We start from the raw sequence: 52,373 nt of genomic DNA, 5'->3' as shown, positions 1-52,373 counted from the left end.
GGCTGCTGGCTTGAAGCCAATGTGCTGTCTTTAACCTTTGTCTGGTGTGATAGGAAAATCTGTAAACAGCACAAACAGCAGCACAGGGTTTTGTGTATCTGCTGTATGTATGACTGTCCCTATTATTAAATAATCATCTGATCGCAGTTATTTCAGATAAATACAATTTCTGTGCACTTACGTAAGAAGGATCCGTAGTAAAGCGGTGGTAAAAATCACATATTAAAGAAGGAAGGAAAGAGTTTCTAGAGCTGTTTTTCTTTTGCAAACATTAAAATTCTTGCTCTTAGTTATTTTTTCACATCTCCTATAAAAACCTGCTTATTTAGTCATCATTACTTTTTTCAGTAGAATTATGTTATAAATCGCAATAGTACATCAATAAAGTGTAACGGTTTGTCAGTATTAGTTTACTGTGAGGGTCATCATGGTTATCATGACCCTGCTGGTAAAGATCAGAACAACACTGTCTGACTGCCATTCACTCATATTTCATTTTTCTAAGAAAATACTAGTATAGAAGTAGTATTTGCATTATTACAATCTAAGCAAATTTTTGATTATTATTTTTATGTAGATAAAGGTCAATGAGAACGTTTTTTATTTAACATTTTGTAAAGCTCTGCGCAAATGCTGTAGGGACACAAATAAAAGCTTATTGTATTGTTTAGGATTTTCTTAAATAAATGGCATGACCTGTTTTTACAGTGCCACTAAACACTTTTTACAGTTCACTTAGTTGAAAGCAGTCAACAACAGCACGCACTGTCAGTGTTACCAGTAAAATGGTTCTAAATAAGCAAGCTGCTCCGAGTGGGATTCGAACTTCCAACACGCAATAACTCCAGAATGGGAAGCAGGTACTTTAACCACAAAGCCACATTCTAACATAATTAATGTGGGCATTTCTCAAAGTTATGGAGCAAAGTTTCCCTGCACAGACCACACAAGTTGGTCTCCGTTACACATGCATAATTAATGCATTAAGATTATCAATCAGAAGCTCGCAACGCTTGCATCGCCTCCAAATTCTTCTGATTGGTTCATTGCTTTTGGAACTGATATCGATGAGCAGCGCTGCATTTAAAAGTTGATTCTTTTTTAACTTGACACTGCGTCTTAAAAACGGGGCGCTCGTGTGCGAGGCGCTTCAAAAGACGCGAGTATGGAGCGAAAATTGTGCCTAAACTTAACAAACAAATCCAGCGTTTTGCAAACAAACGCAACCTTTCATGCAAAAGAAATAAATTCTGAAACAAACAGAAAGCGTTTTACAAGTACATAATGCAATTCGAGAGAAAATGCAAAGGTGTAGCATGTAAATGTACTGTGTTTAAGTCTCACCTTTTTATGAGATTCTCTCAGCTTTATTTTCTCACAAATGTTAACGTGCAGATTTTCTCACAAATGTGACCATGCAGATTTTCTCACAAATGTGACCATGCAGATTTTCTCACAAATGTGACCGTGCAGAATTTCTCACAAATGTGACCATGCAGAATTTCTCACAAATGCACGTGCAACTTCCTCTTACAAAACAGCAGGTGGTGCTATTGGGAATTTGACACTAGTTTCTATAGGAAGAAGCCATGAACATTACCTTGTGTGCCACCCTTGCCAGTGCCAGAAACTGAATTAATTTCATTCATTAAGTTTCATTCAGTTAGTCTCATGAAATTTATTGAAACTGTTAATAATAATCAGTTGCTGTTCTTAATAATAAATAATGAATTATGCATTGGTTTTAATATACAAATAACGTACAACAAACTGGATGCATTTGCAATGTTGTCACCCCTTCCACCCCACCTCATTCTCTCGTTCTTGTTTCCCAACTGTTTACGTTCACAAAACACGCACCTTTGCATTTTCTCTCGAATTGCGTTACGTATTTGTAAAACGTTTTCTGTTTGTTTCAGAGTTTGTTTCTTTTGCATAAAAGGTTGCGTTTGTTTGCAAAACGCTGGATTTGTTTGTTAAGTTTAGGCACAATTTTCGCTCCATACGCGAGACCCGAGAGTAAAGCTCAGTTTATACTCGTGCGTAGTATGCGATGTGGATAGTGCCATGGATTGCCTATAAGCCACTGTGAACTTATTACAAACTACTGTGGTAGATTTGGTCTGTAATCATTGATGTGTTATGTACTGTAATTTCTGTTCAATCTTTAGATTTGCAGATGTCTTTATCTACTTTAATCTTGCCATCAATGTTGAACCCACAACCCAGTACCAAGTGTGAAAAGACATCCTAAACAATTTTATAGACGAGATACTCCTTGATCTACTTCAATGTCTAAACCATACAGGTAATTCATATGGGTAATTTATCAACATGATTAAAGCATAATCTGTAAAAAAAATTTTTTTTCTGAGACAGTAAAAAACGACAGTACTGCATAAAACACAACTGAGTTTATATATTTATTATATATATTAATATTACTGTTAAATAATGTTCATATTGCCGTTATTGTGTACTGTCTGAAGATCTTGACAAACGGAAAATCTGTCAATTAAGCACATTTAATTTGCCCCCCCAAAATTCAGAAGAGAGGATCTAAGAAATCTTTATATAAATAACTTATTCAATAACGTTATTTATTTACATGTCACTATGTCTTCAATTGACCTTTAAATATTAAAACATCTGCTTGTTAAGAATGTACAAAAATATTTTCTCCCATGTGTTCTAAATGTTTTGTCTATCCCTCAATTAAATTCCCCCACTTAACTGAATTAATAAGCAGAGAAATCAATCACTGCTGAGTTCACATAAATATTTGAAGCACATGAAAGGGGTAGGCCTGTCATTGTGCTCTGCAGCAGAGCCAGGCTATGATGGCCTAACAAAATAAATATTAATTAAAAATATTATTATACCGATACAGAACAGCAAGTCTTCATGCACAGGTCTATGGAGGACTAAATCTGCAAAAATTATGAATAAATAAATGTATAAATAAATAAATGCATAAACGAATAAATGTAATAATATGAAAATAAATAAAGGAATGAATGGTTTGATTAAACAAAATAATTCGTTTTATCTATTATTGATCTTAGCTTTAACTTTTTTTCATTTTTTAAATTCATTTATTATTTTTTTGTGTCCTTTTTATTATTATTATTATTTATTTTTAATAATAAAACTTGCCATAACCGTAATTGCCGTAACTCTCTAGCTAATTGTGCGCCCGCCATAGCTACCACCATAACTACATAGGGTGCGTTTACACTTGGCATTAACATGCGGTCTCGGTGAACCGAACAAGCAGATCGGATCTTCAGACAATCAGGACACAGCGCGTTTACACTTGTCATCAACTGGCTTCCACATCTGGATAACTGATCGGATCTCTATAGTTTCCCGCCCATTATTTTAATAAGCCTGCAATTTAAAAATAGCCCCGGTGCGGGGAGATTTCACACAACTAGTATAACGGGGAGGATGAGCATGTTACAGATTTGATACGCAGCCATGTTGAACTCGAGGCAGCGGTGGGAAGTAAACCATGGTTAAAACGATGATCATGTATGTGAAAGTTTAAGCAGAGGACGTTTGTAAAATGACAAACAACAGCTTTTGTACTTGAGCTGTGGCGGGTTTCACTCGCGCACACACACGCACGCAGGCCGAAGTTCCTATGATCAAAAGCGAGCACTTACATCGTTCTCGTGTATTTGGGTTGGTTCGGCTGAAAGTGACAGCGCGTCGTTTCTTTGGTCTGCGCCCTAAATATCGTGCTTACTGACATCAGCTATAAACAACACTATACAATCTTGTGTCTGTGTGTAAATGATATACGGTGTATTCAGAGCTCTGTTTCAAGATGCCCGTCTGCCGCTTAATCTGGCTTCCGGGGACGGTACTTTCGATTCAGGTCCGTGGGCGTGGCTTGTTGGTTTTGACTAAATCTTTGGTGTTTCAAGTCTTACGAAACCTTTACCCTAACCCACACCATAACCCTAACCTTACTCTAACCATCTAAACTATGATTGTTAAAATTGATGAAATAACACGTTTGGGTGATGACAAGGATTTACTGAGAGCCGTACGAGACACAAGCGGCAGCAGCCCTCGGGGAACCGGAGAGTTGATTACGCCGTATAGGCTACAGTAAACACACACACGTATGTTAGAAACAAGCTGGTGTAGTGTTGCCATTCGTGTCTGTGACATGAAAATAAACAAACGATGCGTTTTAAAACACAGCTGGCGCTGTGTGTGCGAGTCAACGCCATTCATGGCAGTCACAAATACAGCGATGATACAGCTGAAGTGGTCAAGTAAAACATCTCGTGTGATTTGACATAAATCCTCTGTAGGTTAAAGTATCCATGATAATTTCGTGGGAAAATGAACGACTGTGCAACGCTCGGGAGCAAGAGTAAACTTTCCTCTGTATTTGTCAGCTGCTCCGCAGTCTGAGAGGCTTCGGACAGACGAGAGAATAATGATAGCGGGCGGGGTTTTCTGTGAAATTGTGCCGGTAAATGTAGATAAACTGTCTGGATTGCGTTTACATTACACTGAGATCCGATCACAATGCGTCCTCGACTACCTCTGGATCAGGGCACTCTGATCGGATGACATTCCGATCAGAAGCGCGTTTACACTTGTCTTTTCAATGTCGATGTGGACAACATACAGATCTAACGAATTATTTTGTTAATGCCAAATATAAACGCACCCCTAGTTATACACGAAGCAAGCGATCAGTGAGTGACGTGACGTAGTCCAAAACAAGTCAAGAGTAATTGACGCATCAATCTACGCTGAACCAATAGTAGGCAAGACCAACCCATCTAATTATCATATACGACACAGAAAAGTAAGAATAAATTCAAGAATAAATAAATAAAAGTGGAAATAAATACATGCGATAATAAATAAATATAAAATAAATAAACGTGTAAATAAATAAATGTACAAATAAAAGGAAATGATAAATAAAATAATCTAAAAATAAATAATAATAATAATAAAAAATAATTTAAAAAAGGACACAAAAAATAATAAATCAATTTAAAAAATAAAAAAGTTAAAGCTAAGATCAATAATAGCTAAAACGAATTATTTTGTTTTATCAAACCATTCATTCCTTTATTTATTTTCATATTACATTTATTCGTTTATGTATTTATTTATTTATTTATACATTTATTTATTTATAATTTTTGCAGGTTTAGTCCTCCATACAGGTCTGTACACAAGTAGCACCATGGTAGACATGCTGATAACAGTATACCTCACAGTAAGTGCAAGAGCAGGAGCATGATACATGATACATGCAGGAGCAAATACATGATATGGTTAGGCATACTCTGGAAACAGAAAAGCACAAACTAAACTGAACAGAACTGAACAGTGAAACTCAGTTGTGTTTTACGCAGTACTGTCTCAGAAAAAAAACATTAATTTACAGATTATGCTTTAATCATGTTGATAAATTACCCATATGAATTACCTGTATGGTTTAGACATAGATGGTTTACTTGATCTCCTTGATTTACTTCTGTATGGTTTAGAAGTAGATCAAGGAGTATCCCGTCTATAAAATTGTTTAGGATGTCTTTTCACACTTGTTACTGGGTTGTGGGTTCAACATTGATGGCAAGATTAAAGTAGATAAAGACATCTGCAAATCTAAAGATTGAACAGAAATTACAGTACATAACAACACATCAATGATTACAGACCAAATCTACCACAGTAGTTTGTAATAAGTTCACAGTGGAACTACCTACATCAGTAAAATTACTCAAATTGGGCTATATAAACTTAAAATTTAAAAAATATATAAATATATACAGTATATAAAAAATTATTAAACTAACTTTAATACTGAAGACAGCAGATCACTTTGTTACTATACTTTTACTGTAAAAAAAAAAACATGGTTATATTTTTGTAAGGGTGCTTTTATCATCAGTTATACTTAAATTCATGTTCTGAATAAATTATCATATTTCAACTCAGTTTCACAGAAAGGCAGATAGACTAACAGTTGGTTTTGCAACAAGCTCAGAGGCTAATAATATGAGCACTTTGTCAACTTGAACGTTTAAATCCGTTCTTATGCCTTAGGCTGCACAGAAAAGTTAAAGGAATTAAAGTTACATTCAATTCGGATCCCTTATTGAATAAAACTCGTTTTCTAGAACTGCATCATTAGGATAACATAAAAAAACACACGTCATATGTTTGGCGACGAATCGACTACGTGAGTATCAGACGTGCTTAGTCCTGACGTGAGTATCAGGCGTCATGTGCGACGTACCTAGCTCAGACGTAGATAGTACACGTATATTTTTAATAAATTTCTAACATACGCCGTCATAACATCGCCTCCTGTAGACGTTCCTACCATGACGTCGCCGCTGGTCTTTTGTCTGCGTTCCCTATCAAATCCATTCAAAACTCCACACAGACTGACAGCGACGGGAGGGAATGCTGCTCCTTCTCCTTCTCCTGGTTTATGGCGTTCCAAAGGGGCCAATAAAAAGACTTTGCAGCACACACTTGTCTCACTCGACATCTCACTCCACGTCTTAACTGTTTTTGTAATCTGCTATTTATAGCATTGAATTCAAGACGCAGATGAGACGTTGACGTGACGTAGACGTGACGTAATTCACGTGTGGCAGTGAAGCGTCTGTGCAGACGTCACGCGTCATTCACATGTAGCAGTGAAGTTAAAGGGGTCATTTTACGCGGCTAAAATGAATATTATTGTTTGCTTTAGATGTATTACAATGTGTATACACGATTTAAGGTTAAAAAACGCTGTATTTTCCACATACCGTGCATGTTTGTATCTCCTCTTAGCCCCGCCTCTCTGAAACGCGAGGATATTTTACAAAGCTCATCGCTCTGAAAAGCGAGGTGTGCTATGATTGGCCAGTTCACTACTGCGTAGTGATTGGTGGAATACTGCAATTGTGTGATGGAAATGTAACGCCTCTAACCATATTCGGAACATCAGGTTTCAAAGCTAATGACAGGTGATAAAATGGCATCAATACTTCCATGTCAATTCGAGCCCGAATCTGATCCGGAGAATGAAGATCATGCCGATACATTAACTTTGCCAGCGCGACTCGAGCAGGATGTTAAGGATTGTTACGTTTTTATTACTGATTATTAGGACTTATGTTGTCTTTTTCACGTTGCGCGCGTCTGCATTTGCAGATCACAACCACACGACAAACTCAACTTGCGTTAGTCCTTAACGAAGTCTTTTAAATGAAAATATACTTACAGGCTGTGAATCTGAAGTGCCAGACTGTCCTCGCGGAGTTTTAACCGATGGAATTGCCCCACTTTTTAATAGAAGCTGCCGTGCATGGCCGGTCTTGATCGCTCCCAGATTAGTGAAGCAATCGTCGTTAAAATGCTCTGCACAAACTAGCACTTTTTCATTGTACTTCTCTGGAACAGTGTTGAAAATAAAATGTAACCATTTGTTTTTTGTTGACTCATCTTTTGGCAGAGAAAACAAAGAGGTACAGCTTCTCCACGACATGGCTGCTCCGGCGGCGGTACAATGAGATTTACAAGACCGCCCACATTACTTGCGTGTAGATTTGGGCGGTTTTAGTCAAATTACTCCACGAGCTGACGTCAAGTTGTGGGGGTGTGGTTACACGAGGCGTTTCAGGCAGGTCTGGGTGAGCATTCGCTTCTAGATAAAATACATCTTTTGTTCCGACACTTAAATTTTTGCAATTTCACGTGTCTAATACATGCATGGGCAACTTATAACACACAAAAGACAAAGAAAAACACGTATTTCCGGCGAATGACTCCTTTAATTGTTTTCATTTTTGCTAACACGTATTGTAACACACTACTCTACACGGCTTAATGCAATGTGTCAAGTGTCTACTTTGTTAACTTTCACTTCACTCATTCCTCTCAATGAACGTGACGTCTGCGTCTGTCCTAGGAACTAACTAAACTATCTTTATTATGCCTGTTTTATCTTACTGAACATGTTTTTGAAAGGAATTAAATAGATAAAAATTGTATCTTAAAAGTATGTTATACTGACATGGAATAAATTCCCTAGTAATTGCACCAGCTGCTTGTTTGTGTAAACATATAAATTAAATAATTCAGCTCTGTTGTGCTTAATCACTTATTCTTTGTTAAAGCCTGAAGGGTTTAATTTCAGAGTAAGTTAAAATAAATACTGCATTGTAGTTGATCACCTGAACCACAGACAGAAATATTCATATATAGCAAGTATGCCTGTCCTAAAAATGACTGGTGAAGAGAGAAATGTATCTGCATCTGACAACATATTCTAAGAGTAACTTGGTTTCAGAAGGTTCAGTCATTATTACATAGGCTAAAAGAACATGCAGTGGTTCATCATGCCATATATGACATACTTGTAATGCATTCGTTTCCCCACTAGCTGAACATAAAAAAGACCCTACTTAAGAAAATCTAAAAAACGAATTTTGCTAAGTAATGCCCAGCTACTATGTTGTGTTTGTTTCTTTTATTAACTGTACATGATTCCCTGCTTTTCTGGAGGACTGATGGTCTTGCAGATACTAAATATCAGTTGGTTTTCCATCAAATTTTTGCTCTTCCCAAAAGCTGTCCACAACCATGGACAACCATACAGCTATTAAATACACAAATATTACTAATTGAAAACAGTTTATTGACTCAAGTACTATTCCTTAGAATGTTTAAATTAAAAGACATTCTTAATTGTTATCAATAATTACATGTTTCTTACGGGCATCAATCAAGATTTTTATTTTCCTGACCAAGAGACACCTAGTGGTGAATTGTACATGCTGTATGTTTAATATGCTAAAACATTTAAAACCTTGCCATTTCTTCCTAGATGTAGTCCTTGCATGTTTTTATCAGTATATGTTGGATATGTAAGAAGGAATGTCATAATAAACATAAATATCATTCCACACTTGAAGTAGACGCAGACGTCACGTTCGGCAGATGCAGACGTCGCGTTCAGTGAGACGAGTGTGTGAAGCTGCAGACGGAGACGTCACGTTCGGCAGACGCAGACGTCGCGTTCAGTGAGACGAGTGTGTGCTGCAAAGTCATTTTTTAGGACCCGTTGGAACGCCATATTTTAGGACCCTTTGGAACGCCATAAAGACGTTCATATTTTTATAAATTTCTCACATACGCCGCCGGCGGCGACGTTCCTACCGTGACGTTGCCGTGACGTCACCGCCGGTCTTTCGTCTGCATTCCCTATCAAATCCATTCAAAATTCCACACGGACTGACGGCGACGGAAGGGTAGGCTGCTCCTTCTCCTCCTGGTTAGGCTTAGAAATGGCACTAATCACCCGTCATACTCAAACGAGCTGCTTCTTCGCCTCTTGTCTTGGTTACGCCGTAGCCTACGTGTCGGTTTTCATTTATACTTCTACATCGTTGTCCGTGTCGACAGGCAATGACCACTAGGCGTCAGTGTCCACGCGCGTGTTGCTTAACCAAGACAAGAGCCGAAGAAGAAGCAGCTAGTTTGAGAAGCATTAGCAGTGATAGTGGCAAGTAAACAGTCACTTTTGTTGCAGATTTCAGATGTGTAATACAGAAGCACAAATATTTTACTTAGATAATTCATTTGGAAATGCATTTCAGTAAACATGACTCTATTGCGGAGTTTTTTTGACCTGAGGGAGGGGTTCAAAAAGACCAATCCCAGTGCTTGCAGTCCGTGTAGGCATAGTTGCCAAGTCCGCTTACAGTACGCGACCTTGGGCTTCTTTTTCTGTCAAGTCGCGTTAAAAAAATCACTTGTTGCGGGTTTTGGGGCTTATTTTAAAAAATATGGTTGCTTGTTCTGAACCTGACAAGCAACTTTGTTTCTTTACATCTATGGTCGCTATTTTGTTCAATCCATTAACACTGTCTGCTCGACGGTAGGCTTTTTGTACTACATGCGGCAGAGCATAACATCACAGCACCGCGAGAGCTATTTGAAAGCATACAGAGACGTCTACTGTCGAATCACTCTCGCGGTACTATGATGTCACGCGCCGATTGGTCTGCGCGGCGCCGCAGGAGGTCACACAACATATCTAAGCACGTAAAACAACATAGAGAAGCCAAGAATGTTACAGTGGTCTCTTCACGTAATCATCGGCGCTCTTTGGGTAATCGGAGGTAAATATACTAAACAGATGAAATATTCACTTAAAGATAAAAAGCATTTTATAACCGGGCTACATCATTAAACATGTTAAAAGTGTAGATCTGCGCGTTTGGCTACACAGCGTTATTCAAGCCTAAGCACGTGTGAATAGCGTAATTTGTCCTCAAACACACCGCCTCCTTTCCCCTACCAACTAAACTAAATGTATTACATCTGTCACGATTAGAATGAAATGTGAAAATGAACGAAACGTTCAGATCTGATCACGGTGCAGCAAAGGGGTAGGGAGGGATGACCCTATTTATTAGGCTATAAGGTAAACATCAAACATTTTTATTGTATTAAATAAATGTATTGATCATTGCAGAATATAATTTAAAAAAGTATACATCAAATGCATATAGTTCAGTTTTACTTTATTATAAATGTGTGGCTGTTACAGCTACGTTAAGTGGTCATTATATCTTCTCCTTTTCCATCTCTCCAGGCCTATACTGCTCACATCAGAGATTTGCAATTAATTTTTGTAAAATAATTTATGTTTGTGTTTTTCAAACAGGGTAGTGTCAGTTTAAAATGACCCAGGCTCGTTCATTAATAATAAATAATTGATAATAAATTACATTGATGATCATGAATAATGTTGGGCTTGTTTTGGGCTTGTTTTTGGAGCTGCAGTTGCTTATTTGTCTTGCAAAAGTTGGCAACACTGCATGTAGGGTGCGCGTTGAGTTACATTTTTGGAGAGGTGCGCGTCAGGCTACGGCGTAGGGTACGCGGCTTTGTTTGCGGCTACGGCGTAGGTCCAACGCTCGAGTATACTCTGAACTTAATGGTCATGCACGTCCGTCAAACGCGTGGTCACATAATAATTACAAAATAATGGGAAAGTAGTGCATTGGAATGGAAAAACGCGTTCTGTCTGAGAGGCCCCTCCTTACATTGCATTATGTTATACATTTTTCTTTCTGAGTATGTGCAATCCCTGTGATGCACTTACCACTGAGCTACAGGATAGCACATAATATGTTGTGTAATATAATGTTTTTCACTTTGTTATTTACAGTGTTGATTTCAAACATCTACTCCAAAGACATTGGAGGTAATTCAATATATTTTATTTGTTAGATCATCATCTGTAGTAACTGATACAAACCAGCTGACAATATATAAGCTTTAAAGGGCCCATTGGATGAACATCCAAAATTTTGTGCTATAATCAGGTCCCCGGTGCATCTAGCAACTCAGAAAACGTGAAAAAGAAGAACCCAGTAACTTTGTTTTGGTGAGACTTTTTCTGCAAACATGTGAGAAATCCAGCCGATCAGATTTCGCACCCCTTTTGAAAAGAAAGAGGTTCTTATTATAATACTGCCGCCCATTAATCTGCATGTTTACACCCACTGCATCGCCATGGCATGCACTACTTCACCAGTGTTTCCAAACCCTGGTTCTCGGGGCACACCTCCCAGAATGTTTGAAATGTCTCCATAATTAACACACCAACAAGCTGATGAGTTGAATCAGGTTGAATCTAAAACATTCTGGGAGGTGTTACCTGAGGACCAGCTTTGGGAAATACTAGAGCTGTGACCCAATTCAGGGGCTGCAAACTTCTAAGGTGGCGGACTTAAAAATGAGGACTTGTTTTCAAAGCACGCAGCTTTAAAAGTCCAAGAACCGAATTGAAATGAGACGCCCTAGCAGAGACGTTTCTGACTTTTTTAAACAAATATGGAGCCAGATAAATGATATTTTCGGTCCTAAAATGCAGCCTTCAAAGAACGCAGCCCCCGAATTGGGACACAGCTTACATGTGCGTTGTGTCAAAACCCCGGGATGGAAGAGGGGTGGGGTGCAGAGTAACTTATTAGCATTTAAAGAGACATATACCAAAATGGGTTGCTGTGAGCATAGGTGTTTTTGACAAGGCAAAAAGGGTGTTGTTTACACAATCATTGAGTGTTTTTAAGCAAAATATGTTACAGACATTTCATGAAGATCCTAATAAATCATGCCAACTTGTTGAAAATGTTAATCCGATGAGCCCTTTAAAGATTACATCCATTCAGTTTAGATATTTTTTTTACACTGTCTGTGAAATGAAATTTACTAATGATTTACCAATTAGAGCAACAAGATTGTGTCTACTCTCATGATTTTATTTACTGACAGAAATCGAACCAACTGTTCACAGTTCTGTGTTCACTGAAGACACAGTTACTCTGAACTATGAGGTGAATCAGTCCACTGGATGGAAAAACACTGTAATCTGAAACAACATTATGTGTGTTTTATGATCAATATTCATAAAATTAATATTAAATAATATAAAATTTATTAATGTGTGCTGCTGGTGTGACAGAGAATGGAAAGTGAATGCACACTCGCACTGCACAAAATATATATTGATTGATGGAATCACTTGTTAATTTTACATTGTGACACTAGTGTTGTTGTTTGTACACTAGAGGCTTGGCACATTAATCTTGTGCCTGTGAGTAACACATGAACTCACTTGAAATATTAGTCCTTATAAAAAACTTGAATTTGTTAAGTTTGCGTATCATCTCACAGTGTGGATAGGGTAGGACATTATTTGACAGTATTTACTGTGTGAATTGTTTGTCATTATACAGAAAAACCAAAAGCTCAATCGTCTGTACGGCCTGATGAACATGTATTCAGAGGAGAAACTGTCACTCTCACATGTGTCATCAATGGAGGAGGAGTCACTAGCTGGCAGTACAGATGGAATAAAGATTCAGTCATACAGCAGAATAAACAACAGAAATACACAATCAGTTCTGTTGTTGAGTCTGACGCAGGTAAATACACCTGTAGAGGAACAGAGATCAGAGGATCATCAGACACCAGTGATGCAGTTACACTGACAGTATCAGGTGAGTTTTCATCTGTACTGTAATATCTGGAAAACAATGTAAGAATTAATATTTGTTTGCTGCTCCTAATATGATTCTCGGTTGTTTTATATTGACAGATAAACCCAAACCATCTCTGACTGTTCAGCCTCAGAGTTCTGTGTTCACTGGAGACAAAATTACTCTGATCTGTGATGTGAATCAGTCCTCTGGATGGGTGTTTATCTTTCTCACACCCTCACGCCAGGAATACACTGAACCTTCAGGAACTAAAACAATCAGTTCTGTGCGAGTCTCTGATGGAGGAAAGTACTGGTGCAGAGCCAGAAGAGGAGAAAATCCCCCGTATGACACATATTACAGTAACTCAGTAACACTGACAGTAGAAGGTGAGTATTTTTACTTACATAATACACTGTTCTGAGAACACAATGAACATCATTTCAGGAGAACTTTGGCCATTTTTAAAATCTAAATCATCTTTGAAAAATTTCAGTCTTAGGTCTCTGCAGAAACTGTGCTTTCTCTGTGGCAGTGCCATAATTCTGAAAAAAATAATTCGGATTAATTGATTGATGGTTGATTGGTACAAAATACATGGCAGATACGACAGTATAAAACTAGCATGATGTACATGTATGCTTACAGTCAATCAATCTGTGTTCATACAGACACTATTGTCTGAATGGTTGTCATTGTACAGAAAGACCAAAAGCTCAAGTGTCTGTTCGGCCTGATGAACATGTATTCAGAGGAGAAACTGTCACTCTCACATGTGTCATCAATGGAGGAGGAGTCACTAGCTGGCAGTACAGATGGTATAAAGATTCAGTCATACAGCAGAATAAACAACAGAAATACACAATCAGTCCTGTTGTTGAGTCTGACGCAGGTAAATACACCTGTAGAGGAACAGAGATCAGAGGATCATCAGACACCAGTGATGCAGTTACACTGACAGTATCAGGTGAGTTTTCATCATTAATATCCGCAATATACAATAACACTCAATATTTTGTGTCAGGTTGATTTTTATTCTTTACTTTTATATTAACAGATTTTCTCAAACCAACTCTGACCGTTCGGCCACAATCTGTGTTCACTGGAGACACATTAACTCTGATCTGTGAGGAGNTAAGAAATATTACTCCCCTGGCCTGGAAAAACAATATTCTTACTGTAGTACAGTACCACTTCAGAAATCTTAACGAAATCAAGCAGTTTAAGTGACGTTAATATGTGATAAATAAACACAGAAACAATTCGAGCATGGATACACATGCGGTTTATTTATCTACACTACGGGGGAAATAGAATCAACTAGCTAACAATAACCAAACATTAACAAACAAACATAAAAACGTAAAACAGTAGAGAATGAAAGAAATAGATAAAGCAAAGAAAATGGCAGTATTAAATCAGCTATTCACATCTGCACGAACCATCGAGGACAATCTCCTTATTTAAAAGGGGCGAAGCTTATACACAACTAGTTAGCAATAGTTCAGATACTTGCATTGGCTTCTTTGTTTCTCGGGACACGTGCTGGCGCGCGTATCAAAGGGTCCTGATGTGTTCAGAGCAAGCCGTGAGTCCGTCGGATTTAGCTGAAGCAAACTGCCGGAAGAAGCTGTCTCCGAGGAGAGACAGGTCTCGAGAGGTTGAAAGAACACGAGCGAGCAAGCACAAGCGAGCGGACAGATGTTTTAACCCCGAGGGCGTCACGCCCCTCCGAGGTGGGCGATCCAATGTGATGAGATAGTTTTGGGCGCGAAAACATGTTTCTTTGTCCGGCACGCCAGCTCATTTGCATTTATGGTCGCCTGGGAGTTTGGAGCAGTAGATAGTCTTAGAATAAAATAAAATGAACATGGTATAAAAATACATTACTGTGCTATACACCATATTCTATGAAATGAAAAGAGGAACATTTTGATATGACCCAGGGTTACAATCACATTGACCTGTAGTTTGTACAAGAATGTAAATATAAACAGAAATACCACTACGCACACATGCATTGGAGGATATATATTGAAGGTGAATAACGGGGAGACAAGCATACAACGTGGGGGTATATGGATATGCACTTTAAACCAGTCTTTGTTGCTAAATAGAGAGAAAGAGACATTCTTTTGGAATAAACCGAGGCTCTCAGCTTGTGGGCGACGTGGTTTTTGTCACTTTGTTGAACAGCCCTGTCCTCCCTCCTTATCCTCCTTTGAAGTCCAGGGGGGGGGTGTTTAGACAGGCCCATTTGCCCAGACTCGTCGGTGCCTGTTCGAAGTCCTGCTGAGAGGTTACTGTGTTTTACGATCACAGATGGTAAACTTTGATCCGACCATACCCTACACACTTAAACACTATTGTCTGAATGGTTGTCATTATACAGAAAGACCAAAAGCTCAAGTGTCTGTACGACCTGATGAACATGTATTCAGAGGAGAAACTGTCACTCTCACATGTGTCATCAATGGAGGAGGAGTCACTAGCTGGCAGTACAGATGGTATAAAGATTCAATCTATTACACTTACAGTTATCAACAGAAATACACAATCAGTTCTGTTGTTGAGTCTGACGCAGGTAAATACACCTGTAGAGGAACAGAGATCAGAGGATCATCAGACATCAGTGATGAGGTTACACTGACAGTATCAGGTGAGAGTGTTCATCATTAATATCTGCAATATACAACAACACTCAATATTTTGTGTCAGGTTGATTTTTATTCTTTACTTTTATATTAACAGATTTTCTCAAACCAACTCTGACCATTCGGCCACAGTCTGTGTTCACTGGAGACACATTAACTCTGATCTGTGATGTGAATCAGTCCTCTGGATGGGAGTTTGTCTTCAGCAAACCTCCAAACTCTGGATACTATGAACCTTCAGGAACTAAAACAATCAGTTATGTGCGAGTCTCTGATGGAGGAGAATACAAGTGCAGAGCCAGAAGAGGAAACTATGACACATATTACAGTAATACAATAACAGTGACAATAGAGAGTGAGTATCTTTAGTCCCATAATACACTGTTCATGTAAGACATTAAACGTTTGGAAATTACAAACTGTAATCTGATAAAGCTGTATGTTTTGCAGTCAAGTGTTTATACATTATCTGACAGTATTTACTGTGTGAATTGTTTGTCATTATACAGAAAGACCAAAAGCTCAAGTGTCTGTACGGCCTGATGAACATTTATTCAGAGGAGAAACTGTCACTCTCACATGTGTCATCAGTGGAAAAACATCAGTCAATAACTGGCAGTACAGCTGGAATAAAGATTCATACTATTACACTGACAGTTACCAACAGAAATACACAATCAGTTCTGTTAGTGAGTCTCACGCAGGTAAATACACCTGTAGAGGAACAGAGATCAGAGGATCACGATCCTCACGTACCAGTGATCCAGTTACACTGACAGTATCAGGTGAGAGTGTTCATCATTAATATAGTACCTAAATCATTGGTTCAAACGAAAAACGAAAAACAAGATGAAAAAACTTTGCATTTCAGTCCTGTGAGAGAACAGCTGAGCACTGCTGCGTCTCCCAGTGTTTCTCCTCAGTGAATTTCATTTCAACCATTAGTTTTCACAAGGCAATGAATATAACATGACATTTTGTAGCTGTCAGTCCTCCTTTAACGCCTGGCTAGATTATCAAAAACTAATATCTGTGCATGTAGTCAATCAGCCTTCAAACACATTTAGAGCAGAGTGCATAATTATTATATAACTACAGCATATAGCACAGCCTTACCACATGTTTGTCATTATACAGAAAGACCAAAAGCTCAAGTGTCTGTACGGCCTGATGAACATTATTCAGAGGAGAAACTGTCACTCTCACATGTGTCATCAATGGAAAAACATCAGTCAATAACTGGCAGTACAGCTGGAATAAAGATNATGTGTCATCAATGGAGGAGAGTCACTAGCTGGCAGTACAGATGGAATAAAGATTCATCATACAGCAGAATAAACAACAGAAATACACAATCAGTTCTGTTGTTGAGTCTGACGCAGGTAAATACACCTGTAGAGGAACAGAGATCAGAGGATCATCAGACACCAGTGATGCAGTTACACTGACAGTATCAGGTGAGAGTGTTTTCATTATCTGAATATGATCAATATACAACAATGAAAATTATATTTGATTTGGTCCTAATATGATTCTCATGATTTTTTTGACAGATAAACCCAAACCATCTCTGACTGTTCAGCCTCAGAGTTCTGTGTTCACTGGAGACACATTACTCTGATCTGTGATGTGAATCAGTCCACTGGATGGGAGTTTTCTTTTCACACCCTCACGCAAGAATACTATGAACCTTCAGGAACTAAAACAATCATGTGCGAGTCTCTGATGGAGGAAGTACGTGCAGAGCCAGAAGAGGAAACTATGAACACATACAGTACCATAACAGTGACAGTAGAGAGTGAGTATTTTACTCACATAATACACTGTTCTGAGAACACAATGAACATCATTTCATAAGACACTTTTGTAAAAGACCACCCACTGGCCCAAAGACGGAATCCAATGGTGTGGTTGAAGGGATCTCGTGTTCTGCTTCTCCTCAGTGATTTCTACATATATATATATATAGTTATCCTTTCGTTTGGGACCTGCAGTCGCACAGAGTCTCACGCCGGCCGGTTCGTGGATCTCACGGTCACAAAACTGTCAGTTCTGATCTTTAGTCAGAGGTTGCCGGGTAAACTAACATCATTAAGTCTGGCCGCCCAATGCTTGCTCAGAAACAGAACCATAGTTATTTTAGTCACGATCATGCAACTTGCTAAGGCAGGTGATAGGTGGAATTCTGGTACATGTGAGCTTTAATAAATATGCCCCACTTGTAGTTTAAAATCAAAACTCCAGTCCATCCTATCCTGACATATTGATTTTGTGGTAACAAAACAGGCTCCTTTCAATCTACCGGTAATAACAGACTCTGAAGAATTCAGATATAATCAACAATAACAATTTATTATGCCAGGCAGGTACAACATTAATTAAAATCATAGAACGCACATACAAAGAAAATGCTAAACTTAATAGACTAAGATGATCAATATAATAGAAGAATAAAATAAAACCACAAGTTTATCATACCTGGCAAAATCGAGACACAGTTGCAGTGTGAGAAGTTCTGGTTACAGATGCTATCCTGAGTCTTTAGCCTGTTCACCTTATATACTCAGATGAAACAAAGAATCCAATGGCCAGTGAGAAACTTAGTTGGTTTGTTTTCTCGTGACTGAAGAGAGCATCAAATGGGATCTCAATCTATCTGTAAACCAGATTCCCTGAGAAAGTCACACCTCTTAGAGAAGTGCAGGTTATGTCCTAAAGTTAAAAAGCTCTAATACACTCTTTGTTAGGTTTGAGGGAACTAGACCTTTTACCCATCGCACCATGACCTTTAAAACAATACCAAACATGATGATCAAGTCTTCATAACATGACAATAAATGATATAACAGTATGAAATGTGTGGGCACATTTCCAGTGGTCAGGGCCTGAAGAGATGAAGGGGAGGAGAGAGGTGTGATAAGAAGAGGGGTTCAGTTCCTGGACATCAACAACCCCTGATGGGAGGGCAGGATATCATTCCTCGGGATCTAGCAACAAATGGGGTTTCATTGTTTTGTGTCCCAGCATCACAAACAAACTCAGTTCTTACTACTTTTCCAGCTGCCTTACACTTTATAATATCATTTACGGTTTGGGAGAATAAGACCTGCTGAGGCAGCGTGTACACTTTGTAATCAAGTAGGCCTATTAAAACCTGTTTGTGACAGTGATGTAGGCCTACACCTCCAAACAGTCAACACCCTCTCTCTAATCTCAAACACATAGACACAAATAATCACTCAACAAATATTACATTATTATGGCTTACATTGTGCAATATTATATATAGAATGTTAATATTAAAATTATGCAACACATTTCATTTTAACATCCTGTTAACAAAATCATAAAATTTTTAAGGAAAGTCTCACTTTAATAAGAAGGTTCTGCTTCTACTGTTTGACTTCACTACATTTAGTTGTATTTGTGAATACAATACATAGAAGTTGTGAAAGTTTCACATAACTTGTGAAAGACAGTAATGTTTTTAGAATTTGTCAAGACATTAGAATCTGGATAACTTTCAATATTATTGAATATTATCGACTCTTGCTCCAGAATATAAATGCCGTACAGTGACAGAATATAAAGCAAATGCAAACTCACACTTGACAGCCAAATATTGACTATTTATTTTACATTGACAGTATTATTCTGCTTGTACACCAGATGTTTCACACAATCATATTGTGCTTGTAAAAAACACATGAACTCAATTTAAAGGTCCAGTGTGTCATTTTTTGGAGGATCTATTGACAGAAATGCAATATAATATACATAGAGGTGTATAAAGAGCTTACACAATGAAGCGTTATGTTTTTATTACCTTAGAATGAGTTATTTCTATCTACACATGTTCTGTCAGCTGTCGTAGTGTTTTGAACAGGAGGGGTGGAGTGAGCGGTTGGTTGTAATTTGCAAAAAGTTTTCACTGCCTGGCCCTTTAAATGCTATCTGAATCTTTAATAATAGAAAGTTTGTGTAACCCGCTTTAATCACCTTGTATTATAGTTTGGAGACCACTGATGTAGAAAAACACAAGAGTTTATTTGACAGTACAGTATTTAGTCAATTTTAAAGACCTGCTTGTGGGAATTTCAACAAGACTTTGTTGCTTCGGAAATCATAAGTATTGAGTGACCCTTATTATTAATTATTAAACCCTTCGTATTAAACTTCTTTTATTTACAATTCAACGATTTAGTGAATTTTGAACAAGGTTGTGAAAGTGAATGTAAAGCGATTCATCTTATTTGTGTACGTACATAAAATGCACACGCCGTGACTGCAATATACCTGTACTGTATTTATCAGTGATCAAATATTATGCTGTTTGTAGACTAGAAAGTCCACATAATAATTTTGTTCTCGTCAGAAAATCATAACTTCGTTTAAATATTATTATAGTTTTTATTGAAAGAATAGTTACTTAACCCTATTATTACCAGATTGGAATCCACTGATGTAGATTGTGAGGACATTATTTAAAGAGCGAATTGTTTGTCATTATACAGAAAGACCAAAAGCTCAAGTGTCTGTACGGCCTGATGAACATGTATTCAGTGGAGAAACTGTCACTCTCACATGTGTCATCAATGGAAAAACATCAGTCAATAACTGGCAGTACAGATGGTATAAAGATTCAATCTATTACACTTACAGTTATCAACAGAAATACACAATCAGTTCTGTTAGTGAGTCTGACGCAGGTAAATACACCTGTGAAGGAACAGAGATCAGAGGATCATCAGACACCAGTGATGAAGTTACACTGACAGTATCAGGTGAGAGTGTTTTCATTATCTGCAAAATACCGAAACATTCAGTATTTGATTTTGGGTTTTTCTAAGATGATTCTCAATGATTTTATATTGACAGATAAACCCAAACCATCTCTGACTGTTCAGCCTCAGAGTTCTGTGTTCACTGGAGACTCAGTTACTCTGACCTGTGATGTGAATCAGTCCACTGGATGGGAGTTTCTCTTTATCACACCTTCAAACCGTGAAAACTATGAAGATTCAAAAACTAAAACAATCGTCTCTGTGGGACTCGGTCATGGAGGAGAGCACAAGTGCAGAGCCAGAAGAGGAAACTATGACTCACATGACAGTGACCCAAGAACAGTGACAGTAGAGAGTGAGTATATTTACTCTCATTATACTGTTCTGAGAACACAATGAACATTATTTCATAAAACACTGAACTGTTGCAGTCATAGAGGTTTAAACCTGTCATCTAATTCAACATGTCTATTAATAGTGTTTCCCGTTGTTTAATTTCAAAGTGTTTATGAATGGATTCACCTCTGAACAGTAAACATCCTCTCTCTGAACTCACACACCGACAGTATATTACAGTAATACAGCATACATTACATTTTAATAATTAATAAAACTACACCCATTCATTAATAAGAAGGGTCACTCAGTTAACTATGCAAAGTACAGTATGCATGTATTACTAGAAATGTACTTTCACGGCATGTAGTCGACAAGGGCAGTAATGTATTTACTGAATTATTCTTCAATCCATCATAATATTGTGCTGAATGCAAATCAATTTTAACTCAACTCAACTCAACTTTATTTATATAGCGCTTTTTACAATTTTCATTGTTACAAAGCAGCTGTACATAAGACATATTGACTATAAGCAAAACAATTAAAGTTGTACCTGCAAAAACAAGAAAAAGTAGAACACAGAAGACAGACATACCCACATACAAAACACTCCACACACACAATATGCACATGTACTAACACACATAGACACACACACACACACACGGATGCGCACGGACACACACGTACGTACACAGACAAATTACGCGCACACACACACGCTCAGTGAGAGCACACATTTAAGATAAAGGAGAGAGAAGCACAGGTCAAATATAACAGACTATAAATTCCTATATGCAATATTAATTAAGTAAAACTTTAAAATTCTAAACACTACTACTAATAATAAATAAAATCTGAAACCAAAAGTGCTTCTGGATACATCTTGCAAAGAAGTCTTTAATGACTGATAGATTTGTATTATGAAGTATTTTCAAATATGTTATTACTATCTCTATTCCTAAATGCAACTATGAAAGGTGATATTTTAGATAAACCTGTCAGTGGTGGTAGTCATTTTTCTTCATACATAATAAATCCATTAAATGAGATATCGCTTCATTAGTGAACTGTAATTGCTGTCTTAAATTTAAAGTTCAATCACATGGTTTAGTTTCAATTGACTATTTAATTTCATTAATGTTTTTATATTACCTCATCTCATCAAAATAAGTTAAGTAGCCTATTTTAACTCATTTAAATAGTTACAGTGTAAATGAAAACGTGGTGAAGAAGGTTTCTGTACACTAGGTGTCTTTGAATCCTGTGTTCTCTATATTGATTCACTGATACCTTCATTAACCGGATGCTATGCAACACATTTATTTCCCCGTTTGAAGGTAAGTTTGTTTTTCCTCATTAAGTTATTGATCTATATTATTAATCTATACATTAATATTAATCGTTGTATGTTATCTCTTACATTTTCTGTTCAGTGGAGTTTTTCAGTTTGTCATTGCAGGCTCACGATTTGTCTTTTTAAAGTTGCTTGAAAACATTCTGTGATTTTTTTAGTGATATTCTGGTCAGATATGACTGATGCTTTTGTTTAGAAACTATCTGCCGCTGTGTCATCATCGTGTTGTGACTGAGAGAGGTTACTGGAATGTTGCTTTATGGTTTCTAGATTGCTTTTTAGAGAGTTGCTAGCGAATGCGGTTTTTAGCTGTCGGTAGATGGTTGCTATGGTGATCTGGATGTGATATTCTCATCTGTAGATATGGCTTTAGTTCCTCTTTTAATATACTGTAGCTCTATGAGATGAGTTTGTCTATTTATTGTCAGAAAACTCATTTCAGCTGTCAATCATATTTGTAACGCAAAAGGATTCCTCAGCAAACACCAATGATTTTAATTCTTCTGTATCTTTAAAAATGTCACTTTGTCTTATTGAGGTCTAAAGGCAGAAGGAACTCTAAGACAATAAATACATTACACTTTGATTGACTCGAAAACTGCATTAAGTCAATGATATTATATACAGTATATTAGGTTTCATGTCCGAGCATTAAAAACTTTAGCATGAAACACACATGATGTGCAGATGAGATGTGTTGACCTCTGGTGTGAGCGTCTCTTCACACTGCGAGTCTGTGACTGTCACGATCCGTGTTTCTCACTACTACTAATAATAAATAAAATCTGAAACCAAAAGTGCTTCTGGATACATCTTGCAAAGAAGTCTTTAATGACTGATAGATTTGTATTATGAAGTATTTTCAAATATGTTATTACTATCTCTATTCCTAAATGCAACTATGAAAGGTGATATTTTAGATAAACCTGTCAGTGGTGGTAGTCATTTTTCTTCATNTTCTAAAGCAGTCAATGGGCCAGAGATCGTTTGAGCATTATGCAATATAAAGTAACAGTGAGCATACGGTGGCAAGGACGCAATACATTTACTGATTGCGTGAGGAATTTACTAATAGAGCTTTGTTGCTTCGGAACATATAAGTATTGAGTACTTATTGTTTATTATAACTTGTATAAGCTTCTTTTATTTAAATCAACAGATTTAGTGAAATTTTTGAAACAGGTTTTGAAAGTGAATGTAAGTGATCAGGTCCTTTGTAATAATAAATGCCCGCCGTGGCTAGCTATACCTGTATGTATTTTATCAATGATTTATCTCAAATATTTCTGTGTAGACTATACAAAAGTACCACTAATATATTGGTTCTCAGTAAAAAATCACTCAACTATTTTAAATTATGTATTATTATCTTTTTCTATTTAAAGAATAGTATCAACCAATTCATTAACAGATTAAACTTGAAATCCGATGTCGACTTGTCAGGAATTATTAAAGAGGAATTGTTTGTCATTGTACAGAAAGACCAAAAGCTCAAGTGTCTGTACGGCCTGATGAACATGTATTCAGAGGAGAAACTGTCACTCTCACATGTGTCATCAATGGAGGAGGAGTCACTAGCTGGCAGTACAGATGGAATAAAGATTCAGTCATACAGCAGAATAAACAACAGAAATACACAATCAGTTCTGTTGTTGAGTCTGACGCAGGTAAATACACCTGTAGAGGAACAGAGATCAGAGGATCATCAGACACCAGTGATGCAGTTACACTGACAGTATCAGGTGAGAGTGTTTTCATTATCTGCAAAATTATGATCATTATTATCAGCAAAATACCGAAACATTCAGTATTTGATTTTGGGTTTTTCTAAGATGATTCTCAATGATTTTGTGTTGACAGATAAACCCAAACCATCTCTGACTGTTCAGCCTCAGAGTTCTGTGTTCACTGGAGACTCAGTTACTCTGACCTGTGATGTGAATCAGTCCACTGGATGGGAGTTTATCTTTCTCACACCCTCACAGCATAGAAACTATGACGCTTCAGGAACTAAAACAATCACAGTCTCTACTGGAGGACAGTACCGGTGCAGAGCCAGAAGAGGAAACTATGAATCACATGACAGTGACCCCATAACAGTGACAGTAGAGAGTAAGTATATTTACTCACATTATACACTGTTCTGAGAACACAATGAACATTATTTCATAAGACACTTTTGTAAAAGACCACCCACTGGCCCAAAGACGGAATCCAATGGTGTGGTTGAAGGGATCTCGTGTTCTGCTTCTCCTCAGTGATTTCTACATATATATATATATAGTTATCCTTTCGTTTGGGACCTGCAGTCGCACAGAGTCTCACGCCGGCCGGTTCGTGGATCTCACGGTCACAAAACTGTCAGTTCTGATCTTTAGTCAGAGGTTGCCGGGTAAACTAACATCATTAAGTCTGGCCGCCCAATGCTTGCTCAGAAACAGAACCATAGTTATTTTAGTCACGATCATGCAACTTGCTAAGGCAGGTGATAGGTGGAATTCTGGTACATGTGAGCTTTAATAAATATGCCCCACTTGTAGTTTAAAATCAAAACTCCAGTCCATCCTATCCTGACATATTGATTTTGTGGTAACAAAACAGGCTCCTTTCAATCTACCGGTAATAACAGACTCTGAAGAATTCAGATATAATCAACAATAACAATTTATTATGCCAGGCAGGTACAACATTAATTAAAATCATAGAACGCACATACAAAGAAAATGCTAAACTTAATAGACTAAGATGATCAATATAATAGAAGAATAAAATAAAACCACAAGTTTATCATACCTGGCAAAATCGAGACACAGTTGCAGTGTGAGAAGTTCTGGTTACAGATGCTATCCTGAGTCTTTAGCCTGTTCACCTTATATACTCAGATGAAACAAAGAATCCAATGGCCAGTGAGAAACTTAGTTGGTTTGTTTTCTCGTGACTGAAGAGAGCATCAAATGGGATCTCAATCTATCTGTAAACCAGATTCCCTGAGAAAGTCACACCTCTTAGAGAAGTGCAGGTTATGTCCTAAAGTTAAAAAGCTCTAATACACTCTTTGTTAGGTTTGAGGGAACTAGACCTTTTACCCATCGCACCATGACCTTTAAAACAATACCAAACATGATGATCAAGTCTTCATAACATGACAATAAATGATATAACAGTATGAAATGTGTGGGCACATTTCCAGTGGTCAGGGCCTGAAGAGATGAAGGGGAGGAGAGAGGTGTGATAAGAAGAGGGGTTCAGTTCCTGGACATCAACAACCCCTGATGGGAGGGCAGGATATCATTCCTCGGGATCTAGCAACAAATGGGGTTTCATTGTTTTGTGTCCCAGCATCACAAACAAACTCAGTTCTTACTACTTTTCCAGCTGCCTTACACTTTATAATATCATTTACGGTTTGGGAGAATAAGACCTGCTGAGGCAGCGTGTACACTTTGTAATCAAGTAGGCCTATTAAAACCTGTTTGTGACAGTGATGTAGGCCTACACCTCCAAACAGTCAACACCCTCTCTCTAATCTCAAACACATAGACACAAATAATCACTCAACAAATATTACATTATTATGGCTTACATTGTGCAATATTATATATAGAATGTTAATATTAAAATTATGCAACACATTTCATTTTAACATCCTGTTAACAAAATCATAAAATTTTTAAGGAAAGTCTCACTTTAATAAGAAGGTTCTGCTTCTACCTGTTTGAACTTCACTACAATTTAAGTCTGTGTTTGTGAATACACACTGACGTAGAAGTTGTGAAAGTTTCGACATAGAACCTGTGAAAGACCAGTATATGTTCTTTTAGAATTTTCCCAAGACCATTAAGAATCTGGATTACTTTCAATATTATTGAATATTATCGACTCTTGCTCCAGAATATAAATGCTGTACAGTGACAGAATAATAAAAGCAAATGCAAACTTAACACTTGCTAGCCAAATATACTATTTATTTTTACATTGACAGTATTTATTTGCTTGTAACCCAGATGTTTCACACAATCATTTTTTGCTTGTAAAAAAACACATGAACTCAATTTAAAGGTCCAGTGTGTCATTTTTTGGAGGATCTATTGACAGAAATGCAATATAATATACATAGAGGTGTAATAAAGAGCTTACACAATGAAGCGTTATGTTTTTATTACCTTAGAATGAGTTATTTCTATCTACACATGTTCTGTCAGCTATCATATGTTTTGAACAGGGGGGTGGAGGTGGTAATTTATGCGGCTTAATGCAATTGAATCATAATAATACATACCTGTATGTTACGATGCATTGAACTCAGTTTCACTATGGTTAATTCAACTACTTCTTGATATAATGTGATAATTAAACAGACAATATGATTTGACAAGGGGGGAGTGATCTGCCGTGCGTTCAATTCGAACGTATCAAGTGTTGCTTTAAATGTATCTGAATCTTTAATAATAGAAAGTTTGTGTAACCCGCTTTAATCACCTTGTATTATAGTTTGGACACCACTGATGTAGAAAAACACAAGAGTTTATTTGACAGTACAGTATTTACAGTGTGAATTGTTTGTCATTGTACAGAAAGACCAAAAGCTCAAGTGTCTGTACGGCCTGATGAACATGTATTCAGAGGAGAAACTGTCACTCTCACATGTGTCATCAATGGAGGAGGAGTCACTAGCTGGCAGTACAGATGGAATAAAGATTCAGTCATACAGCAGAATAAACAACAGAAATACACAATCAGTTCTGTTGTTGAGTCTGACGCAGGTAAATACACCTGTAGAGGAACAGAGATCAGAGGATCATCAGACACCAGTGATGCAGTTACACTGACAGTATCAGGTGAGAGTGTTTTCATTATCTGCAAAATTATGATCATTATTATCAGCAAAATACCGAAACATTCAGTATTTGATTTTGGGTTTTTCTAAGATGATTCTCAATGATTTTGTGTTGACAGATAAACCCAAACCATCTCTGACTGTTCAGCCTCAGAGTTCTGTGTTCACTGGAGACTCAGTTACTCTGACCTGTGATGTGAATCAGTCCACTGGATGGGAGTTTATCTTTCTCACACCCTCACAGCATAGAAACTATGACGCTTCAGGAACTAAAACAATCACAGTCTCTACTGGAGGACAGTACCGGTGCAGAGCCAGAAGAGGAAACTATGAATCACATGACAGTGACCCCATAACAGTGACAGTAGAGAGTAAGTATATTTACTCACATTATACACTGTTCTGAGAACACAATGAACATTATTTCATAAGACACTTTTGTAAAAGACCACCCACTGGCCCAAAGACGGAATCCAATGGTGTGGTTGAAGGGATCTCGTGTTCTGCTTCTCCTCAGTGATTTCTACATATATATATATATAGTTATCCTTTCGTTTGGGACCTGCAGTCGCACAGAGTCTCACGCCGGCCGGTTCGTGGATCTCACGGTCACAAAACTGTCAGTTCTGATCTTTAGTCAGAGGTTGCCGGGTAAACTAACATCATTAAGTCTGGCCGCCCAATGCTTGCTCAGAAACAGAACCATAGTTATTTTAGTCACGATCATGCAACTTGCTAAGGCAGGTGATAGGTGGAATTCTGGTACATGTGAGCTTTAATAAATATGCCCCACTTGTAGTTTAAAATCAAAACTCCAGTCCATCCTATCCTGACATATTGATTTTGTGGTAACAAAACAGGCTCCTTTCAATCTACCGGTAATAACAGACTCTGAAGAATTCAGATATAATCAACAATAACAATTTATTATGCCAGGCAGGTACAACATTAATTAAAATCATAGAACGCACATACAAAGAAAATGCTAAACTTAATAGACTAAGATGATCAATATAATAGAAGAATAAAATAAAACCACAAGTTTATCATACCTGGCAAAATCGAGACACAGTTGCAGTGTGAGAAGTTCTGGTTACAGATGCTATCCTGAGTCTTTAGCCTGTTCACCTTATATACTCAGATGAAACAAAGAATCCAATGGCCAGTGAGAAACTTAGTTGGTTTGTTTTCTCGTGACTGAAGAGAGCATCAAATGGGATCTCAATCTATCTGTAAACCAGATTCCCTGAGAAAGTCACACCTCTTAGAGAAGTGCAGGTTATGTCCTAAAGTTAAAAAGCTCTAATACACTCTTTGTTAGGTTTGAGGGAACTAGACCTTTTACCCATCGCACCATGACCTTTAAAACAATACCAAACATGATGATCAAGTCTTCATAACATGACAATAAATGATATAACAGTATGAAATGTGTGGGCACATTTCCAGTGGTCAGGGCCTGAAGAGATGAAGGGGAGGAGAGAGGTGTGATAAGAAGAGGGGTTCAGTTCCTGGACATCAACAACCCCTGATGGGAGGGCAGGATATCATTCCTCGGGATCTAGCAACAAATGGGGTTTCATTGTTTTGTGTCCCAGCATCACAAACAAACTCAGTTCTTACTACTTTTCCAGCTGCCTTACACTTTATAATATCATTTACGGTTTGGGAGAATAAGACCTGCTGAGGCAGCGTGTACACTTTGTAATCAAGTAGGCCTATTAAAACCTGTTTGTGACAGTGATGTAGGCCTACACCTCCAAACAGTCAACACCCTCTCTCTAATCTCAAACACATAGACACAAATAATCACTCAACAAATATTACATTATTATGGCTTACATTGTGCAATATTATATATAGAATGTTAATATTAAAATTATGCAACACATTTCATTTTAACATCCTGTTAACAAAATCATAAAATTTTTAAGGAAAGTCTCACTTTAATAAGAAGGTTCTGCTTCTACTGTTTGACTTCACTACATTTAGTTGTATTTGTGAATACAATACATAGAAGTTGTGAAAGTTTCACATAACTTGTGAAAGACAGTAATGTTTTTAGAATTTGTCAAGACATTAGAATCTGGATAACTTTCAATATTATTGAATATTATCGACTCTTGCTCCAGAATATAAATGCCGTACAGTGACAGAATATAAAGCAAATGCAAACTCACACTTGACAGCCAAATATTGACTATTTATTTTACATTGACAGTATTATTCTGCTTGTACACCAGATGTTTCACACAATCATATTGTGCTTGTAAAAAACACATGAACTCAATTTAAAGGTCCAGTGTGTCATTTTTTGGAGGATCTATTGACAGAAATGCAATATAATATACATAGAGGTGTATAAAGAGCTTACACAATGAAGCGTTATGTTTTTATTACCTTAGAATGAGTTATTTCTATCTACACATGTTCTGTCAGCTGTCGTAGTGTTTTGAACAGGAGGGGTGGAGTGAGCGGTTGGTTGTAATTTGCAAAAAGTTTTCACTGCCTGGCCCTTTAAATGCTATCTGAATCTTTAATAATAGAAAGTTTGTGTAACCCGCTTTAATCACCTTGTATTATAGTTTGGAGACCACTGATGTAGAAAAACACAAGAGTTTATTTGACAGTACAGTATACATAATAAATCCATTAAATGAGATATCGCTTCATTAGTGAACTGTAATTGCTGTCTTAAATTTAAAGTTCAATCACACTGGTTTAGTTTCAATTGACTATTTTAATTTCATTAATGTTTTTATATTACCTCATCTCATCAAAATAAGTTAAGTAGCCTCATTTTAACTCATTTAATAAGTTACAGTGTAAATGAAAACGTGGTGAAGAAGGTTTCTGTACACTAGGTGTCTTTGAATCCTGTGTTCTCTATCAAAAGCTACACTCGATGCTGCGTTTCAAACGCTATGGGAGAACAGTCTTTGTTCGACCGGTTGTGAAGCACGTGTGTCAAACACGCCAATTTTTTTTGGCTTTAAATAACCTCGGCAGGTGATGTGGCTAATTACACCAGCACCTGCAGGTTATAATAGGCGTGAACACGGACGCGTCATCAGGTTTCTTTGTCTTCAAGGACCGCTTTGTGTGTGCGTGTCTTGCGTTTGTGCAAAAAAAGTTATATGTAACTATCGATATCGATATATAAAGTGTCTAAGCACTACCGTAACTTAGCCTTTTATACGTATATTTAAGACGAGTTAAATAAATAAGTCATGTCAAATTCAGAGCGGAGATGTGTGCCTCCTTGTGAGAGTCTCCTTCAAGTTCAAGTTCAAGCATGAACTTTGCTTTGAGTGCTTGGGGGCTGACCATGCTGCCCTGGGGCTCGAGGGAGAGTGCGAACTCTGCGATGCCCTCGGCATCCGTGTTCTCCGTGCTCGGCTTTCTTTCTTTAAAAAGGGACGAGCCGCCACTCCCTCGTCCCGGGGTTCGCGGTTCGATTTAACCGAGGCACGGGAGACGGATCCGTCCGTTTCCCCTTTGCACTCACCGAACCGCGACGTCCTAGCGTCCGCTTCTGAAGCGTGCCCCGGCACCTCTTCGGATCGGGCAGAGGACGAAGCATCCCTTGTTTCAGCGGGGTTGGAGAGTGCCGCCTATCGGGTCTTCAGATATAGCTCTTTAATGTTCAGTAAGACTTTGGATTTTTCACTTGTTTCATTATCCAGTAAACCGAAGTAAGTCTAATTGTTTAAAAACACAACATCACACTCCTCAACAAGTTTGATCTCAGCTAGTATTCGTGTCTGTAGCACAAATGATGACGAATGAGTTGTGAAGTTTGAATAATTTGGTGGGGTTGTTTAAAATCATAAGTCTAAGTGTAAACAATTAATATTTGGTTTACTGTATATATATATATATATATATATATATATATGTTTGTGTTCTGATGGAAGAGAGATGAAGAGGATCTTGTTGTGGTTGTAGAAGTGTTTCTATTTCAGTTGTGTGGTATTAACCGTGTGTGAGAGAGCAATAGTTGTTCAGGGCTGGGTTTCCTGATACCGTCGTATCGCTACATCGGTCTTAAGAATATAGCGCTCCCACTCTTAAGGTACAGAATGACGTAATGTTAAGATGGTTTCGGGAAACCCAGCCCAGGACATTATAAGAGGTTTTTCCATAAATGTACAATATTGTTGTCAACACCATTATTATGTGCCGTTAGTGACTATAAATATTGTTTTAATTCCTATGACACTGTTAAAAAGTCACAATCAAACATTGGTTTGCATACTGTATGCATGTAAATCTGTTACTTTGACTTTAATTTACAACATTTATGTACGTATGCTGCATCCCAGTTTACTAATATATTTTAATGCAGCGTCACTAAACTTCTGGCTCTCAAAATAAGTTGTGGGTAATATCAACTACTTGAAAAATACACATTTCAACTTATTAAGATTTGGCACATAATCATTGTAATTTCAAACACTATGTAGGGTGAATAGTATGCAGTTTGGGACGCAGGGGTTGTACATTGGTGTTATAGAGGAAGTGTTTGAGTGTTTAACACAGTGTGTTTGTTGAAGTGTGTCATCAGTAGATCAGTATGGAGCTCAGTTCTCTTCTTCTAGTGCTCTGTGAGTATTAACTTTTATCTTCTCAGTGTTTCTGCATTTTTCAAAGTCTTTTCATGCTGCTCTCAAAGTTTAAATCTTTATCTCATGATATACAGTAGTGATGTTAAACTTACATGTTCGCTCTTTATGAGTTATGTTTGGAGCTCTGAGAAGAATTTCGGAAAAGCAAAAGTTGCACCAGCAAATGAGCAAAGTTTGAGACGAGGCTCATTTGGATGACTATAAAATAATAACTGATAAAAATAGTGCATGCTATATTTGCCATGACATTTTTGTTTTTATGCATTTTTTTGTTTAGTATAACAAACAAATATTTCCAGATATGCTGCCTTTTTGCATATAATGGTCTGTCATGCTTAGCATAAACAATAGATAAACAATTATGTTTGTACTAATTGTGATTAGAGATCGTCGATTACTCGGCGTACAGTAAACACAAATTCATTCTCTAATGATGCAGATGGTGTACTTCTGGAATTAAACAAAGAGCTTTTTGAATTTCATATGTGGCTCTTATCCTGTGGACTTGATTAATCAGATGATTAATATTTTTATGTAATTTTACATTTGATAGTTTTTATAGTGTACTAATATGAAAAATTCTATAATTCCGGAAAATTACATGCCTATAGTTATAGTTTTGCACAACTTTTAACGTTTATCTTCACAGCAGGCATATATGTCATTGACGCATTCATCAGTGTCAGTGGTTTGATGAAATGGTGAGAGAAGGGGGGTGATTACACTGTGGTTTTACTTTCTGCTTCTTTTTAGTTCTGTGGCATTAACCAGTGTGAGAAACAGCAGTTGTTCACAAGCTTCTAATAGATTTGACTCATTTACAAATACTGTCACTGCCACCATTATCATGTCCAGTTAATGTCAAATTATTGTTGAATGAACAAGTCACCGTTAAAATTTTGTGTAAACATGACTGTGGGTCTGTTTGATTCTTCGTTCTCAGGTTTAGATTTTAGATCTAGTGATTCTCAAACTGTGGTCAATGTAATAAACACACCAGCAGTGCTATTTATAACATCCACTGGTGGTACGTGACAGGACAGGAAATTGAAAACTATTTAATGTGTTTTTTGACATAGACAAGAGGTCTTTGGTATCTTTAAAGGAGCCATTCTTTTGCTGTTTTTGAGGCTTTGATTATGTTTTTTGGCTGTTTAACAGTGGATGTTCATGTTTCTAATTTAAAAAAAACGCTTTATATTTCACGTATTTTAAGTCTATTGTTCACCGCTGTCCCTCTTCTCACAAAACGACTGGATTTCTTCCGGTCTAAAGTCCCTTCTTCCAAAATGCTCTGATTGGTAAAGCTGACCAGGTCTGTCGTGATTGGTTCTCCGCTTAGAGTGTGTTTGAAGATGTCCCACCCATACCATATCAGCGAGCTTCCGCTTCTCAGGCTGTTGTGATTGGTCGGTCCACCTCTCAGTGCACGTGTATTCATAAGCTTTGGCTTTTAGCAATAAACGGTAACAATGGAGTCAACTTCACTTCATCAGTTAAACACATGCGGATCGATCGAAGTGTAACGGAGGTCTGCTAGTGCATGTGCAAACGTCAATCTTTGTTAGAGATCGCAATTTTATTTCCTACTATGGAGAGTGAAATGACAACGGACTGAATGGCGTCAGACTGGTTCTATTAATTAACACTAATAACAGAAGCGTTAGTTTTGCTTTTTTATATCCGACCCGAGTTGAATAATAAAACAAGCAGATTGACCAGGAGACATTTGCAAGCAGGACTTCAAAGGACGTTTCATAGAAGTGTTTTAGAGGTATGCGCACACACACACACAATATCAGTGTATTACACAGAACAGACGATGTTAAAGTCATGGAAGCTGTTATTCGACCGTTGGTTATTTGTGTGTAGCTGAATTCTTATTACCAGCTGTAAGACTGTGATGAAAGTGAAAGTAGTTTAAATGTTAGCTCAGTCAAATGTTTACAATCTCTGAGAACCAAACACTACTCCAGCGGCTCTTCCTCTTCTCTAAGGAAGACCTCGCCCCTTTTTTGGCGTATTCCTTTGGGCGGAGGTTAATAAAAGCACTCGGTCGGAATAGTGACATCATGTACCCGGGAAGTAGAGGGCTGTAGTCTGATTCCAGCCGTTCTCTGTAGTCCCAGACAATATCTCGCTTGGCACTGAACTTTGAGCTTTATCATTTTGCAGATATTATGTATGCTCTAACAGCAACATTACACACTAACTAAAGGTTGAAAAATGTGATCGCGGGGAATGAGACCTTTAAAACATCCTGTAAGCTTCATAACTTAAACTCTTTTTCAGTGTTGAGGAGGATGTTTTATGTAATTCTGCTCCAAAAACTGTTGATACACGGAATATGTGTTAGAAACAAGTTAGTCGTGCTGTGGTAGAGCTGATAATCTGTTCTAATAGTTAGGCAGTAAGTGCACTATTTAGGGTGCAAACTTCAATTTAAAAAATTAATTTTTTTTTTTTTTTATTTTTTTTTTTTTAGACAACTCTAGCGGTTATCATAGCTACTCATTTATTATGTCCCTTAGTGGTGAAAACTTGTGTTTGGGTGTCTGTGACATAATTTTTATTTGATAAGTTTCTTTAAATTTAGAAGTTGGTTAGTTTGTGTAATGCTAACTTCCAAAAATGGAAACACTGGTCTGTTTTAACAATCCATATGAGATTCATTTAGTAATAAAGAAGGACAGCACACTGTTATTCCTGTGAGTTTCAGTTATGGTGTCACTCAAACTTCCATTAAAACTGAATAACTGTAGGTACTGCATACTTTAGAATGATTCATGTTATTTAAAGTATTGGAATGTTACTTTAAAAGTAGTCGCGTTACCTTTTTAAAATAAGCTTCAGCACAATTTAGAAAAAGTGAGGTGGTAAAATTCACATATCAACTAAAGAGGAAGGAAAAGGTTTTTTTTAGATATGCTCTTTTGCAAGAAATCTTGCTTATAATTTTTTTAACATTTCTTGTTGTACTGTGAGCCGTGGCCCCCCGGTGGGCCGTATGGGTATTGCAGGGGGCCTTCCTGGGCAGGCTAAATATACAGTATATACAGTATATATATTTTATATTCCATTAAAATATGGTTATGAATTAAATATATTCCATTAAGTGTTTCATAAAAATATAGTTAGGACTTTTATAGCAAAATGATTTGTGAACTGACCCCTCAGTTTGATTTGATTTGTAAATAGTGTTATCAATTACAATTACAATACATTTATATTATCATATTACCTTCACCAGAATATAGTAGGCAAATTTTGTGGTGGCCCACATGAAGTAGCACTTGAGTATTTTATAGTGTTTAGTGTATTATAGTGTAATTACTGAAGTATGCTTTAGTATATTCTGTAGTATTTACTATAGTAAATTGACAAAATATTGTATACTTTAATACTTACTATAATAATGGTAAAAATACTATAGTAACTAGAAATGTTACTATAGTATGTAGTATATAACAGTATTTCTTCATGTGAAAGTGCACATAATTCAGATGAAACCCTTTCAAGCAGATAATAAATGCTGATGCTTTAAAAGAGACTTTACTTTGTGTGTGCGTGTGTGCGTGTGCGCGTGCGTGCGTATGTTAATACTGTAGAGGTGCATGCAATTATTCAAAGAAATATAAAGTTTTTTTACTTTTTATAAAGTATTGTGTGAGTTTGCATGAGATTTTCATATATTTCAATATACAATTTAAAAATCCTACAAAATGTTTTTCTTTTTGCTCTATAAAGTTTTAAACATCCAGTCCCGACAAACTGAAGGTAATTCAAGCTGATTGATTTGTGTCTTTAATGTAAACAGTCTTTGATGAGAGAGTTTAATTCACCCCACATCTGTAATGAGATATTCATAACCTTTTGTTGTACTTTCCTCAGCTTTACCCAGAGCTACAGTGAGAGTAACACCAGACACATCTGTGTTCACTGGAGAGACAGTCACTCTGAAGTGTGAGATAGAGAAACTTTACACATCATTACACTGGAGATATCTGTGGTATAAAGACAGAAGTTAAGATTCTAAGACGCCACGTTACACAGTAAACACAAACACTCTCACTATCAGTTCAGTTACTCAGTCTGATCAGGATGAGTTCTGGTGTAGAGGAGCGAGAGCTGGATGCACCTCATCCTCTCAGGACAGTGACCATGTGACTCTCTCTGTTAAAGGTCAGTCATGACTGTAATAAAGACTCGGAGAGAAGCAGATGAACTCTGAGACTCTTCAGCATCTGAATGTGTTTTATTCTCCTGCAGGATCAAAACCAAAAGCTGAACTCAGATCAGATACTGAAGGATCTGTACTGACGGGAAACACAGTGACTCTGAAGTGTCTCATGAATCAGTTCACTGGATGGAAGTTTTACTGGTATCAACACACACAGAACACTGAGAAGAAGACAACAGATGAAAACTACTACACAATTCACACCGTTACAGTTTCAGATGGAGGTCTGTACTGGTGTAGAGCTGGAAGAGGGAATCCAGTCTATTACACAGACTACAGTGATGTTCTGTGGATCAATGTTACAGGTGAGAGATTATGGACCTCAGTTAGCACAGATGCTATATGTAATCTGACAGTCTGTTCTATAGGTTCACTGTCACAATGCCTTAAAGGAATACATTCCTATAGTGTACCCAAAATTAACATCCATGGATCCGTCTATACTAAATGACATAGCAAAATAAAAGACTTTCAGCATGCTATTTTGATGCTCAAAGATGAGTTATGAGTGGTCAAATATAGACTACAGGGGGGTTTAATAAAGATTCAAGCTGTTTTTCTTCTCAGGTGTTTCTTCTTCAGTGTCTCTGATCATCAGACCCAACAGAACTCAACACTTCTCATCTGAATCTCTCTCTCTGAGCTGTGAGGATCACAGGAACTCTACTGGATGGACAGTGAGAAGATACACAAACACACTGGAAACTTGTCCATCATCATCAGTCAGATCTACAGGAACAGAATCTACATGTACAATCACATCTCTCATCACATCTGACACTGGAGTGTACTGGTGTGAGTCTGAATCTGGACACAAACTTCATCCTGTTAATATCTCAATACACAGTGAGTTTATCATTCTGTATTTATTAGCTTCACAAAATATCACTAATATTACATTACATTACATTTGTTTCTCTGTTGTGTAGATGGTGATGTGATTCTGGACAGTCCTGTTCATCCTGTGACTGAAGGAGATTCTCTGACTCTACACTGTTTATATCGAGATAAAAACCCATCAAACCTCAGAGCTGAATTCTATAAAGATGGATCAGAGGTGCAGAATCAGACTACAGGAGACATGATGATCATCTCTACAGTCTCAAAGTCACATGAGGGTTTCTACTCCTGTCAACACCCAGAGAGAGGAGCGTCTCCAAAGAGATGGATCTCAGTCACAGGTGAGAGTCTGTCATGTGAGCTACAGTTGAGCTCATAATTATTCATACCTTATACAGGCAACTATGATCTAAGAAAGCTGTAAAAATAAGTCTACATCATTAAGCATTTGGATCTTTAAATATAAAAATAACAACAAAAATCTTATCTTTCATTAGAGAATAAGATTGTTAAATGGGGAGGGGAATCTCATTATAAAATAATTGTTTTTCTCTAATACACATTGCTTATAATTATGTCATACCCTTTTATTTAATACTTTTTGCAACCTTCTTTTTGCCAAGATAACAGCTCTGAGTCTTCACTTATAATCAATAATGAGTTTAGAAAACATCTGACAAGAGATCAGAGACTATTCCTTCATACAGAATCACTCCAGACCCTTCAGATTTCCAGCTCCATGTTGCTGCTCGATCCTTTTCAGTTCTTCCCACTTATTTTCTGTGTATTAGAGAAAAACATTTATTTCACAATGATATTCCCCTCCCCGTTTAAAATTCATATTCTCTAATGAAATGTTAGATTTGTGTCATTTTTAAATGAAAGATCCAAAGTCTTAATGATGCAGATTTATTTTTACAGCCTTTTTTGATCATATTTACCTACGGCATGAATAATTTGGAGCTCAACTGTACGCTGCTTTAGTTTTAGTTCAGATCTTCTGTATGATAACTTGTGTTAAAACTTTTTCAGGATCTTTTCAGGAGAAAGGTTTCTGTTCTTAAGATTCTCAGTTCTCTGCTGGCGTTTGTCCATATCTGATAGTGACAGTCGTTCTGGTTTTCAATGCTACAGTTGAGAGAGAAACATCGTGTCTGATTCATTGGTTGTTGCATTGATTATGAAGTTCTTATTGAATTAAACAACAAAGGTGTCATTACCACTTAACACGGCATGTGTTGGATTATATCTGGACGAAATGAACGATTGACGTTGTATGTGGGGCTTTCTGCTAGGAATTCTGGGGATTGGGTGGTGAATTAGTTTGGGGGTGGAGCTCTAGAAATTAGGATCAGGCTTTGAGTCTTTTAGTGACAGTCCTGTCCTATATGTACTGATGTATACTTTAACATAAATTCATTCAAATATGTGGCTGTCTGTTGAGGATGACTTTCCTTGTCAAATCTGGGTTTTTCCCAAAGCTTTTGGGTTTTTTTGTTTAACATCTTTTTTAGAGTCCTTTTGCTTGCTTTTGTCATCCTCTGATGGCTTTTTAAGGTGTTTCTATGGAAACTAATGCATCGACATTAAAAGTGCTATACAAAATAAATTGAACTCAATCTCTACTTTGTTTAAATTTCTTTCATTCCAATAAATATATTCCTTTACCCAGACATGTAGTATGTCTTCTGGTCAAGTTAATGAGTGTGCAAAAAAACGACAGCTAAAAATATAAGATAAAAAGTCACCTTTCTAGTTGATTAAATGTAGAAGAATAAATGGATATCAACCACACTGATGTTGAAATAAGTTTGTTGTTTATTCAGAATCGTTTTATATTATATTATAATTTAAATTTAAAACTAACATGGTAACTACAATATATCTAGGTGTCACAATTTTATAGACCTCTTTGGATGACGTAAACAATGCTGGTCCATCGCTGGTCCAGAAGAACTTCCTGCTTGAACAAAACACAACCAACAGAATATTTATAACCGATTTAAAATGTTAAACAAATATATTTAGGATTTAATTATACACTACTACTAATAATAAATAAAATCTGAAACCAAAAGTGCTTCTGGATACATCTTGCAAAGAAGTCTTTAATGACTGATAGATTTGTATTATGAAGTATTTTCAAATATGTTATTACTATCTCTTTTATTCTAAATGCAATCTATGAGAAAGGTGATATTTTAGAATAAACCTGTCAAGTGGGTGGTAGTCATTTTTCTTCATACATAATAAATCCCATTAAAATGAGAATTCGCTTCCATTAAGTGGAATGTAAATTGCTGTCTTAAATTTTAAAGTTTCAATCACCATGGTTTAGTTTTCACAATTGACTGTTTTAATTTCATTAATGTTTTAACTATTACCTCATCTCGTCAAAATAAGTTTAAGTAGCCTTATTTTAACTTCATTTAATAGCTTACAGTGTAAATGAAAACGTGGGTGAACGAAGGTTTCTGTACACTAGGTGGTCTTTGAATCCTGTGTTCCTCTATATTGATTCACTGATACCTTCATTAACCGGATGCTATGCAACACATTTATTTCCCCGTTTGAAGGTAAGTTTGTTTTTCCTCATTAAGTTATTGATCTATATTATTAATCTATACATTAATATTAATCGTTGTATGTTATCTCTTACATTTTCTGTTCAGTGGAGTTTTTCAGTTTGTCATTGCAGGCTCACGATTTGTCTTTTTAAAGTTGCTTGAAAACATTCTGTGATTTTTTTAGTGATATTCTGGTCAGATATGACTGATGCTTTTGTTTAGAAACTATCTGCCGCTGTGTCATCATCGTGTTGTGACTGAGAGAGGTTACTGGAATGTTGCTTTATGGTTTCTAGATTGCTTTTTAGAGAGTTGCTAGCGAATGCGGTTTTTAGCTGTCGGTAGATGGTTGCTATGGTGATCTGGATGTGATATTCTCATCTGTAGATATGGCTTTAGTTCCTCTTTTAATATACTGTAGCTCTATGAGATGAGTTTGTCTATTTATTGTCAGAAAACTCATTTCAGCTGTCAATCATATTTGTAACGCAAAAGGATTCCTCAGCAAACACCAATGATTTTAATTCTTCTGTATCTTTAAAAATGTCACTTTGTCTTATTGAGGTCTAAAGGCAGAAGGAACTCTAAGACAATAAATACATTACACTTTGATTGACTCGAAAACTGCATTAAGTCAATGATATTATATACAGTATATTAGGTTTCATGTCCGAGCATTAAAAACTTTAGCATGAAACACACATGATGTGCAGATGAGATGTGTTGACCTCTGGTGTGAGCGTCTCTTCACACTGCGAGTCTGTGACTGTCACGATCCGTGTTTCNGATGAAATGTGGTGTCCTGTACTTTTAAAATTAAATGAATTCTTTCTTTGCAGTGGGGAGAAGATCATAGTAAATTAAAGCAATAAGCCCCAAGAAGCAGTGGATTACAGTTCATTTTATAACAGTTTAGGCACGATGTGAAGTGAAGCCCCCTCAGCGGTTATAAAATGTACTGTAACCCACTGCTTCACAGGCCTTCTTGCTCTTATAAAACAAATAAAAATAAAAATAAATTTTTCAAAATGCACAGCAAGACCGAGCAACAGTGACACAGTGATACTTAGAGACTTAGAGACTATGATGCGGTCAGCATTTATAAATCAGGGTATTTTATAACGGCTAAGAACACGGCTCAACCAATCAGAATCAAGGACCAGTTCCGACCGTTTTATAAAAACTATTTTCACCTGCAACACATGAGATCAAAATCAGTGATGTGCCAGAGAATGACAGACAGCTTCATAGTTACTGCGACTGTAGATTAAAAAATATGTCTGTAAAAAAGATCAAATAACTACAGGAAACAAATCCAGTGTTTCCTCAGACCAAACATCTCTCACTATCAGTTCAGTACTCAGTCTGATCAGGATGAGTTCTGGTGTAGAGGAGCGAGAGCTGGATGCACCTCATCCTCTCAGGACAGTGACCATGTGACTCTCTCTGTTAAAGGTCAGTCATGACTGTAATAAAGACTCGGAGAGAAGCAGATGAACTCTGAGACTCTTCAGCATCTGAATGTGTTTTATTCTCCTGCAGGATCAAAACCAAAAGCTGAACTCAGATCAGATACTGAAGGATCTGTACTGACGGGAAACACAGTGACTCTGAAGTGTCTCATGAATCAGTTCACTGGATGGAAGTTTTACTGGTACAAACACACACTGAACACTGAGAAGACGACAACAGATGAAAACTACTACACAATTCTCATCGTTACAGTTTCAGATGGAGGTCTGTACTGGTGTAGAGCTGGAAGAGGGAATCCAGTCTATTACACAGACTACAGTGATGTTCTGTGGATCAATGTTACAGGTGAGAGATTATGGACCTCAGTTAGCACAGATGCTATATGTAATCTGACAGTCTGTTCTATAGGTTCACTGTCACAATGCCTTAAAGGAATACATTCCTATAGTGTACCCAAAATTAACATCCATGGATCCGTCTATACTAAATGACATGGCAAAATAAAAGACTTTCAGCATGCTATTTTGATGCGCAAAGATGAGTTATGAGTGATCAAATATAGACTACAGGGGGGTTTTAATAAAGATTCAAGCTGTGTTTTTCTTCTCAGGTGGTTCTTCTTCAGTGTCTCTGATCATCAGACCCAACAGAACTCAACACTTCTCATCTGAATCTCTCTCTCTGAGCTGTGAGGATCACAGGAACTCTACTGGATGGACAGTGAGAAGATACACAAACACACTGGAAACTTGTCCATCATCATCAGTCAGATCTACAGGAACAGAATCTACATGTACAATCACATCTCTCATCACATCTGACACTGGAGTGTACTGGTGTGAGTCTGAATCTGGACACAAACTTCATCCTGTTAATATCTCAATACACAGTGAGTTTATCATTCTGTATTTATTAGCTTCACAAAATATCACTATTATTACATTACATTACATTTGTTTCTCTGTTGTGTAGATGGTGATGTGATTCTGTACAGTCCTGTTCATCCTGTGACTGAAGGAGATTCTCTGACTCTACACTGTTTATATCGAGATAAAAACCCATCAAACCTCAGAGCTGAATTCTATAAAGATGGATCAGAGGTGCAGAATCAGACTACAGGAGACATGATGATCATCTCTACAGTCTCAAAGTCACATGAGGGTTTCTACTCCTGTCAACACCCAGAGAGAGGAGCGTCTCCAAAGAGATGGATCTCAGTCACAGGTGAGAGTCTGTCATGTGATGATTTTGTTTGTTGTAGTTCAGATATTCTGTATGATAACTTGTGTTTTAGCTTCAGGAGATTTTGAGGAAAAGATTTCTGTTCTTAAGATTCTCAGTTCTCTGCTGGCAGTTTGTCCATATCTGATAGTGACAGTCGTTCTGGTTTTCAAATGCTACAGATTGAGAGGTAAAACATCTGTCTGATTCATTAGGTTGTTGCATTATATGAAGTTCTATTGAATAAATAAAAATTTCAGGATGTGATTTTTCCGTATAACCTTTTCTGCTGGGATCACCCGCGTAAATTGCATAACTCGATTTATTTAATTCGGGTGGGATTGGGGGTTTGGGGATGTGCGCGTGGTATCATACAGCTGGCCAACAGGATCCTTTCTACGCTCTCTACGTCATGCACACTGTTATAAATGCAGAGCGACCGCTTCATTCAGAACTTATTTTGGGAGTTATCTTTATGTTTCCAGAGATCCAAAGATAATAGAGCAACACGCTGTTTTGGTACTCAAAAAGGGTGTCATTTTTAATTAGTGGGGAACTGAACAGGTTTTGTAACTATACAGAAAAACCGAGTCTGGAAGTTGAGACGTCTATATGATATGTTACATTATCTATATACAGAGACTAAATGCCATTCCCATTTATGGCTTGAAACATACAATGGCGATCTATCACGCTATATAAACGTGTTAAGTTCACTGAAGCATACATTAAATGAACATGCAGCCTTTCAAACCTTAATTACATGTGTATTAATGCGATTATACCAGGGGCTTTGAATGCTTCAATCTGATTGGTTGACAAACTTCTATGGGTATGCATTAACTTTCAGTTAATGCACACCTATGAAGGTGTTCCAGGTCTGCTGACCGCATTACAGTTCCATATCACTTCGCCAAGTTTAAAAACAGAAAGGTTATAGTGTAGCCTACAGGCCATCACCCACACAGCACGCTCTTGATCTGAGTTTATAATGTCAAACTTTACTGTTAATGGAAAGTGTGCAGTTTCGTTTCAATAAACAAAGCATTTCAAAAACAATATAGAAATACATATAATAAAATAACTGATTTCCGCTTCGGTCGTGGCCGCATTACCACCTCGGGTCTGCATTACTTTTGAATAATTGAACGGCCCTGTTCAATTATTCCTTATACATACGCTGTATTGTCACGGATGGTGGTGAACGAGAACCCAAGCGCAGGCAGGCAGTAAGGGGTTAATGACAAAGACTTTATTTTACAAACAAAAAACAGAACCAAAAACACCCACAATGGGGGAAAACAGAACTAAGAAATATATATTAAACAAAAGACTTCCCTCGAGGGGGCAAAATGAAAACAAGAACAGTAAAACTAAACTAAAGGACACGACCAAACGTCTAAAATTAAACATGACATTACAGGGTAGAACACAAAACTCACAAAGGGAATAAGGGTAATCCAAACACGAAATTCACAACTCGCCACACGGGCAGGAACACACACAACGTAGTACACACAATACAAGAGCACAGGACAAAGGAACATAAGGGTATAAATAGGGAAGACAAACAGGGATAACGAGCAAGGGCAGGTGTAGAACATAAGACACAAGAGGGAGACAATACAGGAAACGAGAGGGGCGGGGCCAATGACAAGACCTGAGAAAACACATGAGATGTCAAAAAACAAACATCTCATGGTTTTCTCACATAAAACCTAAGGCTTTGCCATGGCTCTGCTACAGGACCAAGAAAAACATGACTAAGGAAGCAGAGCCATGACATCATGAATGACATTGATTCTCATCTAGTGGGCTGTATGGAAGTCTCTTGAGGCCACATATTCTTTACTTTTTGTGTTCAATATTGTAATGAATATATGTTCAATAAATTAAGTAACTAATTACTTAGTCAATAGTTAACAACATCTTGATTTGACATTAGAAAGATATGTTTCACACATAAACTATTTTATTAATATTGAGACTTTAAAGAGTACATTCCTCGAGATCATAAAAAATACATTTCATGAAGTGTTTAATTTTGCCGTGTTTGAATGTAAGCAATCTGCCAAGTTGTAAATCCGAAGGTGAACGAATAAAAAAGTTATTAGCTTATAAAAAAGGTAATCGACTCTGAATCACGCGAACAAGCCATGACCTGTCCGAATCTTTAACCACAATGTACCTACGTCACTAGAAAAATCCCCGCCTACTGACTGCGAAAACTTAACTCTCTCCTCCCCAAACACTGTACTAGCTCGTTCGTGACGTGTGCATCATGTCTAAGAGAAGCTGTGTTCTATGTAGTGAAACTAAGTCAGTCTTATTTTCACTACCAAAGGAAGAACTTCTGAGGAAAAAATGGTTACTATTTATTTTACACTGAAAAACATCCTCCTCCAGTCATGCTCGCACTATATTTTCATTTTGATTAGCATCTTCGGATGATTCGTCAGACTCGGGCTCGAACTGGTAAGGTAAAATCGACGCCATCTCTCTCTATACACTGTTAATATCCAACCACCTGCAAACCGTAATACAGCAGTAATGATAGGCGGTCCATTTGCGACACATGCTGAACGCGTTTGACCAATCACAGCAGACTAGACCATTTGACCAATCACAGCAGACTAGACCATCTGACCAATCACAGCAGACTACACTATCTGACCAATCAGATCAGACTACGCTGGCGGAAAGGCGGAGATTACACAGATGAATCGCGGAACGAATCATTTGAGAGTCAGTCAAGAAGTAAGGTAATAAAAACTGCTTATTATTACGAAATAATAGTATTTTTACATCATGTATGTACATAAACTTGTTGTCGGACACTCCATAAACCAAAATAAGCCCTTAAAAATATTGAGGAATATACTCTTTAAACTAATAAACATTTGAACTGATATTTCCAAAATTGGCAGTCAGAATTGCGTAATTATAATAGTTTGTTTTTGTGTTGCTTAGTGAAAAATACATATTTTTGGCAAACGGTTCCCTGATTTTAACCATGTACCATTTAATTAGTTACTTTAAAGGGGTCATATGGTGCGAATACATGTTCTTGTGTGTCTTTGGTGTGTTATAAGTTGTCCATGCATGTATTAGACACGTAAAATTGCAAAAATTAAAGTGTGGGAACAAAAGATGCATTCTATCTAAAAGCGAATGCTCACCCAGACCTGCCTGAAACGCCTCGTGTAACCACACCCCCACAAATCTACGTCAGTTGGTGGTATGATTTGACTAAGACCGCCCAAATGTATACGCAAGTAAGATGGGTGTACCTGTCAGTACAATTGCTTTGGAACCTGATGTTTCAAATATGGTAAGAGGCGTTACATTTCCGTCACACGCTTGCAGTATTTGACCAATCACTATGCACTGGTTAACTGGCCAATCATAGCACACCTCGCTTTTCAGAGCCATGAGCTTTGTAAAAATCAGCGCTTTTCAGAGAGGCAGGGCAAAGAGGAGATACAAACATGCACGGTATGTGGAAAATACAGCGTTTTTAACCTTAAATCGTGTATGCACATTGCATTACATCTAAAACAACCGATAATATTTGTTTAAGCCGTGTCATATCACCCCTTAAAAGATTTTTTTGGGGGGATTGGGGTTGGGCGAGGGTGCGTGCAGTCTTCCTTCAGTTTTGTCCTTGGCTGATCACATGCCGGAGTATTCAATATTATCGTTATCTCTGGATGTGTTGGGGTTTTATGGTATCTGGAGAAATGAACATCGATGCCTGTGTGAGGGGCTTTTGCTAAGAATTCTGAACAGTGACAGTGTTGTCACCACCATTATATTGTACAATTAATGACAAATAAATATTGTTTTACTTCATATGACGCTGTTAAAAAGTCACAATCAAACATTGGTGTACATATTCAATTCAATTCAATTCAGTTTTATTTATATAGCGCTTTTCACAATGTGCATTGTTCCAAAGCAGCTTTACAGGAGCAAATAAGAAAAACACAGAAAGGTAAAACACAGCACAGTGCATGGTGTTTATAGACCAAGCAAGATCATTATAATAAATAATATCTAATAAATAAATGGAAAAAAAAATTACATATGCATGTAAATCTCTGTGGTTCCTTGTGAATTTCATTTAGAACATTATGCGGCATCCCAGTTTACTAATATATTTTAATGCAGCGTCACTAAATTTCTTAAGTTGTCTGTAATATCGGCTATTGAAAAATACACATTTCAACTTATTAAGATTTGGCACATAATCATTGTAATTTCAAACACTATGTAGGGTGAATAGTATGCAGTTTGGGACGCAGGGGTTGTACATTGGTGTTATAGAGGAAGTGTTTGAGTGTTTAACACAGTGTGTTTGTTGAAGTGTGTCATCAGTAGATCAGTATGGAGCTCAGTTCTCTTCTTCTAGTGCTCTGTGAGTATTAACTTTTATCTTCTCAGTGTTTCTGCATTTTTCAAAGTTTTTTCATGCTGCTCTCAAAGTTTAAATCTTTATCTCATGATATACAGTAGTGATGTTAAACTTACATGTTCGCTCTTTATGAGTTATGTTTGGAGCTCTGAGAAGAATTTCGGAAAAGCAAAAGTTGCACCAGCAAATGAGCAAAGTTTGAGACGAGGCTCATTTGGATGACTATAAAATAATAACTGATAAAAATAGTGCATGCTATATTTGCCATGACATTTTTGTTTTTATGCATTTTTTTGTTTAGTATAACAAACAAATATTTCCAGATATGCTGCCTTTTTGCATATAATGGTCTGTCATGCTTAGCATAAACAATAGATAAACAATTATGTTTGTACTAATTGTGATTAGAGATCGTCGATTACTCGGCGTACAGTAAACACAAATTCATTCTCTAATGATGCAGATGGTGTACTTCTGGAATTAAACAAAGAGCTTTTTGAATTTCATANTGATATCTGACTAAAATTAAACTCCATAAAGGTCAATAAAAACATCACATAAATTTAACCAATTTTATATATAAATTGATTTTATAATTATAAATGTAATGATTGCAATGGAAATTGTATTGGTTGTAATGGAAACTATAATGGCTCTGTGGGTCTTTACTGTGTGTTGGGATCTGCTGGTGTAATGTCATCTTGCAGATGGTAACTAATAACACAATTCAATCCTACAGGAATAATGCCCAAATCACACATACAAAGAAAGAAATTTGAAATGGTTTTAATGGTAAAAGCTAATGGTTCATAGTAGTATTTTAATGTAAACCATTAGCATCTACTGTGAAGGTTTCTATCGTTTTCTTATTCTATACGGGAATTTAACAAGTACAGTTAATGTAGCTCGATATTTTAAACATAACTTTGTAAATTAAGCACATGACCCAGGTTGTAACAGATTGTCAGTTCTCCTTTTAATTATAAAATCGCTTAACGCAACTTAATTACCTTTGATGATAAAATTCGAAGACGCCCGGTTCACCTTCCGACGCTCTGTAGGACAGTCAGGAATTTCTCCTTTTAAGAGAAATTTTTGAAGTCTTTCATAAAATGCAAAGGAATCCATACCGCTGTCACACACATTGAAAGGGGTTTGGCTGCACGACGTAACCGAGCTGGTCCCAGTTCGAGAAGACTGTCACAAGATTGTGGTGCTACCACTCGGTCCTCTGAAAACAGATTGTACCGCATGGCGCAACTAAGGTATCATTCCGGTCGAAACAATTTACAGTTAAAAGATAGTTTTCCATAACAAAATAGTTTTTAAATAAACCTTTGTAACATTGCACTTTAACATCAAAACATTAAACCCATACAATTGTAATGGTTTGAAAACGAGGATACACTAAGAATCCTGTGATAGAGCGGAAAATATGTTTCTTCTATTATTTTTATGTTGCTTTTTTATATATTGTTATAATTTTTATAATGAATATATGCAAATGTTATATGTAGGAGTGAGAAATGTTTTCATTATTTGTTTTATATAATTAGGGCTGTCAACGTTAACGCGTTAACGCATGCGATTAATTTTTCAAATTAACGCGTGAGAAAATATTTATCGCAATTAACGCAGCATCCGTTTGTTTTGACATCCTTTGTCTAGCGTTACATTATGTAATCACGCTCTTATTCGTGTACAGGCTTTTAAACCACTTAAGCGCGATTTGAAACAGTTGCTTTGACGCGTTCAATGAAGATAGACAGCTTCTAAACTGTGGGACGCGGCAAAACGCAACGCGAGGTCCAGTCTGGTGTAAACAGTCATGGGCTGAAGGCTGCGTCCGTGAATCTCTGTCAGACAGCGCATCCATGTTAAGTTCTCTTTCGTGCTTGAATGGATAAAACCATACAAGATTATGTCAGAAAGCCCGTTTTGTCTAGCATTTTCTTAAGCAAAACTTCAAAGTGTAAAATAAAATCTTAAATGAATGCAAAGAGTTGTGAAAATGGGAGTGCGGTGACGGTCAGATCTGAGTACCGAGACAGCTCTTAAAGGGGCCACGTTTTTAAACATGCTGCTGTGACTGCTGTCACTAATGTTAATCAAAGAACAAAATAAAAGAAAAAATCAATGTGATTTTGTAGCTTTAATGAGAATTTTTCTGCATTTCATTTATAATTTAGCATTAAAGACTGTAAAGTGTTTGAGAACTTCCTTCAATTTCTGTATTTCATGATAGCTCTCAATTATATTGTTGAATGGCTATAATTAATGTTAAAATTATCAATTTAATAGAGACATCAGTTACAGTACTAATATCAAAATGTTTTCTTTCATTCATAAAACGACACTGTTAAAGAAATATGTTGTTTCTACATCAATTTGAAGATTAAATGTGAAATTATTCAAATGTAAAAGTATATTTTAAAATATTATTGTTATGTGTGATTAATCGTGATTAATCACAGAAAACGTGTGATTAATCCGATTAATTTCTTTAATCGATTGATAGCACTAATAAAAAGGCATTTTTTATATATAGAAAAACTAAAAGATAATAGTTTTTTATAAGTGGTTCTCTTAAATACATTTTTTGGCAAAATATGTCAAGGTTAATATGTGGCACAAACTGTTACCCCAATTAAATAATTGAAAAATAAAATTAAACTTAACAGTTTTGAAAGTGTGTGTTTTATTTATATGTTATGCTCTACATATTTAAGCATACTTTGACATATGTCTGTATTTAAGAAACACACAGAATCTTCAGAATTCATCCAATTTATTTATTTATAGATTTGTTCCTTCTAGTCATTCATTCAATCACTCCCTCCCAACCTGCCTCTCTCAGTCAAACACTCACACATCTATTCATCTACTTAAATTGCTGATTGAGGAACATTGCATTGACATAACTGTTCTAATATCTTAACAAATGTCTGCATTTAAGAAACACACAGAATAATAAAGTTATATATGTATTTATTCAATTTATTTACACTCACTCCACTAACTCACTCTAGAACATAGCATTGACCTTAAGGCCTTGTTCATCAACACAGTATGACTAAAATGTTTCCATGTCTTCTTGGCAGTAAAATATAAACAGAATTGACCCCCCAGGAGGTTCTTGAGAGCATTTTGTTGATCATCCCTGTTCATCTGCAAAAAGGCAGGCTCCGTCACATCCCCACGGAATAAGTATCTGATTCTGTACCCAGTACCACGCTGTATTTAGGTCTCGCACAATGGTTGGCTCCTGCACCTGTTGAAGTAAATTAAGTTTATGCTTCATTCTAATTGGTTGACAAACGTTCTAAAGTTGTGCGTTATGTTTTGAATCATTTAATGGCCAATCGTCAATTATTCCTTAAATAATAAAATGGCACAACAGTTTAACTATTTATTCAGCATGCATGCAAATGTTTCATACATAACTATAATCTGTCATGAACAGCATGGCAGGCAGACTCAATTGTGGGGTAAAGGGGTTATATTTATTGAAAGTCCCCCAGCTCGTATTGACTCGTACCCACAGCATTCCCACACTTACCCAAGTGTACCCACAGCATGCGCACACACAACCCACACTTCCCCCAGTGTACCCACAGCATGTGCGCACACAGCCCACACTGCCCCCAGTGTACCCACACTTCCCCCAGTGTACGGCACGCTTACCCCAGTGTACCCACAGCATGCCCACACACAGCCTACACTTCCCCCAGTGTACCCACACCTAGCCCACACTTCCCTCAGTGTACCTACAGCATGCCCACACTTCCTCTAGTGTACCCATAGCATTCCCACACTTCCCCCAGTGTACCCACAGCATTCCCACACTTCCCCCACTGTGCCCACAGCATTCCCACACTTCCCCCAGTGTACCCACAGCATTCTCACACTTCCCCCAGTGTACCCACAGCATTCTCACACTTCCCCCAGTGTACCCACACTTCCCCCAGTGTACCCACAGCATTCCCACACTTCCCCCAGTGTACTCAGGCTGTTAATAAAATATATTTGTACTTTATTACACAATGGTGTCTTGACTGTTTTCTGTGGATACAGACTGATTGTCCACATGTGTGGACATCGTGTTTTTCAAAAAGTGCTTCATGTTCAAATATAATATTTGGTTATTATATGTATTGGTTCCTCCTAACCCCAAATAGCTAGAAGAAATCTAAAATGCAAGCCAAACCAAAGCTCGGGTCTTAGGAGGTTAATAGTGTGTGGATGCTATTTTTTTTAAACGAAGAAGGAAAAACTCTGTTTATAAAAAAACACCCGTGTGTGTGGACTAGGCCTCTATCACTTCAAAGCATTATCAGTTAATGATGCCATACACATAGCACATTGGAAATATAAAAAATAAAGTTAAATAGATAATTGAATGCTTGTAATAGAATGCGTGCAGAGACGTTATAGCTCAGTCTCTTGTGTTACCAAGGCAGCGCATGGCACGTTTGTGTTTAAATTCTAAAGATTTCTGTTATCAGCCCTGCAGTGGAAAATGAAAACATTTATCACAGCTGGCCCAGATCGGCACGGAGTTGAACGATTAAGCAATCAGAATGATTCGACGTGATAGTGGAAAGGCGCTTTTTGTTGTTTTTCGACCTTAAAATAATGTCTCTAAAATTATTTCAGTTGTAGAACAATTCTTAACTGGGATATCACATTTGATAAACACAGTGGCACATACAGTACCGATACAAAAGGCTGATCTTCGTAGTGTCATTGGCCAGTGAGCACTCGCTGGTATAGAGGGAGTGGAAATATCTCTGTTCATGTGTATCTTGTGTTGCAGCATGTATGACAATATCATCAGAGACTGCACGCAGTCTTGCAGAGGTTTTTGAGAATACAGTACTATATTAGTATGAATTAACTGGCGTTTATGGGAATGTTGTTGTCAGAAAAAGGAATTAGCCAAACCGCTGAAATGCCTTAAAACAGAAGCTAAAGGAAGCCGGAACCCTTGCTTTGATAATGCAGCACTGACCACAGTGCGGTGGCCGGCCAATAGGGGGCGCTGGGGCGCCACCCCCTTAAAGTTAGCCAGAGAAGAAAGCTATACTTTAATATGCCAACAATAAGTTTAATATATATCGCAAATTAATAACGTAATAAAATAATTTAGTCGTACTATTCCACCGTTAGTCATATTATAATTTATTAAAAAAATCAAAATTGTATTTTGTTCATACGTGTGCAGGGCGCTGGACAAACGAGTGTGTATGTAGGCACGAACATTTTTGAAAAGCATGTGATTTGAGGCTGAGCTCTAATTGGCTTGTTTCAAATCGTCTTTGGGGCGCAACACTCTGCGCCCCAAACCCTCCCACTTTTGTTGTAAGCGAATCAATATTGTTTTTATATTTTTGGCCTCATGTGATTGGACCGTTCTTAACGCCTCTCATTACCGCTCAGCAGATTGTCATTTGACTGACAGGTACTGATTAACGTGGAAGCAAGCGAAATTATCTCGAAATGAAAGAAAATTCGGTTTTATCTTTACAAGATTACCCGTTCCAAAGGCGTTCGGATGAAGAAAAAAACGGATCAAGGAGCATGGATCTTACACTCGGTGCTTTTCCGGCACTTTTTATGGAAAACGGAGTTGGCTAGCTGGATGCGATGTAAGTCATGCCTTTTATTGTTTCCCCTGTTGCTGTTTCAAAGTCTTGGCACCGAAACGTTGTGGACAACAACAGGGGTTTGCGATTTAAAACATCTCTCTGATAAGTGCAAGCGACATGAAAGTAGCCGCAGCCATCTTGACAATGCTATGAGGCTCCAGTTTTTTGGGAAGCTTAGCATTGCTGAACAGCTAGATGAAGGCTACAGGATTGGCATTAGAAGGCACAATGAAGAGGTCACAAAAAATCGACACATCCTGTCTAGAATAATAGACTGTGTAAAATTTTGTGGCGCATTTGAGCTGGCTTTGCGTGGCCACAATGAGAGCGAGAG

The 52,373-nt window shown here is 37.2% G+C and overlaps 2 protein-coding genes across 2 annotated transcripts; both read left to right on the top strand.

Annotated features, from left to right (window-relative positions):
• Window positions 1-12,775: 12,775 nt before the first annotated feature.
• On the top strand, window positions 12,776-37,794 carry LOC130561251 (B-cell receptor CD22-like; the record flags this gene model as incomplete). Its single annotated transcript, XM_057345455.1, has 13 exons — window positions 12,776-13,058; window positions 13,157-13,426; window positions 15,430-15,696; window positions 15,789-16,046; window positions 20,206-20,475; window positions 20,570-20,830; window positions 23,650-23,913; window positions 24,032-24,283; window positions 26,746-27,009; window positions 35,906-36,181; window positions 36,444-36,722; window positions 36,806-37,057; window positions 37,749-37,794. Coding segments are annotated over 13 exons (3,228 nt in total), but the record flags the coding sequence as incomplete, so codon positions are not given.
• Window positions 37,795-40,657: 2,863 nt separating this feature from the next.
• LOC130561250 (high affinity immunoglobulin gamma Fc receptor I-like) lies at window positions 40,658-42,184 on the top strand. The gene is made up of 5 exons (XM_057345453.1): window positions 40,658-40,738; window positions 40,826-41,164; window positions 41,367-41,645; window positions 41,729-41,980; window positions 42,051-42,184. The coding sequence occupies exons 2-5, from the start codon at window positions 40,906-40,908 to the stop codon at window positions 42,182-42,184; spliced, it is 924 nt and encodes a 307-aa protein (XP_057201436.1). The 5' UTR covers window positions 40,658-40,738; window positions 40,826-40,905.
• The last annotated feature ends 10,189 nt before the right edge of the window (window positions 42,185-52,373 follow it).

The sequence above is a fragment of the Triplophysa rosa genome, linkage group LG11 (genome assembly GCF_024868665.1).
Source record: "Triplophysa rosa linkage group LG11, Trosa_1v2, whole genome shotgun sequence".
NCBI lineage: Eukaryota > Metazoa > Chordata > Actinopteri > Cypriniformes > Nemacheilidae > Triplophysa > Triplophysa rosa.
This window is presented reverse-complemented; position numbering and strand designations above follow the sequence as displayed.

Excerpts from the sequence above, each read along its gene's own strand:
- LOC130561250 (XM_057345453.1), top strand. The coding sequence starts at position 40,906 with ATGAATCAGTTCACTGGATGGAAGTTTTACTGGTACAAACACACACTG. Across the intron at positions 41,165-41,366 it reads TCTGACAGTCTGTTCTATAG|GTGGTTCTTCTTCAGTGTCT; the intron begins GTTCACTGTCAC and ends TTTTCTTCTCAG. Across the intron at positions 41,981-42,050 it reads GAGATGGATCTCAGTCACAG|CTTCAGGAGATTTTGAGGAA; the intron begins GTGAGAGTCTGT and ends CTTGTGTTTTAG.